At 39.6% G+C, this 72089-nt stretch overlaps 2 protein-coding genes across 2 annotated transcripts; both read right to left on the bottom strand.

Moving 5' to 3' along the window:
* Window positions 1-6748: 6748 nt before the first annotated feature.
* On the bottom strand, window positions 6749-9378 carry LOC149835227 (putative receptor-like protein kinase At1g80640). The gene is made up of 10 exons (XM_090009541.1): window positions 9357-9378; window positions 9162-9272; window positions 8752-9002; window positions 8531-8663; window positions 8355-8418; window positions 8171-8267; window positions 7963-8065; window positions 7508-7626; window positions 7323-7412; window positions 6749-7236 (listed from the first exon to the last, which is right to left on the bottom strand). Exons 1-10 carry the CDS (start codon window positions 9376-9378, stop codon window positions 7078-7080), a joined length of 1149 nt encoding a protein of 382 aa, XP_089865667.1. The 3' UTR covers window positions 6749-7077.
* A 32543-nt stretch (window positions 9379-41921) lies between these two features.
* LOC149835226 (sugar transport protein 7-like) lies at window positions 41922-66337 on the bottom strand. Its single transcript, XM_090011763.1, has 4 exons — window positions 66060-66337; window positions 65622-65944; window positions 42606-43232; window positions 41922-42448 (listed from the first exon to the last, which is right to left on the bottom strand). The coding sequence occupies exons 1-4, from the start codon at window positions 66202-66204 to the stop codon at window positions 41996-41998; spliced, it is 1548 nt and encodes a 515-aa protein (XP_089867889.1). The 5' UTR covers window positions 66205-66337; the 3' UTR covers window positions 41922-41995.
* Between the last annotated feature and the right edge of the window lie 5752 nt (window positions 66338-72089).

Raw genomic sequence — 72089 nt, 5'->3', positions numbered from 1 at the left:
GATACCTCATTTTTGTTTCTCTTTATCTTATTTTCAGAAATTCTGCACAAATCATCTCACTATCATGAGATTTGTTTTGACTTCATGGATTAACACCCTCCCTCAGCCACCATCGAAGGTAATGGTTAGACTAATTTTCATGTTCTTTAGCGTGCAAAGGTATGTAACATTTGTTGCTTCCACAATTATTTAGCGATTTTTCATTGTTTTAGCATTTTTCTTGTCAATTTTTATGGTCTTTTGAATTTTCTCATTTTGTGTGACTAATTTCCAGCATTGGGAATCATGCCTGGTTGTTGTCAACACTCTTGTTAGCCATGACATCATGGGTCTCTTTCATTTAGCCATATTTTTCTTTAAAATTTTCATTTCGAATCAAGTTTCCAAGTGGATTCAATATTTTCCTTGGAATCGGGTGCCTCGATCATTGTGCAAACATTATGGCTATGGTTTGGACAATGTGCAGACCTGTGGAGATGCCCTGCATAGTTTTCCAACCTTTTTTTGGACTTTTTAGTATATTGTTTTGTGATTTTTTGCCAATCAAGTTACCGATTTGTATTATACTTTTTATTGCTTATGTGCAAAAACATATTTTGATGAATTTATCGTTATGTATGCAGCACTGTAGCACTCTCCCACTATGAGAGGATGTCCAACTGACCCTATTCTTGTGGTTCACTTGGTGTTGTGTATCGCACACCAAATATTCAGTGTTTTGCCTTCATGGCAAACCTGTTGCAGTTTGCGCCGGATCTCCTGGTTTTCAAGTTTTGCTACTTTTTTTCATCATATTGCAAAAAATAGGATTCCTAAACTAAATTTGTAGAATATAAATTATTGTTGTTTCATATCAATCTGGTGTGTTTTAGCATTATGTTTTGTAAAAACTATAGCGTAGTGCATATTTAGCAAATCAAGTTTAGAAATGCCTAATTCGATGGTTTTACATGAATTAAATTAGTATTTGCGTTGATTTTGTTATTAGCATGATTAGTGTAACGTATTGACACTATTAAGTATATTGTATAATTCTGAAATTTAAATGTCTTGAGAATTTCGTCGTATGCTAAGTGTTTGGTGAAATGGCTATGTGAGCCAGAATTCTAATTTTGAATGTAGTTTTCTAACAAGGTTTAAAAAATGTCTTCAAAAGTCGAATATGTATGTTTAAAACTTTGTTTCAAAGTGGGTTTTGTACACATTATAAATACGTTTTTTATTTCATAGTTTGCATCATAAACATGCACTTAACCATGTTAACACATATATCGCTAATGCGGTCTTCACACGTGCACGTGCATGGTTTGTGTTCGCAAATGGATTGTGCTTAGATATAATTATGAGTTTAGTTGTAATAGCATACATGATTATAGTTATATATATTGCACTGTGCTAATTGATTTGTAGGTACGAAAAAAATGATATTTATTGCTAAGTATCACTTGTGGCTAGAAAGGCCATGCACATTGAATACAATACATAAAAAAATGCAAATCGGGTAAATACCCTTGGTAAGTATGTGATGCAATTGCATCATACAATAAATTTATGTTATTGTATGCAACACTTTCATACTCACACACATCACTTAGTTTATGGATATCTAGGACTATTGTGACTGTAGTTCGGAGATCATGCTGAGCATGATTTAAATGTATGAGAATAAAAGTTCTTGTATACTACATCGTTATGTGCACACACACAAATTAGTTGTGAATATCTAAAACTATTGTAACTGTTGTTCATAGATCATGTTGAGCATGATTTTAATGTATGAGAATAAAAATAATGTTCTTATTATAGTTGAAGAGATTATGCTCGTTATGGTTTTAGATAGCAGAATATGGAGTGTGTTTGCTGCAGGTATATGTTTGAGCATACATTGTGTGAAATGAATGTTGCATGATTAATGCAATTGACATGACTATTATGAATGCTTATATAAAATAATAATTTTGTAAACCATGTTATGTATGTAAAGTATGTATCATGAGTATATGCTTTCAAATGAATGAATCATGTGTGTGAACATAAATACATTCTAACATGCATCATGTTTGTGTATGAATTATGATATGACATATATTATGCATGAGAAATTGAATATTCTATGACATGTTTCATGCATAAAAATAGATACAGTAGAATCATGTATAAGACATATTGTAATTGAATCATATATGAAAACATGTTATAAATAGATCATGCATGAGCGCATGTGTAGATGAATCATGACATGATATGATCATGTATGAAAGTAAATATAAGTATGTCATATAGTATGCATGATGACATAGTTACAAGTTGACATATAACTTGCATAATAGCGTGTAAGATTAAGTCATGCATATGACATACATTGTTTAGTTATGCGTGAGGGCATTAACTATTGATATCATGCATGAGAGAGTTATCTTGTGAGATAATGATACTTGACTGTGACCTATGACTTAATACTAAAGATAACCTTGGACCATGGGTATATTTGAGGTGTCGGTGAAGCCGGACTCTCTGAGATGGTTGAGTCTATTTGGATTTCATTGTCTTCCCGAAAGAGAAAAGAGCAGTACAAGCCTCATTTGACATTAAATTTTTGAGGGTTGAAGGCGCCTCTTGTCCTCGTCCAACAATGGTTAAGGAATAGGTTAACCAATGAGTCCTAGGTGGTAGTACCACAACTCATTAGAGTTAGGGATGCATGCCCCATTTTCGTCAATAATTTTTGTTTGGCGTAGGTCAAGATTTGAGACCATGAGTCTGTTCTTCCAACCATTGCATTGCAGGGTTGAATCACTCGAGAAATAACTAGTTAAGCCATAGAAGGGTAAATAAAATACATAGAATAATAAATACTCCTATGATTGTTTCTGAATGTCAATACCGTCTTTTGTACTAGATGAACCTGAATAAATAAGAAAAATAATGAATTAGATTTTTTAGAATCACTGCTATCATATGCATAAACATATAGATATGAACATGTAGAGGCTACTACGATTTATATGCCATTGTATATGAATTTCATATGTGAAGAAAAATGACATGTTTATGATTATGTGATTGACATGTTGATACAAGTCATGAACTTGTTTGTTGCATATGAGGTACTTGTGCATGTGAGACACAGGAAAGGTCCAAGTAAGGCATGCTCTTTATATATCTTAATGCAAGGGTGCGTTAATGTCCTGAGAATGGATATGAGAATTTGATAACTGAATGAATGCATATCATAGTCATGAGTTAGACATGAGTATGCTCTTTTGGAAAAAAATAATGTGAAAGTGTATATTTTCATAGACTATTATGTTTTATTGCACTTGAAAGCATGCACATATCAAGTACGCTGAGATGGTTGAATGGGATTTCAACCTATTAGTCATATGCATTCTTTTAGAAGCATGTGCTATATTTGTGAGGGACTCTAATGTCCTGAGTTATTTGCGAAGTATGTGTGTTTTTTTCATGCTAGACACAATCAAATGAGATTTGGTATATTATATTTATGCAAATCTATATGAATTGCATATTATCATTTATTTATGTGAATACTTATATGGATATAAATGAATGAACTGTTGAATGTCATGAATGTGATTTTGAAGGTTATTGATACAACTTACGTAATTATGAATGCTATGGAATAAATGATTATAAATGTAATTGAATGTTAAACAAATGTTTGAATGTGGATTCTTTGACCTTCATTTTTTTTTAAAATGATAGGAATTACACTTTAATTGTATAATTACAAACTTGATATGTATTCTTCAATATTAATTTTGGGTTTCCTACGGGCAAGTGGTTGATACCCTACAACACTACAGATAACCTTGCGGGGGATTGAAGTGAAGTGTGGGTTGTTGCGCGGCTGAAGGCTCCACTCTTATCTACTATGATCCCTGGAGGATCCAAACAATTTTGATGGTTATAAACATGTAACAATTTAACCTTATTATTTCTGGATCTTTATGTTTAAAGACTTGTAATATTTTGGAATGAGAATATTTATAAATCTTGTCTTTTTATATGCAATGGTTGTGCATATGATTTTCAAAGGTAAATATTTAAGTAACTCCTCAATTGTCTTAAACCTTAAATAAATTTTGTCTTTCATATTTTCTTACGTGTGAGAATCCTTATAGTAATAACCTCAATCGAGTTGTTTTTATGGATGATTTCATACTGAATCTGATACTGAGAGGCTAATATACACTCGCGCTTGCGCTCAGGTGGGCCGTCAAGTATTTGAAACAGTTAGAATATGACCATAAATGAACTCGGTGACATATTACTTTCAAAAATCATACAAAACTTTCTAACTAATAATAAGTTTTAAATTTTTCTCAAAATTTTGAGTTTGATAAAGTTTAAAAAGGTTGAATTTTTTAGTGACATTACCTCCATTGTTTGATTGGTCCCTGAATGCGAGGTGGCGGGCATCATCTGGGGTATGACGGCATTGGTGCCATGCTTGGCCCAGGTTTGCAACAGGACTCACCTCATCATCCAGCGATTCAGATGTCTGCATAGTCTTACTCCGCATCAAGAGAGTTCTAAGTGGCTTCCTTTGCCTCACGTTTGGCGATGTTGAGGCTGACCCCTTCCCGGTGAAAAGTGTATGGCCCCATAGGCCATCTCCTAGATCAAATCTCTTTGCGTGACTAGTAATCAATGATGGCATTTTGATCCACAAGAACCTAACATTGGAGAGGTTTCAGGCTACCTGTGTTTGCTGCCTATGTGGCGAGGAGGTAAAATCGACCCCACACTTGCTATGGTCCTGCAAGCATCCGCTTCACATTTTTGTACGCCGTGAATCTTTCGCTAGGGATCTAATTCTCAGCCAAAGTTTGCCGCCTATGGGGCAGCAGATGGTGTTTTGCTTGGAGATGTTGGTTGTTCACCTCTTGGTGGGTGGTTAGGCAGGAGCTTAATGCGAGGACCTTCAAGGGCAGATCTAGGCCTACCTCTTCATTGCTTGCTCATCATATTCTGTCTGATGTTTTTCACAGCCATCCATGGATTTGAGTTGGCTGCGACTCATTAAGCTTTCTACTTTTTCTTGTCTTAATAAAACCGAGCTTACTTCTTCCTCAAAAAAAAAAAAAACCATGACTAATAAGTGCCTCCAAGGGCTCGGGCTTCATGGATAGGGGCGGCCATGGTTTGTCACTTGACACGGGACAACCATGGCTCAAAAACCAGAAGGGACATCCCTTGCCGCAAGGTAAAAGCTGGGTGTACTCGCTAGGTGAACAGGAAGATGTCAAAAGTTTTACGAGCAAGAGGCATGCCAATATGCGGTCGGTGATGGGCTTTTTTCTGGGCCTAGTTAAAAAATGACTAACAAAATTTGTCACCCAAGGTAGATTACATTGTATGTAAATTCATTTTTTTTAATGAGATTGCCATGAAATTTCTAGTGGGCATTGGACTCTATGTACTGTTTCCTTGAATGCTTGTCTGTACAGTTTAATGATTGAGATGCTGCTAAGAAAAATATAGGTCTGTAAGGTAAACTTCAGGAGGATTTTACTTGTGATCTTTATGAATCGGGCGGTTGATTAGAACCTGACATTTCCTGTAAAAATGTAGAAACTTTTGATGCAACTTGTGTGAACGAGGTGCAATAACGTCTTTCTTGAACTCGGATTGCACTCCTTGGTGGTTGGCTTCTCCATCATGTCATAACGTATATCCTTGAAAAATAATTAAATATACAGAACATAGGCATGTGTGTGATTATGATTTTAGATATGGTCATATGGGCAATCATTCAGTTAATTAAGATACTTTGGTAACAATTAATGAGAAATGTATGAAGTAAAGACAAATAGAAAGATTGCATGTATCCTCTGGTAACAGTTCCATGATAGCACACCTTTTTATTGAATATCTTAGATGTTCTTGGGTGATTTAATGCTTGTTAACTATGTTAGAAGAAGCATAATGGCAAAACAAAAATTTAAAATTTATCGTGAGATGATTTTCCTTTGTCGATAAAATCCCGATTTGTGACCATGGTTAAAAGGCCAGATTTGTGAATATGGTTAAAAGGTCAAGCTTGGCAGTGACATCTATACTCTCACGCATGGAGCTTAAACAACCATTGTTCTCATGAAAAAATATATATTATTTTCTTCAAATAGTGCTAAACAATACAGCCCAGCCTCCTCTCCTTCCCAAGAAGGAAAATACCAACTTGGTCCCAGCCTCCCATCCAAAGAGGTTGATCAAAGTTGACAAATGACGACTGAACTGCAGTAAAAATACATGACTTGCTCTAGTACCTCTAAATCAGAGCAAAGTTTGTTAAACTTGGTTAAATTTAGACGGCATATGAAACATGACCAAGTCCATGAATTTAAATGTTTCTTCAGTTTACCATGCAAAATCTTGCTATTGGGTTGGAGCCGCATAATGAACAGCATTTCAACTTGTTACCATGAGTATTGTTTTCTGGACTTAATCATGCAGAAGTCCTGTCGCCCTAAATAGTTATAACAGGGTACAACCGGTTCAATGCCACTAGTTAAGGCAGCCAACAAGGAGCAGGCTTCAATTGGGGGCCTCCGAATAGTATGTATCGATGCTAAATGAGAGAGAGAGAGAGAGAGAGAGAGAGAGAGAGAGAGAGAGAGAGAGAGCACCATGCCATAAAAAGCGTGTTACTCTAGACATACAAATTAACCTTCTCTTGATAGTCTTCACTGATATAACTTGGTAGTTTGAAAAGTTGCATAAAAGGTAGTTGACAGAACCTTCTGATCCATTTCCCAACTGTAAGAAAAAGAAGAAGAAAAACAACTAATTTGCTTCAGTTTATAGCTGTGACACAAGCAGCAGCATTTCCAGTGAGTGGATCAGCCTCCATGTTAACCTTTTTTACTACCCCGTAAAATATGAAAATAAATGCATGGTCAAGACCAGTGGAGGAAGAAACTCATTGATAATGATGTGAAACTGCACACCACTTTCTTAGAATCACAGTGAGATGTAGCAGTAGGTTTGCAATGGGAAACACATAAGGGATTAAGAATCTCTATGCCTTGCATCTCCAAAGTTGGCACTCTCTCAATGCTTCACACCTGAATCGCAGACTGAGTGTTCAGAAACTTTGAGTGTTCCTCCAAGCTTGATCGGCACAAGAGGGATTAGGGAGTGTAAGACATCAGTTATCAGAGGCCGATAACTGGGCTCTGGTTGTACGCAGAGAACAGCAACAGCTGCAACCTACATTACCACATTGCGCTAGTTTTCTAAACAAGAACAGACATGCAGTTTTCTGAACTCAGAAGACATTTGTTGATCACACAAACCTGGTACAAGTGTTTCAGATCCATGGTGTTTCTAATGACAGGATCGATGATATTTGGAAGCTTCATTCTGTCAGTGAGCTGAGGCATCGCCTGCATTAAGATCACAGAACAGTTACAGTGATCCTCAACTTATACAGTAATTCAGCCTTCTCCAGAAACACACACCAAACAAACATAAAACCTACCCATGTGATAATGGATTGGCATGGAGGGGATGCCATCTTCTCGACCGGTTTCTTTCCCATGAGAAGCTCCAACAGAACAACTCCAAAAGCAAACACATCACTTTTCTCTGTCAATTTGCCTGGAGAAGGTAGATGAACACGTCATTTTCCTTACCACAATTACAGATTGAGGAGAATTACTGATACAAATCATGTTCTTATTCTTGAAATAAGTTTTGAAAGTCTATACTCTATAGTCGTTTAGTTGTTTACTTTGTTCCACGGAAATGCAAGAGGGGTATCAGTTTTGGAGAAGTAACCGTGACAGTGTTGCTTTCAACTTAAATTTTTGCTAAATAGTTTGAATTTTCAGTTCATTGAAGGAAAAAGATAGAGGGGCAAAACAAGGAAAACCTTGATCATTAGATCCTACATATTAAATGGCATAGTTGAATTTCAAGGAACTGAAGTCATACCATCCAAAACATACTCTGGTGCAAGGTAACCCAGTGTCCCTAGAATCTTAATGTTGGTTTGATTCTGGCTTCCAACAGTGACTGCAAGACCAAAGTCTGAGAGCTGCATACAGCCACAGATCCATAAGACATCAGGGAGTGGAGATGAAAGGAACACCTAAACTATCAGCAGAGAGATTTAATTACCAGAATAATAATGCAAACGAACCTTGGCATTGCAGTTGGAATCCAAAAGAATGTTAGAAGGCTTCAGGTCACGGTGGATCACAGGGGGGTTGCAGTGTTCATGCAGATACTCGAGGCCTCTGTTTCATCATCAAATGTTTATCAACACCATGAAGGTGATCATACAAAATGGAAAGTAAAGGATGAAAGAAGATGGAAACACTAACCTTGCTGTGTCGAGGGCGATCTTCATGCGAATGTGCCAAGTTAGTGAGGATCCATGTGATGGTCCTGAAAGAATAAATGAAGCAATTCAAGGGCTTGTCAATCCATCTTGCGCAATTCAAACACACCAGAAGAACATATTCTTCCAATTTCCATTACAAAGGAAGATAAGAAGCACCATGCAATAGCGATTCCAACGTCCCGTTTTGCATCAATTCATAGACAAGAAGTCTGGTTTCTCCATGAATGCAATAACCCAATAAAGAAACCACATTTGGATGCCTAATTATATTCATCAAATCAACCTCATTCTGCACAATCACATGATTATGAAATTCAGAGTTCTGGTCATTTGCAGCTGAAGAAGAAACAGGGTACTTATTGGAACTAACAAAATACCTCGAATTCTCGTTGACAATCTGGTCCGCCATTATCTAACTTCTTCACTGCAGCGAGGAAATTGTCATCCAATCGGGCTTTGTAGACGGACGCAAATCCTCCTTCACCCAGTATATTGCTGCTATTGAAACTGTTAGTTGCTGATTCAAGGACAGTATACTCCATCACAGGAACAGACCTCTTCTTGCTATTCATCCTCAAGGAGTTAAATTTGCTCAGAATAGGAACCAAACTAGTCCCTTTTGAGATATCTAGATAAACATAACAAAGGGTGAGAACAAAAGATCCTAAAAGCCTAAAACTCATGCCTTGGTAAGAATTGCTTCTGTTCGAAGTGGAATAACTACCAGAATTTTGTACACTTTTCAAACCCGATCTGCCGGCAGCACATCGACGGCAAATCCAAATACAGACTGATGAAGTTATGATCAGACCAAGAACAGAAGAAAAAACTATGATCACCAACATCAGTTCTTTCCCAAATGTGTGGTTCTCTTCATTCCCACCTTCAACGTGGAAGCCTGTTTCAGCATGAAAATCAACAAGCAGTTCAAATAACGATGACAGCCTTCAAAAGTAAAGAAGTTGGTCTTCTTTTGAGTTACCTGAAGGAGCACCAGCAGACATTGTTGAAGGGGATAGAGAAACGGGGTTTTCTGGTTGGGTAGGATCGTGAGGGGGGAGAGGGGGAGGGGAGATGGGTGATGAGAGAGGGGAGAGCCTAGCATGATTGAGTGACAAGGGGAGGGAGAGGAAGAGCAACCAGAAGGAAAAGGCAACCCTCATTTCTTTGGTAGGAGAGAACAACATTCACTTGGGTGAAAGCATGCACCAATGCCTGAACCAGTGAGAACAGATTCAGAGTGATTGAGGAAAAAGATGGTAATGATGGTTGTTTCAGACTCTCTGAGAGAAAGAATCCGGTGTTGTTAGTTCATGGTAACCGCTCTACAAAAATTTGACTAAAATGCCCAAAATACCTCATACTCTCCTTTTTTTTTATCGGAGAAACCGCTTTAAGATCATAGACTTAGGGGCGTCGGATACCTACAGTCACTGTCCTGCAGCTCAAACTCCAAGAGCTTACCCCTCACCCCCTAGTCGCCATGCTTCGTCTTGCACAAGGGTCATGCCCATGAGATTTGAACCTAAACCACACGCGCCCCCATCTCACTAGGCCAAACCCCTTGGGGCTTGCCCCCACACCCTCCTATAATTACTCTTTCATAGCATTTATTAATAAAGATTAAAATGTGCAATTTTTTTTTCTCAAAAAAAAAGAAAAAGATTAAAATGTGGGGCTGTATTGATTATGATCAACTATTTAGTTTAGTTTCAAAATCAACAGCTGATTCGAAGTCATCTACTCCGAACTTTTGCAGCTATGCAATTGACCAAAGATACCAACCATTTTCTTTTACTGCTATTGTTTCAAAGTTTAACAAGTGTGATTATATTGAACAGCATTTTGTAAATGGAATCCAAAGTCAGGTGCAGAGAGAGAGCATTTATGTTATTTTCTTCAATGTGTCGACTTGTAAGTGAATGTTTTCTGCTCACTAAAAAGAATTGGTGGGGAGCGGTTATAATGTTGGTCACGTGACTTAATTGGGGCTTTTGCTTTGTGAGCTTCATTTACTCAGCTGTAAAGAAGGAATATATATACCCCCAAGGGGTTTGGTGCAGTGGAAGGAGCCTCGTCTACCAGAAGAGTAGTTAGGATTCCATTCTCATGAGCATCAGCCCCTTGCATTAATGACGGCAAGGGATTAATAGTTCTTCTTCAGCCAAAGGGTTCAAGCTGTTGGGGGCAATGACTGTAAGTACGGCAGGCTTAGCCAGGGCAATTAGGTCTCTGATTGATAGGATAATTTTTCTTCTTTTATATATATATAAAAAGAAGGCATAACTGACTTCTAATTATCTCTAACAAATTCCTATACCCAAACTAAGCTTGTGTTTTGAGGACTTTGGATTTCAAAATTTGACTGCCTCTTGTTTTGGTACCAAAAAGTTATTTAAGACGTAAAAGAAAAGGTGAATTCATGTGTGTGGGGCCGAAGACCTACCACCAGCAAGGTGCACATGGGAATGGAGAGAAGGTGCAGGAACTAAATGAGGGAAGAATCTGTTTGTAAGAGAGAGAAAAGAGAGGGGGATGGTAGTGGTGGTAGTGGTGGGGCATAGCCTGCAATTGTTGATTCAAAATGGGAACCCCAAGTACACCAAACTTGTGTACACTGCTGACAATCTTGGAGCTCTTGATTTTTCTGATAATCTCCACTGCATAAATGTGTGACAACCCTTTTGGTTCCCACCATAGTTTTTCAAATTCTGAATTCATCTCTCTTTCATGTTCTTTTTTTTTTTCCTAAGCCAAAGAGAAGATTATATATTAAAGGTTAAGAGAAAAGGAATTAAACATGCAACTAAGCAATATTATAACTAAAGTAAACTTCCTTTGAATAATATGTACCTTTCTGAAATTTTTTAGTTGGTAAAATAATAATATATAGTTCTGCAAAAAAAGAAAAAAAAAGCGGAGAGGCTGTGCATCAGGTCAAGTTTTTTTTTTGAAGAATTGATGTGTACTTATGCTCATCAAAAGAGAGTTGAAGAGTGTATTAACAGATTAGATTTTGCATCATCAGATCATGACAAACTCTAGGGAAAAGGATGGATCAGTGTCATAACAAGTCTTCTCATGACCTTCAAAGAATCTCTCTCTCTCTCTCTCATATTGAAATGAATGATAACGTAAAGCTTGTACTCTGAAGAATGCAATATATGCATTTTATCTTTTACGGATAAAGGGGTAGATGGCACTAGCTTTTGAGCGCAATACAGAGATTAGCCACAAAGTAGAAAAATATGACAAAAATCTGAGCAATTGTTTTATTTTTTACGGGTTTTTTTTCTTTTGTTATCTGATAAATTGGGCACCTTGGTTAGAACCACTTTTCCAAGTTTGTTGCCTGAAAAAATGAGGTGGCCTGATAGAAAAAACCAGGCGCTAAAATTAGGGATGGCAGTGGAACGGGGGGGGGGTGAAACGGTACCCCGCCCTGCTTCGCTCCGTTTGGACTGGGGATGGAGGACATGAAATGAGGATGGAATTTGCCCCAGAAATTGTTTGTTTTTTTAAAAAAAAAGGGGTTCAATTGTGTTTTTTATGCCGCTACCTCTTATTCTTTCTGTTTTTGCAGAAAGAGGTTTGCATCAGAAATTTCTTGAATAATATGAAATTTATAGAGAAATTCCATTGAAGTACCTGTGAATTTCAGAATTTAGCAGAAAATGTTTCATTTTATCTTTTTAGTCGTGGACCATTCTTCCAAATTGAAGCTTATTAATAATTTTTTTTACTACTCTTCAAGAATTATTTTGCTTCATTAAGTATAAACCTTTTGGTTTCTTCAAGTAAAACTAATATAAATTTTTTTGTTCTGTTAAACTTGCTATAATAATAAAAAAATTTAATATTCAAAAAATGACAAGTAGGGTGTGTGCGTCAAAGCTTGCCAAGACCGATAAGCTAAATGGGACCAACTTTCCCATTTGAAAGCATAGGATTCCCTTGGCCTTGACTCTAGAAGGCCTGAAGTATGTTCTCCAAAAAACTTTGATTCAACCTAGAGAGACTGCCACTAAAGAGGAGAAAGACAAATATGACAAATTTAAAAAGGATGACCTTATGGCTAGGACCATCATGTTAACTTATATTGATGATGATTTGATTAGAGTCTTTGAGGATTACAAGACTGCAAAGGAAATGATGGATGTCATAGCTACAAAGTATGATACAACATCTGAATTCCATATCCAGTTGCTCCTTGAATAATACAACTCATATAGAATGAAGGAGTCCTATAATGTAGTTAATCATGTCAACCGGATGTTGGTAATTGCTAAAGACCTAGCCATAGCAGGTAATGTTATACCAGATATGATGCAAGTATCTACAATTTTGAATAGTTTGTCGGCTTCTTGAAAGATGATAACCACTGCTCTTAGGTTGAACTCCAAAAGCCTTAACCTGACTGAACTACCCCTTCAGTTGGCCATTGAACAATAACATATGGCTAAAGATAAAAAATCTGAGCTGATGGTAGCCCAGGACAAGCCCTCCAATAGCCGAGTACCCTTTAAAGCCAACCAGTTTAAAAGAAAGGATAATAAAAATAGCAAGTTCAACAGAGGCAAAAATGCAAGTTTTCGAAGGCCTCAAGGGAACAACGGGTCTCAAGTGAAGTGTTACAAATACAAAAAGTTGGAGCATATCCAGAAAAACTGCAAGACAAAGTTCTCCAACAATGGAAACTATGGGAACAATGAGAGAAACAACAACAACAACAATAACAACATGAGGAGAAATGACAACAAAAAAGTCATATGTGTAGTGTCTGAATGCTTATTTGCAAATGAAGAGCTGTCTAGATGGTGGGTAGATTCTGGAGCTACCCGACATATATCCATGACCACAGATGAGGCAGTGGATATGAAAGAGCTTGATCCTGGTGAACATAAAGTGTATATGGGAAATCATTCCTACTGTGATGTAATGGGTATCGCGTCTTATAGACTCAATGTGGGAGGCACTAGTGTTTTATTAAATAAGATTTTGTATGTACCCTTCATAAGGAGGAACCTAGTGTCTGTATCATCTTTGACTAGTAAAAGTTTTAAAGTCAAGTTTGTCCCTGACAAGGTCATAGTAGGAAAGCATGGTATGGTCTTTTTTGAAAGAAAATTTGTAAAAGAACATAGTATGTTCAAGTTATGTGACAATAAAGGATCTATTTTTGCTTATATTGACTGTGTATTTAATGTTGATATTAAGGTCAGGCATAAAAGGCTAGGACATATAAGTATAAAGAAAATGAAGAAATTAGCACAACAAGGAATAATACTTGCCTTTAATGAAATTCACTTTGAAATATGTGAGTCCTGTATTTATGGTAAGATGGCAAGAAAACTTTTTCCATCTAATGTGATACGTGCTGCTAATTTATTAGAAATTATCCATACAGATATTTGTGGACCATTCAGAGTCCAAACCCATAGTGGCATGTTATATTTTATAACGTTTATTGATGATTTTTCAAGATATGGATATTTGTATCTAATCAAACAAAAGTCTAAGGTTTTTGAGAAATTCAAGGAATATAAAAGTGAAGTAAAAAAACAACTCAGAAGATATATTAAATTAATATGGTTTGATAGAGGAGGTGAATACACCTTAAATAAATTTTGTGAATATTATAAGGATCTTGAGATAAATAGGCAAAAAACAATGCCTAGAACACCACAACAAAATGGTGTTGCTGAGAGGTGTAATCAAACCCTCTTAAATATGGTGAGATCCATGTTGGCAGGAGCACAATTACCCAAGGTATTTTGGGGTGAAGCTGTAAACACAACTATGTATACGTTGAATAGAGTGCCCTGCAAAGCAGTTCCAACTACCCCTTATAAAAGATGAACTGGTATGAAACCAGATTTGAGCCATCTCAGGAGATGAGGATCTGTGGCACATGTGAAGATCTTAGATCCAAAGATGGATAAATTGGATAATAGATCTGTAAGATGCATATTTATTGGATACCCAAAAGGATCCAATGGATACAGATTATACCATCAACATATGGAACTGATTGAGAGTAGAGATGCAGATTTCCTAGAAGAACTCAATAATAAATCCATTGATCTAGTGAAAGATCAATTTGATTTACTGGATTATCTTGATGATCTAAATGAACAGTTAGGCAATGAACCAACTGTGGAATAGTTAGACAATAAACCAACTTATTCAGGTGCCTCTACTTCTCAAAATCGGGGTGGTCATAAAAGGTCTAGAGCTCTCCCATCGTATTTGGATGATTACTATGTTTATCTAACTAAAGAGCTTTGTTATTCTGTAGACCTAGATGAAATGACTGATAATCTGGCATACAATGATGTCATAAATTCACATGAATCATTAAATTAGAAGGAAGCCATGGATAAAGAAATTGAATCCATTGAAAAGAATCAAGTTTGGGAATTAACAGACCTTCCTGAAGGAAGAAAACCAATTGGTTGTAAATGGGTTCTAAAGAAAGTATAAAGCTGATGAAACAATTGATAAATTCAAAGCAAGACTAGTAGAAAAGGTTTCTCACAGAAAGAAGTTATTGATTATACAGAAACCTATTCACCAGTAGTTAAGTTTGCCTCCATCGGGACAATTCTTTTCATAGCGACTTTCTATGATCTAGATGTATGGCAGATAGATGTAAAAATTGCCTTATCGAATTGTGACTTAAAAAAAATAATATATATGAAACAACCAAATGGATATATTATTGATAAAGATAAAGTGTACAAGTTGAAAAAATTCTTGTACGGGCTAAAATAATCACCAAGACAATGGTATTTGGTTTTTCACAAAGCTATCACAAAGATTGGATATGTAGCCAATCAATTACACTACTGTGTATATGTTTGGAAAAGTGGGAGTAATTTTTGCATTCTGTCTCTATATGTTGATGACATTATTGACAAGAAATGACAATGACATGATAACTAAGACTAAGCATTGGTTGAACACCAATTTTGAAATGAAAGATACGGGTGAAGCATCCTACATTTTAGGAATTAAAATCACCCGTGACAAAAAGTCTAAGATCCTTAGTCTTAGCAAAGAAAAATATATTGATTATATTTTGAAGAAATTTTGAATGCATGACTCCAAACCGATTGAAACTCCTGTAGCTAAAGGAGTTAATCTAAGTAAGAGTGATTGTCCAGGTGAGGGACAACAAAAGCTAAACATACCTTATGCTCAAGCTGTTGGCAGCTTGATATATGTGATGTTGTGTACAAGACTGTTATCATCACAAAATTTTTACTTTTTGCGAGTCAAACTGACATTTGAAAAAGATTTTGAAAATAACTCGCCTCCGTTTTAAAATGCGGGATAATTCCGAAGAATGAGACTCGCCTGTCGGTACGAGATTCAACCGTTCCTGGCGCCTTTACCAGGGGTAATTGAACCAAGGATCAATTGTGTGCTTAACTTTGCTCAACTTGTCTAAATCATATTCTATTTCCTAAATGCACAAAGAATCAGGCATGTGCTATGAATTTCTGAAAATGCATATTTGAAAACATGATGTTTGCTTCAAAGATTGGAAAATATTTGGAGATTCTTGGAAAAGATAACACTTTGAAAATCATGAGCTTAGTGAGACAATATTTATGAGGAAAAGTGAAAATCGATTTCTGAAGAAATCTTGAAGTTTTGTGAAAATCGATTCTGAGAAATGTGGAATAACTTTGGAAAACTTGATTTCTTTGAATTCAAACTTTGAAATTGAAAATATAACTTAGAAAATCAAACTTGGGACTTGGAAAATACTTGAAATATCATTGGCAAATCAATATTTCCAGAAAATCAATTTTTTTGAATAAGACTTAAAAAAATTTGAGAAAACTGATTTCTCTGAATTGAAATTGAAATTTGTAAATGCATGAATTGAATGAATATGGATTTGAAATACTTGGTTTTGAGGAATTGAGGAAATCCTTTTTGTATTTTTGAGAAATGCAGTGCATTTTGAAGTTAGCCTAAGAGTGTAGGCTGAATGTGGCTAATACGAAGATTACAAATCTGGGTCTCATTCGTATTCTGACTATGGCCATAAATACAAATTCCACCAAGTTTGTCAACTCCATAAGAGCTAGTGCACGTGCCATTCGTGTAGACCATAGTGAATTGGTAAAAATGTGCATGAATGACAAGCATAACAGTTATATATCAAAGTTCAAAACTATATGCAATGCATCCTATTCTATGCAGGAATTGAAATTCTTATTCCAAAATTAATTACAATTTACATCACTAATCAAATTTAAATACAAGAAATAAAGGAAAATAAAGTCTTCAATGTTTCTGCAAAACTAGAAAACTTGTTAGTGAAGATATGTTGGCTTTTCTAGATTTATCCAGCAATATCTGGAAATTGCTGGATTTTACTAGATATAAGCCTTTTTCCATGATTCTCTTAAATTAAAATGATGAAATATGAAATAAAATTGAATAAATAAGAAAGATAAGATATAAAATTTCGAAATTGGGGTTAAAATGACCAAAATACCCCTGATAGCAAGACTATGGCCTTGAAATCAGGGTTTTCAGAAAGATATTTTATAAAATGTAACTTTTGAAATGCAAATAATGACAAATTGAACTAAGTAAGATATGACATGATTAAAAATATGAAAATTAGGGTTTAGAATTTCGAAATTAAGATCAAATGACCAAATTGTCCCCGATAGCAAGACTATGGCCTTAAAATCAGGGTTTTCTGAAATAGATTTTGGTAAAAACTTGGGATTTATGATTGAAATAAACACAAAATCCAACATGAAACACCCTAACATGATTCTAAACATGAACAAACCCTAAAAACATGAAATTACACACGAAAATCAAGAAATATCCCAAATATCATGATTTTGGCAGTGTTTTTGAATATTTCAAGTACCCTGTTTTGCAATTTGATCTATTCAAACATCAAACGGATTCCAAAACTCATAAAATTGGTACCTGCACTTGTTATGTCCCTGAAATTAGACTGAAATCATAAAAATAATTTTTTGACATTATTTTAATCCAAAAATTGCATTAAAACCCTAAAATAAGTTATTTTTAACTTAGGTCACAAACAAGTTGCAGAGTTAGACCCAAATCAGGGGTCAATTCTCCATGAAAACTTCTGAATTTTACAAAAATAAACTAAGAAAACAGAGATTTCCCAATTTACAGATCGGAAAAAGCATCTCCGGTTAGGGAGAAACCCTTCCGGCAATCTGAACTAAAATCTAACAAATCTAACAGGGGTTAAAACATCTACTTCATATTGAAAATACAAAAATAAATAGCAAACTTAATAATTTTTTTTTAAAAATTTTACCAGTGAACATTAGACAGAAAAATAATAATACTCACTTTTTACAGATCATGAATCGGATCTGTGGTTTGGGATCTATGAATAACATAAGTCTGATTAGGGTTTTAGTAAACCCTAACGAGTTTTAAATTTAAAATCAGATTCTCTGACAAAGGAAAAATACTAAACAGAGATAAAAAATTCCCAAAATTTCACAGTAAATAGATCTCATCAATATGAATCTATGGCACTTTACATATCTTGAATCGAACATCGGATGAGAAAAATATCATAACAGCAAGTTACCCTTTTGATTTTAACAATGATTTTAAAGTTTTAGAAACCCGATTTGATGTCTGATTTTTCTGACAGAGTTTCCTAATCCCAAAACCTCTGATTTTTTTATAGTAGTTCAATTACACATGCATGTATTACATATAAAAAAAATCAAAATTAACAGTGAATATTTCAATCCGAAACAACATGCTCTTTTATGTTCTAAACTAAGAACACACAGAAATCTAATAAAATCTAATAAAACATGCATTAACTAATAAAAACAATAAAAAAATACTAAAATAGTAAAATAAAAATTATTTCTATCTTGGAAAACGTATAATAAACATGAACAAACACATAAATAAATAAAACTTAGGGAATCAATGGTTGGAATTTGATGTTACCTTTAAAAGCATGAATTTAACCCATTAAAAGGGTAAATCACATGTTTTATTGGTTAATAATGTAAAAAACAATACTAAAATTGATTCTAATGGATTAAAATCCCTGTAAACACCATAAAACAGAGTTAGATCACTTTCTTGAACCTCTCTTGAGGTTCTTGGGCTGAAATTCATTCTTTAATCCATGGAATAGATGGTATTAATGGCTAAAATTGACTTAAAACTATTAAAAACATTAAATAAAAGCTAAAAATTAAAGAAAATATTACCTTGAGGTTGCTGCAATGGAGGGAGGGCTGGAGAGGAAAAAGAAGCTCCAAGAATCAAAGGGGAGAGAGTTGGAAAAATCGACCCCCTAGGGGTCTCAATTTATAGATTTTTTTTAGGTTTTGAAAATTGGTAATTTTAAAAATTTTGGACTCTCTAAGGGGGGCGATTTTAGGGTGGAGTTACCTATCTACCCCTAGTCTAAATTATTCTAATTAATTCCTAATTAACCCCTATCCTATCCTAGAAAATCCTCAAATGTGATGCCACTTGGCATTTTCCACATTTGTGTTTTTAAAGTTCTTTAAAAACCTTTAAAAACACTAGTTTTAAAATCCAAACTTCAAAATGAGTTTTTAAAATAGCTTTTGACTCTTCTAAACCTCTAACACTAACCAAAACACTGACTAAACCTAGTCTAGCCCTGATTTACTCGAATATGGCGCCACCCCGAGTGGGCCCTACTTGAGTTTAAAAAAAAAAGATTTTAAAACTTGAAATTGAGAGAGTTTTCAAAAGATTTTTAAAAGTAAACTTTGAAATTAAATTTTTTGAAATGGCATAGGGTCCTAACTAGGTCAGAACTCCTCTGGATATGGTGCCAACTGAGTGGGCCCACATCGATTTTTGAAAACTTTGAAACAAACACTGAAAACAACTTTGAAAAGGGGTTAAAATCAATAATTGAATTTCAAGATTTTTAAAAATAGAGTCTCAAGCGAATTGGAACTCTGGGTTAGAGTCTTGAACTCTTAGGACTCTGAGATTTTGGATTTTAAAAGCCAAATAAAAGAGTTTTTGAAAGAATTTATCAGAAATTGGTAAAACAAGTCGAAAAATACAGTCAGGGTTAGACTCCTAACTCGACTGAAACTCTGAACTAGAGTCTTGAATTAACAGGACTCTGTAAAATGACCTAAATTTTGAAAACAAACGGAAGAGATTGAAAATGAAAGTAAAACAAAACTTCAAAAAAGACTCCCGACCCGATTAGGACTCTAGGACAGAGTCCTGATCGGACTGAAACTCTAGAATTTTAAGAAATTTGATAAATATAGGAATTCAGAAGCGACACCACTTAAATGGGTCTCATATGAGAATTGAAATCAATTGAAATTTGAATTTAAAATGAATCCAGATTGTTTTCTGAGAAAATATTTCGAAATATAAAGTCCTGGGGTTGGAAAATGACAGAATATTGAATAAAAACCCAGGTTTTTAAAAATTGATTCTGAAAGAAAAGCTTTAAAATAGAATCTGGATTAAATGTTTTAAAAACAAGAGTGCTGGATCTCGATAATGAGATGTGATGACATGCAATGGTATGCAATGCGATGAAATGATATGCCGAATGCATGCAATGATATGCAACAACACATGAAATGCATGAACACTGGACGAGGGTAAAAATTTGGGGTGTTTACAAAGACCCGATATAAGTTTTGCAATAGGTCTTGTCAGTCGATATCAAGGAAATCCTGAGTGGCCTCATTGGCAAGCTACTAAAAGAATATTCTGATATTCAAAAGGATCGAAATGACTATAATTGTGTTTCTAGACTAATGAACTGGAATTGATCGGGTATTCTGATGCTGACTTTGCTGGATGCAAAGATGATAGCAAGTCTACCTATGGCTATATCTTTTTGTTTGGAGGTGTTGTTGCTTGGTCATGCAAGAAACAAGGATTATTGCTCAGCACACTCAAGAGGCTGAGTACATCGCTTGTAATATAGCCACCACCTTTGCTGTCTGGATTAACAGGTTTCTAAAAGACCTAAAGTTGGAAATCGTGAAAGAACCTATTCATTTATATTGTGATAATCAGAAAGCAATCTCATTAATGAAAAGTGAAGTTGATAGCTCGAAAAGTAAACACATAATGGTGAAATATCATTATGTAGATGAAATGATTAAGAAAGGGGAGATACATGTTGACTATTTGCCAACATTAGATATGGTGACTAATGCTTTGACTAAAGGGATCTTAGAAAATCTGTTTATCAAGCATGTAGCCCATATGGGGCTAAGATATTTGTGAATAGATTATGATGAAAACCATGATATAAAAAATCCATAATCTTTGTTGGGAAGCCCATGAAAGTGAGAGCAAACCAGCACTCTCATGACCAAGTGGGAGATGTTGGTATATGGCCATGATCCATATCCTTCATGTATCTCATAATCGTGGGTGCGCCCGCTCACGGTTATGAGTTTTGCAGACCTTTTTAAAAAGATAATTCAAAATTAAACTTTTGTTTTATAAATTTGTTTTAAACAGAGATCACGTGCTGCATATCTCTCTGTGGCTTAACTGCCAAGTATGGGCAGTAGGGAATCCAAGAGTGTATAAATATATGCCCATCATGTATACATATATACAACATTAAAAATTTGCACTCTTGAAGCAAACCTACCTCAATCCCTTTCTCTTGCTCTCCGTCTTCTATCCTTGTATGTGCTGTCGTGAATCCCAATTGCTGTTTGTTTTCTGTTGCACCTTCAAATGTCAAAGATCACTTTATTTGCTATCAAGTTTGGGTTGGATTTGGGGTCGAAATCGAGAAGAATTTGAAGAAAGTTGGGATTTTAGGAGGGTGTACAGGGGTTTTCGGGTTGATCAGAAGGGATGGATTTTTTTTTATCTATGGCGATCTGGTTGATGGGGATTTTTGCTTTTCTGTTGGCACCTTTCTCTCGACGATGTACTCAGGTTCAAGTTCTTCCTTTATTTTTTCAAGAGGAAAGGCTCGCTGTGATATTCAAGGAGGGATACCCTAAGATAAACAAAGCTAGCGTTTGTATAATCATCAAAAGAGGAAAAAAAATCAGCATTTTATGCAGCTCTCTCTTCTTGAGATTTATTGGGGTTGTTTAAAACCCAAAAAAGTAATGACCTCTACTCAGATGATAAAGTTGGCCCTCAAGAAATCTTTAAAACTCAAAAAAGTAAAAAACAAGATTTTTTTTTAAGTACACTGAAGGTGTATCCGGTGATATACCATGTACTATCAAGTTTGTATAGTATAATACAAATATAATACACACTCATATCATAAAAAAATGATAATAATAACGATATGTACGTTACAACAGTAACCCCATACATTTCATATATCATGTTTTTTGGTAACCATCACTAACAAGTGCTTGTAGGAGGTGTAAGCATAGTGGCATCCATATGCGTGTATGGATCTCTAGTGCCTGTGATGGTAAGAGGATGAGATAAGCGGATTGTTTAAGTTCCTTTTTCTTTTCTCATGCATTTATGGATAGTTGTAGTCATAAAGATGGATTTACATTTTTAAACATGTTTTACTGTAGAAGTGCATCATTAAAACAAAGTGTATAGTTCATGTCGTGTTCTATCACTTTTTTCTTCATTGCTAGTGTATTGAGGGTGGCATACAACTTGTTCGGGAATACCAAGTTTTTTTGCAGTAGGATGTTTTTTTAACATCACTGTATCATCTTCTTTATGCTTAACCAACATTGTGTTTAATAGAGATTTCGGCAAGTTTTTCTTGGTAATTTTGTTTAGGTCACGTTTGGAAGTGGAAAATGTTAGTGAATCCTGTAAAACAAACACTGACAGGAAGCGTACTAGAATTCGCCATCAAGTGCGTGTAGGGAATTCAGCGTTCTCCTCAGTCGGTCGACGCCCACAATGAGCCCAGGCCTTAGGTCGATGGTGAGCAGGACCCTGTTCCACGATATCAGAATGTTGAACTGTTTTGGCAGGATAAATGCTATGAACGTCTCATCATCCTCATAGCCCCTAACCCCTTATATAATGGGAGATTAGGCAGTTACGTGAATGTGGTTTCTCCACATTCACGTAACTCCCACCCACTAACCCCATTACGTGGCCACTAACGTGACCCACTAATGGGTGTCAAACCGAGTCACACTGTGGGTTGGATCCATAACCCATAATGTCCAACATTCTCCCACTTGACCCATTGACACCAAAAGTGTACTAAATCGAGGTGTATACCGTTATCTCGATTTAATTCTTCATGTGGGTTTACATGCCACCCTTTATCACAAGGATAAATTGTATGAGCCATGGATATGAACACCCCTTTATGAAGTGTCATATTTCCATGTACTACGCTACAATTCACCTTCAACGCTTAGGCATGTAGAAAATTACCTTTATGAATAGGTTGGTCTCTCACCTATTCTATTGGTCCTTTAATATTGTTATTCTGCTATTTTCTCTAACCCATATGAGAGATTCTTTATGCAAAATTAACAATAACACAAAACCTTAGAGAATCAAAACATAAACACAAATGTGATCACATAATGTATTGTCATACATGAGAAGGAATAAAAAAGACCCATCCTCTTTACATGTTGGGAATACAATCCCGGTGCTAGCCCTTTAATAAGGGGATCCACAGTCATTTCCTTCGTCTGAATTGTATCAATACATACCAGATGATTCTCAGTCATTTCTTTAACGACAAAATATTTTAACTCCATGTGTCGACACGATGTTAAGCTCTTGTTGTTATTTGAAAAGGACACAGCTGCTTCATTATCACAAAAGATTTTTAATGGTCTCTCAATAGAGTCCACTATACTAAGACCCATAATGAAGCTTCTTATCCAAATGACCTGTGACGAAGTCTCGTATAGAGCAATAAATTCCGCCTCCATAGTATGAGCATCAGTGATTGATTGCTTTCCACTTCTCCATGAGACAACACCACCCGCTAGAAGGAAAATGTATCCAGTAGTGGATTTTCTACTGTCAATACACCCTCCTAAATCCGCATCAGAGTATCCAACGACCTCTAGGTGGTCAACTTTCTTGTAGGTCAACATATAGTCTTTCGTTCCTTGTAAATAGCGCATGACCTTCTTTGTTGCCTTTCAGTGCGCAATGCTTGGATTTGACTAATATCTACCAAGCATTCCCACAACAAATGCTATATCAGGTCGAGTGCAGGTCTGCGCGTACTGCAAACTCGCAACTGCTGAAGCATATGGGACAACATCCATCTGAGCCTTTGCAATATCATCCTGAGGATAGTCCTTTAAGCTCAATTTATCCCCTTTCACTATAGGTGTCAAACAAGGAGAACAATTCTCAATCCCATATCTTTTAAGAACCTTAAGGATATAAGATTTCTGAGAGAGGCCAAGGATACCCTTAGTTCTGTTACGACGGATCTCGATTCCAAGGACATAAGTGGGCTCACCCATGTCTTTCATATCGAAATGAGAGAAAAGAAAATCTTTTGTTTCATGTAATAGACTCAAATCATTAGTTGGAAGAAAAATATCAACATATAAAACCAAAATTATGAACTTACTCCCACTAGTCTTAATGTAAATACACTGATCAACAATGTTTTCAGTGAATCCAAAGTTCATTATTACCTGATTGAACTTCTTATACCACTGGCGAGAGGCCTATTTAAGTCCATAAATTGACTTATTCAATTTGCAAACTAAGTTATTCGAGTCATCTATACTGAAACTAGGAGGTTGTTGCATGTATACCTCCTCATCTAGATCCCCATTCAGGAAGGCAATTTTCATATCCATCTGATGCAGCTCTAAATCAAAATGAGCTACGAGGGCCATGATTATCCTCAATGATTCCTTAGTTGAGACAGGTGAAAAAATTTCATTATAATCAATGCCCTCTATCTGTGTGAAACCTTTTGCAACAAGCCTAGCCTTATACCTCTCCACATGACCTTTAGAGTCTGTTTTGGTTTTATAAACACATTTACAACCAACAGGTCTAACTCCATCAGGTCGAGGTACAAGATCCCACACTTGGTTCTTTGCCATAGAGTCAAGCTCTTCTTTCATGGCATTAATCCAATGTGTTGATCTTTCACTTTCAATAGCTTCTGCAAATGTGAATGGATCTTCATCAATGTCTATGAAATCATTTGACTCTTGTAAATACACCACATAGTCCGGATGGATAACAAATTTCTTAATTCTGGTGGACCTCCATACAGGTCATACAGGTGGTTCAAAATGAGCCTTTGTATCTTGTTGTTGTTGTATATCATCATCAACAACCGGATCTATTTGGGATTGATGTTCATTGACTGAACTTTCTCTTATATTACTCGAAGGAACAATGATAGAGAAAATCGGGTCTTTATTCTTAGCAGGTATGAAACATGAATCCTGCATTTCTTCAAAATCAATATTTTGAGACGCATCTATGCCAACAGAACCATTTTTAAGAAATCTTGCTTTATCTGTTTCCACTATCTGTGGTGTATGAGATGGACAATAAAACCTAAAGCCTTTCGATCTTTCTGGATAACCAATGAAGAAACCACTAGTTGTCCTAGGATCAAAAGCTTTTATATGTGGGTTATACAATTTAGCTTCTGCTGAACATCCCCATATGTGCATATATGATAAAGAAGGTTTTCTACATATCCATAACTCGTAAAGAGTCTTTTGAACAACCTTCGTAGGAACCTTATTCATAATATGCACTGTTGTCCTAAGAGCTTCACCCCACAAGGTCAAAGAGAGGTTTGAGTGATTTAACATCGCTCGAACCATTTCTTTAAGCGTACAGTTTCTCCTTTCAGCTATATCATTCTGGTAAGCACTACCAGGCATGGTATACTGAGGTACAATGCCTTCCACTTTTAGAAATCGCGCTAATGGACCTTCCTTTTGTCCCATCTTAGTGAAATGATCATAATATTCGCCACCTCTATCAGACCTGACAACCTTAATAACTTCACCAGTTTATTTTTCTACTTCTTTCTTGAAGTCCTTAAAAACCTGAAAGACCTCTTATTTTTCAGATAAGAAGTAGAGATACATATACCGTGAGTAATCGTCTATAAAGGTGACAAATTATTTTTCACCCGTATAACACGGTGAAAAAGGGCCACACACATCCGTATGCACTATTTCTAACTTTCTATTGCTGCGTTTGACATCTTTCTTATATGTGTTAGACTGCTTAGCCTTTATGCAGTCAACACATGACTCTATATTCGTAAAATCAAGGAATCTGAGGATTCCCTCTTTCACGAGTCTTTGGACTCTCTCTTTCGAGATATGTCCTAACCTCCGATGCCAAAGTAAATAGGATTGATCATTCTTTAGGTCACGTTTATTGTCAATCATTGTGTTTTCAATGGAGTGAGATTCCCGATTTTGGAATTTGGTTCTTAATCGATACAAATTATCACACATATATGCAGAACCTATATTCATTGAATTTTTCATAATAATAAGTTCAGATTTTTCAAAATTAAAAGCAAAACCAAACTTATCAAGTTTTGAAATTGAAATTAGGTTTCGACTATAAGATGAAACATAAAATGCACCGACCAAATCCAATATAAATCCTGACTCTAACACAATTTTGCAGGTCCCAACGCTCTTGACATGAGAACACATCTTATTTCCTAAGAAGATGCTTCTTTCATGCTCCGTTGGTTCCTTTTTGTTTAGAAATACCTGCAAAGAGTTGACAATGTGCACCATGGCACCAGAATCAATCCACCAACTATGCAATGAAACATGAATTAAATTGCACTCACGAGAAATGAATGACTTATTACCTTTATTTTGAGTCACTTCTTGTACTTCAAAAAAACCACCTTTTTATACCCTTTCTTTTTGTAGAAGAAACACTTTATAGAAGGGCCTCCTAACTATGATTTAGCTTTTGTCTGAGAGTTTGAACTCTCCCCAGTGGCTCTCTTCTGATTCTTCCTTTTGAATGAGCTTTTCTTTGACCTCGACCTCTGTTTATCCTTATGAGAGGCCATATGTGCACTTGGCACCCTCTCACCCTTCAATCTCTCATCTTCCTCAACACACTTGGTCAATAGGTCATTAAAAGACTACTCATCATTATGTGTGTTGTAAGAGATTTTAAAAGGTCCATACTTAGTAGGTAACGAGGTTAAGATCAGATGGACTAAGAAGAAGTCAGAGATGGTGAACTTCATGTTATTCAGTTGAGTCGCAATATTCCTCATTTCCAAAATGTGTTGTCGGATGTGACTGTCACCAACATATTTCATAGACACTAATTTGGACATGAGCGTACTGGCCCTTGCCTTATTAGAAGTGACGAACTGAGCCTCAATGGCTCCCAGAAATTCCTTCATTGTCTTAGAGCGAAGAATGACACCTCGAATATTCTTAACCACCCGAGATTGCAAAAGCAACAGGCTAAGTCTGTTCGAGCGCTCCCACTTCTCAGATGCAACCTTCTAATCGACTGTACTCTGCTTTTTAAGAGCGGGTGGTTCGTCAATTCTAAGGGCCAGATCTAAATCCATATAGCCTAAAGTGAATAATACAATTTATTTCCAATCAGAAAAATTTGATCCATCTAAAATGGAGATATTGCTAGAACCATCGCTAAGGAAGAAACCTGATAAAACAAGGAACGAAAACAGAAAAACATTACTATTATTGCTCAGACGAGACTCGTATTGAAAAGGTAAAAGTGAGACCCTTTATTTTTACTTTTTCTGAGACAAGCATAGTTGAGCCATTATCGTTCCACTTTAGTGAAAATGATAATACTCATAGTTGCTCCGTCTCTTCAATTCTCAAGGAATTGACTTTAGTTGGTGAAACTAGCAGATCATGTAACCAAAGACAATTCAACACTGTACATTTGGGTACGAACGTGCTTCATGGGCTGGAATACACATCTACTATCACACCCTGTGTAAATTTGGAACAGAACGACCTACCTTTGGGTAAAATCAATGTTTCATAAATTCACACACAATCATAATTACAAATCTTAATACGGTCCAAAGAATCCTTAATTAACACGACTCAGATCACTTTGGTGATTACAAGAATCGGTCAATCAAGATCTTTTACCGAAAATCGTATTCATATTATATAGCATACCCATGCACACATTTTAATGCATGTATATTCAGGACATAATATAAGTTCATGCTTCAACTAATGTACATAAACTAATTGTCATGAATTTAGTAACAATTCATGCTTAAAATCATGATTCACAACTTAACCAACGCAAAATACATGAATTAACATGCATAAGTCATGCATTTTTTAAAATAAATACTTTATAAGGCATGAAAAATAACAAAATCATGCTTATATGGGTAAAACCCAGGGTCCTCAAGTAGAAACCTATCTAAAAACACTTTGAATCAGCCTGAAATCTTCCCGAACCGGTCATTAAAGGGTCTGAACCGGTTCTAAACCTTATGAACCGATACTAAATACGAACAAAAGTTCATAAAACCTTATAACTGTATGCCAAAATCCCTGTATCTTCATAAATCCATGAGAACAAGGTCTTAGCATCTCAGAATCGGTGAAAAACTTGACGAAATCGGTCAAACACAGCTCTGAACCGGTCCTGAAAAGGGCCAGATCAGGTTCCTGATCCGGTTCAGTACAAATAGTATCCGGATCCTGCTCAACATGCATCCGACCCGGTTCAAATGGGATTTGGGTCTGACCCGACCCATGCTCGATATGGGTCAGACCCGGTCTGAACAGGACCCGGGTTAGACCCGGTCCAAAACGAACACGGGTCAGACCCGATCCAAAACGGACTCGGGTCGGACCCGGTCCAAAACAGACTCGGGTTAGACCCGATCCTAAACGGACCCGGGTTAGACCCGGTCTGAAACGATCCCAGATCGGACCCAATTCATAATGGATCCGGATCGGACCTGGTCCTAAATGGACCCGGGTCTAACCCGATCCGAGAAAGACCTGATTCTTTCCGGATCAGACCCAGACCCAGAACCATTATGGGTCCGGGTCAGATCCAAGAATAAACAACAGACCCGATCCACCCAAAATGAGTTTGGATCGGGTCTGTCATCGGGTCACCACGCCGGACCCGATCCGATCCCCTGTTAAAGTGAAATAGAAACCCGATTATGGGTTTCTGTTTGCATTTTTCAAGGAAACCGAAAGGGTTTCCGCCCTTTTCGGTTCCATGGTGACCAACGTCACCCCACTGACGACTGGCGTCGCCCCCACGACGATGATGCGATGGTATGCAGTTCAATGGCTGAAGGGGCAGAGGAAGAAAAAATGACACGACACCAGCAACAACATCGGCAAGGTCGCCAGTGACCGATGGTCGATCCAGGCGACACATCGCCCCACGGTGATCGTCCGAACCGACGACAACCCCGACATCGGCTGATCTTGATGGTGACAACAGAGGTTTCTAGATGCCTAAATGTCTTTCGGCGACCGACGTCGCCCTCCCATCGGCAACCGATGTCACCCCACAGCGGCGTGCGATTGCCGACACCGACTGGAATCGCCCGCAGAAGCCCTGGCGACGACGACTCCACTGGCAGCCCGATGGATGCCGGGTAGAGATAAAGGGGGTTTTCAAACCCCAGACACCGGCCATCTAGCGTTCTCAACACCTCCGGTGATCTCAGCATAGGTCGGCCACTCTGCAACCCGACAACACAGGGGATCTCAGGCGACGACTTCAGCGGCGATCCGGACGCTGGCAGAACCTCCCTGCAGCCTGACGGCCACAGGTATACAATGATCCTCCTGCCTATTTTTATTTTTTTAATGAGGGTCGCCTGAGCCGACCACTGCCAGAAAATTATTGTCGCCCCCATGGCAACAGTTGTCGATGAAGGTTGTCACCCCACGACGACAGTCTGCTGAAAACATGATTACCATCCTCTGTCGCAAACATCACTGTTTGCAACAGTCTGCCGGAATATCACCCACGGTGACATGCTGTCGCAGAAACCAAAATTCAGACAACACCGGGGTGAAACGCCGAAAGGGCCTACACGGACACACACAACGAAAATGTGTGGGCATTGACCCATAACCTAATGTTGGTGAATCCTGTAAAACAAACACTGGCAGGAAGCGTACCTAAATTCACCATCAAGTGCGTGTAGGGAATTCGACGTTCTCTTCAGCCCGTCGACGCCCACAATGAGCCCAGGCCTTAGGTCGACGGTGAGCAAGACACTATTCCACGATATCAGAATATGGAACTGTTTTGGCAGGATAAATGCTATGAATGTCTCATCATCCTCATAGCCCCTAACCCCTTATATAATGGGAAATTAGGCAGTTATGTGAATGTGGTTTCTCCACATTCACGTAACTCCCACCCACTAACCCCATTACGTGGCCACTAACGTGACCCACTAATGGGTGTCAAACCGGGTCACACTGTGGGTTGGATCCGTAACCCATAATGTCCAACAGAAAACTGATATGAAAAATAGCTTTGGAAAAGAAAAATGGCTATGGGAAAGAAAAATGTCAATTTTTTCCCATGGTTTCAAACGAGAGATAAATTATGAATTACTATAAGATTATAATCTAGTAGGGTTTTAATTGGTGCTTCGTTGGGTTCTTTTCGCAATGGTTTCTTGTCCTCAAGCCTTTGCTTTGGTTTCAGGAGTCCAATCACACGGAATTAATCTTGGTGTTAGTGTCTTCTTGGCAAGGAAGGAGGTTGAGATAAACTATTTTTTTGGAAAATCTTAGGAAAAATATTTGCATTATATATAATTTGAAAATAAGAAAATATATAGAAACATATAGAAGATATGGGCATGTAAAAAAAAAATAGGTAATTAACTGTAAGTTTGTTTTGGAAAGAGATAACCGTTAATTGCTACCATGATGTTTTAAAACATGTGATATTTTGAAAATTATATTAAAATCACAATAATTGCACATTATTGTCCATATTTCTCACACAACAGCCTTAGCTTAAAACATGATTTAGTTCACATTTTAAGAACATGAAATTTTGAGTTAATAGGTGCTAATTGTTAGAAAATCGTGTGGGCCTACATACGTTGAACCACACAATGTAAAATTGTCTTAGGTTCAGGCCCACTCTATGTGATCTAATCCAGTAGGGTCATGTGATATCTCATATGGTATGGTACACTACATAGAGAGACCTGCTTTGTCTACAATTCTATAATGATCTGAATTGAAGACAAACTCCTAAACACATTAGGTTATGGTCTCCAAACCTTATATAATGACCCTCTCTTTAGGCTCTTTATAAGCAGAAAGAGAATTCAATCCCTCTTTCATTAGGTTTAGATAAAGAAAAAGGGCCACGCATACAGGTTCTGAAAGATCATACCCATCAACAATCTATCGAAGCACTTATGGATTCAGGTACGCTTTCGCATTAAGTTTTGTTTATGTTTTTGTTTCAATGATTTAGCAAGAACATGTGTTACGGTCTTCTTTAGTCTTCGGTGAATTATTAAATTCAATAATTGGTATCAAAGCTGATGTTCTTGTTAAATCATTGAAATATATGATTTTATTGTATGTCTTGCATTTTTATGCTTACGGTGATGATCTATCAAGATCAACGTCGAGGCGTTGGCAGAGGAGGGCCGATCGACCCTTTTCGCGCCATTCAGTTTTGCCCGAACACAAGGAAGGCACTTTAGGGGTTTCCAGATGGGCAGGAGGGCTGATTCAGCCCTCCCTCTTTTGATCGCCAGATCACTATCGCGCGACAAATGGGTTTGCCCCTTATTTAGGTTGCCAGACAAGAAGGGTCGTCAGACCCTTCCCCTTTTTCTGCCAATCGAACGGAAGGGCCGTTCAGCCCTTCCTTGATTTTTTTTGCTGGCCGAACAGTGATAGGGATTATCACCCATTCTGATCGCCGGATGATGAGGGCCAATACTTATCGCCCATTATGATCACCAGACAACAAGGGTGAATATCCATTCAGACTCTCTGAACGGGCGCTTGCCTTCTCTAACTGTCGTACGACAGGCGAGCATGTCTTTTCTGATGGCCGAATGAAAGTGGGTTTCCCCTTCTTTTTGAATCGTCGGCCAAAGGGAGATGGGTCACCATTCAGATAGCTGACCGACGGAGTCTATCATATTCTGTTCGTCGAATGAACTGTGTCTTGGCCGACCAGTCAGTGATCAACGGTGACCTAGGGCATACGACTTGCCCCAAGCCATTGCCAGTGACCTTACAAGATTGACCGTGTTTGACAATGGTGCGAGATAGGGTTACGACTCACCCTTGTCACCGTCGTCGGAAGAACCCAGGTCAGCATCAAAAGGCCGCCTCTTTGTTTCAGGCTACCAACTACCAAGGACGGTTCGACATGCAGGCCAATCCGGTGACCCGGGTGGAGCTGTTTAGTTCGCTGCTGTCTTGTTTGGCCGTTTTGGCTATTAAAGATAAAGGTTAAAAGAGTGATAAAATCCTCTATGGTAATTCATTCTTGTTATTATCTTTGCAATTGGTTGAGGGATTCTCGATTACAACCGTGTAATCTTTTGGTTGAGAGAGTCTCGGTTTACCACCGTATAATCTGTTTGTGATCTTATCTTTTGTAAACCACATTTTGTATCAGTTTCAAATCAATCTATAAAGTAACACCACTCAAGTCATGGTGCAGTGCGACTATCAAGTGTTCTACAGAGTATTGCATACTCTTTTCATGGTATCAAAGCCATTCTTTAAGGAGATTATGTCAATGGCATCCTCGTCTCACACAACACAATAGAATGTTGTAGCAAGCCTTGTGTCTGTGAGGCTGAACCGTGACAACTACCTGTTATGGAGGAGTCAACTGGAGTTGGTTATGCTGTCTCAGGATCAGCTTGGCCATGTTGATGGGTCAACACAGGCCCCAACTCAGTTCATCACGGCAAAAGATGGAGAAAAGAAGGAACTCAACCCTGAGTTCTTGGCGTGAAGACGCGCAGACCAACTAGCACTTAGTTGGATCAAAGCAATGATATTCAACTCTATTTTTGGTCAGATCATGAGAGCTCAAACTGCTCGTGAAGCATGGTCTGACTTGGAGAAAGCTTATGGATCCCAGTCTCCTTTGTGGATCATGATGTTGAAGCGAGACTTGAACTTCATCAAAAAGGAAAGTTTGGATATGGTAAGTTACCTAGAGAAAATCAAGTTTCTTGCCCAATACTCTAGCTACAGTAGGTCATGTTGTAAACGATGATGACCTTGTTCTTATTATGCTTAATGGCTTACTAGTAGAATTTGAAAGCTTTGTAACATCCGTTACAACTGGTACAACTACATCGTATCTTACATTCGCAGATCTATATGATCTGCTTCTGAATTAGGAGCGCCGAGTGTTGATGTTACATCCAAAAACCTCGAATACGGGTGAATCTGAGTACAGTAAAGTTGCCTTTATTGCAAATCATGGAAGAGGTAGGGGGCGTGGATTCTATCGAGGTCAAGGAAGAGAAAGATTCAATTTCAACAATATAAACCACACAGGTGGAAGCTACAATCAAAATCAGCACACTAGTCAAAATTCCAAACAACCAATAATATGCGAATACTATGGTCGAAAAGGACACACAACAAAAACTTTCTATGATATTCTAAAAGCTTTTACATCAATGTCTTTGCAACAAGAAAAAGATGAATAGTGGTATCCAGACTCTGAAGCCTCGAATCACATCACAATATATGACTCATAAATGTCAAACAAGACCCCTTACCAAGGTAAAGACTCCTTCATGATAGAAAATGGTACTATTCTTCCAATATCTAATATTGGTGACTTGTCCTTACACACAAATCAATCAAAGTTTCATCTCAATCAAGCTATGCATGTTCCTAATATAGCTAGAAATTTGTTATCTATGGGTCAGTTTACTGAGGATAATAATTGCACTGTTGAATTTTCTCCTCGTGAATTTATTATTAAGGACTTTCAGACAAAGAAGATTTGACTTTGGGGACAGAAATCCAATGCGGGTCTCTATCCAATTAAGGCTCAAGCATGCGGTCTCCTTGCTGCAAAGGGGCAATTCAGCTGCTATGCCCAAGAATGGCATCAGAGGTTGGGACACGCTAACAAGAGAATAAATAATTTTCCGAATTCTAGAAAGTTTATTTCAATAAAGAAGTCGACGACAGACAAGGTGTGTGAACATTGTTTGTCAGAAAAGGCTCACAAGTTATCGTTCAATCCAGTTGTGACTCGTTCTTCTAACATTCTAGAGTTGATCGACACAGATGTTTGGGGTCCAACCCCAATCATCTCTCATGAAGATTTTAAATATTATTTGTTGTTAGTAGATGATATGTCTCAATTTTCATGGTTGTTTCCATTGAAGAATAAATCTGAAGTATTTGAATGCTTTGTGAAGTTCAAGTCGATAGTTGAAAAACAACTTGAGAAAAATATAAAGGTCTTCCGATATGATAATGGGGGAGAGTTCACTGGACGTCAATTCGAATCCTTCTTGGCATCACATGAAATATTACACCAGTTCTCATGTCCTCACACGCCTGAGCAAAATGGGTTGGTGGAGAGAAAACATAGGCATATTGTGGAGACAGATCTAAGCATGATTCATGATGCTAATCTTCACTACGCATTTTGGATTGATGCTTTTCGAACTGCCACTTACATTGTTAATCAGCTCCCTACCCTTGTACTCGGACGCCAAACACCTTATGAAATTCTCTTCAAGACTATTCCTGATTATCAACATCTAAGGGTGTTTGGGTCATCATGCTACCCACTATTGACTCCATAGAACTTTACAAAGTTTGACCCAAAAACTCATGCATGTATATGTTTAGGATATGGGACTCGACACAAGGGATACCTCTGTTTTGAACCAAGCTCCAAGCGGCTTTATGTCTCTCACCATGTAATTTTTAATGAAATTAAAAATTCCAGAGTTGGTGCTTCTACAGAGGATGGTCTAGCAGATCCAACAAAGTGGAACCTCAACCTGGCCTTACCTAACCCGAATACGTTACCGTTTGCTTCTGGTCCCTCCAATACGTTACCGTCTGCTTCTGGTCCCTCCAACCCTCAACCATAAAACCTGGATTCGAGTGAACTACCACAGTCTTCTATCAGTCATCTTTCACCAAGTGAGACCTCCAGCTCCCCTCCTTCTAGGTTGATGTCATCTCCTCAGCCTGAACCAGTTACCCCTGATCTATATCATATTAGTACTTCACCCTTGACAACTCAAACTGAAGCGCCCTCATCCTTTTCTCCTGATGTTATACCTGAACAACAAGCTGCTTTGATTTCCATAAATGGTCGAGTTTATTCCATGATAACTCGGTCTATGACCGGATCTCTCAAGCCCAAAGCCTTTAGCAGTATGCGTTATCCAATATCATGCCCATCGTCTGTCTTAACTCCAACCAAACCATTCACTTACAAACAAACTGTGGTCGATCCTCATTAGAGAACCGCTATTGATGCTGAGTACAATGCACTTCTACAAAATCAAACATGGAAGTTAGTCCCATCTTGACCTGAGTATAATGTTATTGGCTCAAAATGGATCTATAAAATCAAACGGAATGCGGATGGGTCGATCGCTCGGTACAAGGCCCGATTGGTAGCTCAAGGGTATCAACAAGAAACTGAAATCGATTATTCAGAGACATTCAGTCCTGTTATAAAACCCACTATAATCCGGGTTCTACTTACCTTAGCCGTTCAGTTTGGATGGCATCTTCATCAACTAGATTTCAATAATGTGTTTCTAAATGGCATCTTATCTGAAACAGTTTATCTGCATCAACCTCAAGGTTATACGAATCTTGCTCACCCCAAATATGTGTGCAAGCTTCAGAAAGCTCTCTATGGTCTTAAGCAAGCACCGCGGGCATGGTATCATAGACTGAGTTGTTATCTTCAAACCCGAGGATTTGAAGTCTCTCAATCAGATGCATCTCTGTTTATATATTGTCGAGGGCCTGTTCGATTGCTTATCCTTGTTTATGTTGATGACATTATTATCGCTAGCACTTCTTCTCGTGCCATTCATCAACTCATTCAAGCCTTGGGGACACCCTTCTCCATCAAGGATCTTGGACAACCACATTATTTCTTGGGCATCGAGGTGTTACCAAGCGAGAAAAGGCTCATCTTATTTCAACGTTCATATACCCTGTCTCTGCTAGAACATGTCTCCTTGACTGATGCCAAGCCTTATCCGACCCCGATGAGTTCTTCTTCCAAGCTATCACAACAAGGCTCCTCTCAGTTTGAGGACATTACCTTATATCGAAGTACTGTTGGGGCCCTCCAGTACCATACTCTCACTCGTCCGGACCTTAAGTATGCTGTAAATAAGGTATGCCAGTACATGCATCAGCCCACTGCCACACATTGGAGTACTGTCAAAAGGATCTTACGATATGTCAAAGGTACTTTATCTCTGGGGCTTTCCATTCAACCTTCCTCCTCATTTGGTCTCTATGCCTATGCCGATGCAGATTGGGCCGAATGTCTTGATGATCGCAAATCCACAAGTTCCTTTGTTACCTATCTTGGTTCATCTCTTATATCATGGTCTTCATGCAAACAACGGATGGTGGCAAGATCCAAAACAGAAGTTGAATGCAAAGCTCTAGCGGGTGCGACCTCTGAATTATTATGGCTAAAAATGTTGTTGAAAGAGCTTGGTTGTTCAATAAGTAGGTCCCCTATGCTCTGGTGTGACAATATTGAAGCCATTTATCTATCAACAAATTCTGCATTTCATGCTCACACAAAACATGTGGAAATTGATTTTCACTTTGTTCGAGATCATGTTCATAAAGGTGATATTCAGATTCAATTCATTAGCTCAGAGGATCAAGTTGTCGATGGTCTAACAAAAGCGTTATCAAGAGACAAGTTTCTCTCTTGTCGACACAAGCTCAACGTTAGGCAGACCACACTGAGCTTGTCGGAGGGTGTTAAAGATAAAGGTTAAAAAGGCGGTAAAATCCTCTATGGTAATTCATTCTTGTTATTATCTTTGCAATTGGTTGAGGGATTCTCAGTTACAACCGTGTAATCTGTTGGTTGAGAGAGTCTCAGTTTACCATCGTATAATCTGTTTGTGATCTTATCTTTTGTAAACAACATTTTGTATCAGTTTCAAATCAATCCATAAAGTAACACCACTCGACTCACGATGAAGTGCGACTATCGAGTGTTCTGCAAAGTATTGCATAATCTTTTCATTAGCAACCTGGGATGAGGTAGACGAGTCAGGCCAGACGAAATGACCTTCAGGCAAGTTAGGTGCCTGTTAGCCGACTCAGCTTGGCCAGGCGATTTGCTTGTCGGCTGAGCCAATTTGGCTTCTTTCCAACCGGCTCAGCCGGGCCAGGGCCGATTCGGTGCCCTCTTCAGCCAGCTCAGTCGGGCTAGCGGCGATTTAGCATCGGTTCACAAGACCAGTTCAATCCTGTATATTATTGAGTACATGCCCCTTCAGGTGACCAGAACCAAGTTCGGTTACTAGTTGGGCCGAACTAGTTCAAGTCCCATTCGGCTATGGGGCGGTTGACCGATTCAGTCCCCATTTGGTTTTAGGGCACTGAACTGGGTCAAGCTGCACCGTTATGCATGTCGGGTCTGGTTGGACTCGACCTGGTAGTGCAAGCCTGTATCCGGGTTTGTCCGAACCCATGTTTGTGCCTTATATAAAAAAAAATTTAAATTAAGGAGTTTATTGTAAGGCTATTTTGGAGCACATTATGGGTCACTTTGGTGGGCCTATTTTCGGTTACTTTTCGACTCATGCACAATATTGATTATGCTTTATTTATGTTTCATATGCATGTATTAACATATTTGAATGTTGGTATTATTTGAATTTTTTTGGGTCCAATATTCCAAACTCGACTGATTGAATCAATATGTTACCAAAGTAACCTTAGTTCTGTAGATTGGTTTGTTTTGGATTATTGTGATGGTTATATGTTTACGATTTATGTGAATAATGATCGGCCCAAAAGAAGATTACTATTCGACCAAAATCAAATATATACTTTCAGTAATAAATATGTGACAACTGTACGGTTTTTCATGTGAATTAGGAGTCGGTCCAAAGGAAGACTCGTTGTTTGACAAGACTAATTATCTATGTTTGATTACTATTTTGAGAGTACCACTTACAAGTTGACACTTCTTTCTAAAGACTAAGTGTCAATATTCTGCTGGGTATCTTGTGATGGAGTTCACCACTTTTTAAATATGTTACTTTGTGTTAATGCATATGAAAATGTATGTTAATTGTGAGCTTGTTTGTTCTTTATTCAGTTAATGTCTCTTCTTCTATGATATCTGTAAACATTAATTTTATTCTTATTTTGAGCAATTTCAATTTTAAGAACTATAAAAGAGAACATTGTAATTGTTTTTGGATACATGAATTTGGATATTGCACTATGAGAAGATCAACCCCCTGCTCTTATGGATAAGAGTTCCACTGAGGATAAAAAGAACTTTGAGCGGTGGGATTGATCTAATCACATGAGTCTTATGATCATGAAACGTGCAATTCCTAAATTCTTCAGGGGCACCATGTCTGAAGAGGTAAATGTCAAACGTTTTCTTAAAGAAATTGAAAAGCATTTTGCGAAAAACGAAAAGGCTAAAACAAATACTCTTCTTTTGAGTCTTGTCTCAATGAGGTATAAGGGCAAAGAAAATATTTGGGAGTACATCATAAAGATGCCCCATCTTGCTTCAAAACTCAAGGTACTAAAGTTAGAATTGTTTGAGGACTTATTCATCCACTTAGTTTTGATATCCCTTCCTATACAATATAGTTAGTTTAAGGTCAATTATAACTGCCAGAAGGAAAAATAAACTCTTAATGAGCTCATTTTACACTGCATGCAAGAACATGATAGGATGAAGCAAGAAAAGATAGAGAGTGCTCATATAGCAGTAACCTCTAAAGACAGGTTTAAGAAAAAAAAAGACTATGGAAGATGCAGTTGACCCTCAATCGCAGAAGAAACAAAAAAGACATTAGGACTCAAAGTCTAGTTGTTTCTTTTGCAAAGGGAAGGGTCACATGAAGAAGGACTGTACCAAATATCATGCCTGGTGTGAAAAAAAATGTATGCTCTTTACTTTGGTTTGTTTTGAAATTAATTTAACTTCTGTGCTCGAACACACTTGGTGGATGAATTCTATTGCTATCACTCACATAAGTGTGTCTATGCAGAGTTGCCGACCACCAATTGATGCGGAAAGATTCATTTATGTGAGCGATAAAAAAATAGTTGAAGTTGAAGCAATAGGGACATTTAGGTTGCTATTAAAGATTGAAAATTATTTAAAACATTTATTGTGCCTTCTTTTAGGTGAAATTTGCTTTCTATTTCTATTTTAGACAAATACAATTATTCTTATTTATTTGAAAATAATCAGTTTAAATTATTTTTTGACTCAAATCTTATTGGGACCGATTCTTTATCTACAGTTGATAACCTTTATTTATTTGATACTATTGCTTCATTTAATGAAACCTTGCATTTAAGTTTCGTGGTACAAAACAAAAATTAACAAATGATAATTCTGCTTTATTATAACAAAAGCGCTTAGGTCATATTTTTAAACAAAGAATTGAAATACTTGTGTCGAGTGAGATTCTTGGTTCTCTTGATTTTACTGACCTTCAGATTTGTGTTGAGTGTATAAAAGAAAAGCGAACAAATATAAGGAAATTAGGTGTAGAAAGGAGAACAAACATCTTTAAACTAATTCATATAAATATTTATGGGCCCTTCCTTACGGCTTCTTGGAATGATCAATAATATTTTATTATATTCATAGATGACTATTCTCGTTATTGATACCTATATTTAATTCATGAAAAGTCTTAATTTCTGGATGTGTTTAAATAATTTAAGGCCAAAGTTGAAAACTAACTTGGCAAAAGAATTAAGGTCGTCAGATCTGACCATGGTGGTGAGTACTATGGTATATAATGGATCAGGTGAACAACGTTCAGTGCCCTTTGCGAAATTTTTAGAGGAATATGTGATTGTCCCTCAGTATATCATATCAGACACTCTAACATGAATGATATTGCTGAGAGATGAAACATCACTCTTAAGGATATTGTAAGGAGTATGATTTCTCGTTCTAATTTACCTGAGTCCCTCTGGGGAGAATCATTAAAGATTATAGCCTATGTTTTAAATAGGGTACCCTCTACAACAATAACCAAGACCCCATATGAATTGTGGATAGGCCAAAAGCCTAGTACGAAACATTTTCATATTTGGGGATGTCCAGATGAGACTAGGCCCTACAGAACATATGAAAAGAAACTGAATTTTAGAATGGTTAGCCACTATTTTGTTAGGTATTCTGAAAGATATATGGGCTATAAGTTTTATGACTCTGTGAATAAGTCATTTTTTGAAACGAAAAACACTTGTTTCTTTGAGGGTACTGAGTTTGGGGGGGGGGTTGATAAAGTAAAAGACATTACTTTTAAAGAAGAGTCTTTTTCTCTTCTTATAGTTGTGGATGACAATAATCAGATTTTCATTCCTGATATTGTTCTCACAAATTTGGATCAAGTCAATGCTTTAGATCTCTCTATTCAAAATCAAGCTTTTACTTCTAGAGTTCAAACTCAACAACTTTAATAAACACCTCAAGAACCAATGCCATTAAGAAAATTCACTAGATAGATAAGAAGGACAATTTCAGATGATTATATTGTCTTTCTACAAGAACATAAGGGTGATACTGGCCTAAAAAAAGATGATCTAATAAACTTTCATTAAGCTACACAAAGTTCTAACTCTCAAAAGTGAATTGAAGCAATGCATGATAAGATTAAATTCAGCAGGGACATTGACGTGTGGAATCTTGTCCCATTGCTCGGATGTGTGAAACCCATTGGTTGCAAATGGATATTTAAAACCAAAAGGGATTCAAAAGGTAATGTAGAAAGATATAAGGCCGGTCTTGTTGCAAAATAATTTACTCAAAGGGAAGACATTGACTATAGAGAGATTTTCTCTCTGATTTTTACGAAATACTCTTTTAAGATTATGATGACACTTGAGGCTTATTATGATTTAGAGATGACTTAGATGGATGTTAAGACCCCATTCCTTAATGGGGACATCGACGAAATAATATATATGGTCAAACCAAAATATTTTGTCTCAGGCGATGCTAAGAAAATAGTTTGCAAACTAATGAAATCCATCTATGAACTTAAGCAAGCGTCTCGATAGTGGTATCATAAATTTTATCTATGACAACAAAATTCGTAGTTTGTTATGATGCATTCAACCTTGGGATATGGCTGCATAATTTTGTCACAGGGTTGCAAATTTTGGATAATATTGAAGGACCATTATAATTATTTTATGACAATGATTCAGAAGTGCTATATTCTAATGATAATAGGAGTTCCTCGAAGTCAAAGCATATCGATATTAAGTTCCTTGTTGTTAAAGAAATAGTGCAAAATGATCAGATATCGATAAAACATATTTGACACAAACTCTATGATTACAAATTTGCTCACTAAAGGTTTGCCACCCAAGGTCTTTCACGAGCATACTGCTCGCATGGGTGTTTTATCATTTTATGATATGCAGGTTTAGTGGGGGTTTGTATTTGAACGTTCTGTGATATAATAAAGTTTATTTTACCAATTTAGTATAAAGTTAAAGTTAAAGTTTCATTCTGTACTCATTATGTTGTGATCTCACTAAAGTTTTCAGGTAGGACCATTTGAAAATAGGCATGTTTGATCACATTGTATGTAATTTTTATGCTTTACATTCATACTTGATCTATGCCATTTGGTTATGTCGATATACGTAATCATTGATGAGTCTAATTATGTTATTTGTAATGAAAACCACTTTGGTTCTATGTTGACATGATCAATGGATTGGATTGGTAGAAATATCAATTAATAAGACAATATTTTTGAGCTCATAAGGTTATAATATGTGATTGTAAGGTTACGTATGTGGCTCATGTGAGAGATTGTTAGAAAATCATGCAGGCCTACATACGTTGAACCACACATTGTGAAACTCTCTTAGGTTCAGGCCCAATTTATGTGATCTAATCGGGTAGGACCATGTGATATTTCATATGGTATGGTACACTATATGGAGAGTCATGCTCTCTCTACAATTCTGTAATGGGTTGAATTGGAGAAAGACTCTTAAACATATTAGATTATGGTCCTCAAACCTTATATAATGACTCTCTCTTTAAGCCTCTATAACTAGAAAGAGAATTTGGTGCCTCCCTCATTAGGTTTAGAGAAAAGAAAATGACCACATATATAGGTTCTGAAAGATCATACCCATCAACGATCTACCGAAGCGCTATTGAATTCAGGTACACTTTCGCATTAAGTTTTGTTTCTATTTTTGTTTCAATGATTTAGCGAGAACATGTGTTATCATCTTCTTTAGTCTTCAGATCTTCTTTAGTCTTCATTGAATTATTAAATTCACACTAATTTGGATCCCATGAAAAGGAAGTTACAAAGATTAAGAAAACACAATCCCTCTACAAGTCTCTCTTTGTTAACATCTAGAGTTCTAGCTGCTTGGATGTGGAACTATCTTCCTCTGGGACAGGGGGCATTACCCTCTTCCAAAACCAGTGTTTCCTCCACAGGAGTATCATCTCCTCAATGGGGACACCCTTTGTCTCGGGCAAGAATATGCAGACAAAGAGGGTCATGATGGTGATCCATCCCGCGAAGAAGAGGAAGATGCCATATTTGAATGAGCAGAGGAGGGACAAGAAAGACTGAGCAATGACAAACGTGAAGAAGAGGTTGACTGCAACAGTTATGCTCTGGCCAGCAGAACGAGTCTCCAGTGGAAATATTTCACTCGGCACGGTCCACCCCAAAGGACCCCATGACCATCCGAAGGCAGCCACGAACAGACAGAAGACCACCACCACCAAGATTGAAAACCCTCTGGACAGCTCCTTGTCATTGCCAAATTTGAGGCCTAGAATGACTGCTACCACAGTCTGAAATACCAAGATACAACAACTTATTCAGTAAGCAGAAGCTGCTCCCATATTTGGGGTAAAAATAAGAGAGAGAGAGAGAGAGAGAGAGAGAGAGAGAGAGAGAGAGAGAGAGAGAGAGAGAGAGAGAGAGAGGTAAGTTTAAGTTCCCCCTCACTTGGCATACGATCATCTGAATCCCACCCCCGATGAGCAGAGCTCTCCTTCCCCACCTATCAACAGTGGCAATGGAAACCAGCGTGGACGACGCAAGAACCGCTCCTGTCATCACAGACGAGTAGAGGGAGGCATTACCTCCGAACCCCATGCTCTGGAACAGCACTGGCGCGTAGAACAGAATTGAGTTTATCCCAGTCAGTATCTGGAACGTAGGCATGAAGATGGCCATAACCAACTGGGGCCTGTTCCTCCTCTGGAGAATGTGCCTGAACGGGTGTTGTATAGCGTTTGCCAGATCGCTCGCATCGATCATGTCTTCAAACTCTGCACTCACATTGTGGGTACCCCTGATCTTCTCCAGAACGCGTCTGCTTTGGTCCTTGTGACCTCTCTCTATGAGGCTGTTGGGTGTCTCGGGGAGGAAGAGCCCTCCGATGGTCATAAGAAGGGCAGGAGCAGCTGCTAGGCCTAACGACAACCTCCATCCCCATGGCTTAAGCTTCTCAGTTCCGTAGTTGATCATGTTTGCCGTGAAGATTCCGAGTGTCGTTGCGAGCTGAAACATCATGTTCAGGGCGCCTCTCAGGTGGGCTGGTGCCATCTCTGATAAATAAAGGGGGACTGCCTGCACTTCACCAGGGGCGGTCTTCATGAGAACCATCAAGTAAAGGGGTTAAAATATCCTTTAAATATTTTCTTGATACCCGTGTCATCTGTCATTTGCTGCTTAAAAGCTACCCAATTAAGCTCGATTCGGTTCAGAATAATAATCCACCAATCGTTTTGAAAATTGATTCAGGGTTCGATACAATTTTTTGCAACATTGGCCATTAACATAACGACAGAAACTTAAAACGGCACAATAAGAGGTCAAATCATCATCGACCCCTTTTGGTTTGTAATACCATTGACGTCTCACCTGCCCACACCCTGCATTAACCTTGCGATAACAGATGTCACTCTTGGGTTTAGAACTTGTGATGTCCCGTGAACTTGATAATATTGTCAAGTCATCTTTACCAGATGAGTAGAACCCTTGTGAACAAGAGACCAGATCAGGTGATATTTCAAAAACACAAATTATTTTTTTTTTTTTTTTATTTTTGATGTTTGTAGCATGTCATCTTTGTATAATGATGACATTGAAATATAAAATATTAAACCCATACAAGAAAGGTTCAAGAGAGATAAGTACTAGAAAATATCATTATATTGAATAATACTCTTTACTTGTACTTAAAATACTTGGACCCCACTCGGGTCTAATTGGGTTCACTATAAAAAAATCATACCCAAACCCAATAAAAACTACATGAACCAGCCGGGAATCATACCCAGTAAAATAATTTTCTTTTTTATCATTTTTACATTGAAAATTTGTGGGTCTTAATCTGAACTTGGATCAGGCTCGAGTATGGCATAAAATTGAAAAAACAAAAAGACTCTTCTCCACTATCGCTTTCCGTAATGCATTGCACAAAAAATGAGTGCATTGCAGCCTCACCAGGCCACTCCTGTCCGAGAAGATCAGATGCGATGTGATTGCACAATCTCGAAAATAGCAGGAGTGCCATTCTTTTCCTGCCCGCTTTCTGTTACCACACCACCATGCTTCATTTCTGTTGTGGTCCATTGGGTTTTCTTTTTTCTTTTGCTGATGTGCGAGATTTTTCCTTCTTTCTTTGTTATTTTAGAAATGTCTATGAATGTCTTACTTGGATAAATCATTTTAATTAATCAAACCAATTAATGTATCACAGGCCTATTTCCTTCAATAGGCCAACGCAACGTGACTGTCCTTCCTCACCGCTGCAAGCCTACTTATCACTCGCTTGCCAGTCGTAGAAGCTTGTAATCAGAGTGCAAGAGAGCAAGAGAGAATAAAAGAAGAATAATTACAATCACAATGAGGGTGAACAAAAGAAAGCTCAACACATTTGATTCATTCACAATTTTAGCCCATAGGCCTCTTACAGTTCAAGTATACGGACTGCCCCTTCGAGGTATTAATTTACCTGAACCGGGCAACTTACATCAGACTCAACAAAAGCAAAACAGACTTTAGATGCAACTTTACAATGTAAGAAACAAGGGAACATGCTCCCCCCTTCAAATCATGTGTTGTCCTCGACGCCATCTGTTTCATGGTCAGCTCTGACTTCAGCCAGGTAACAATTGTTCATCTAGAAAGTTGTCTCCCACGTAGAATCTGTTGTTTCTTCCCTGCACTAGGTATTTCTTCGCTTCGCCCAAGTAGTTGACCTTATGGCGAAGGATCTGACTGAGGTTCTTCTCAGCCCGTTGTGTTGTCGAGGCCCTCTGTATGATGGGAGCACGTTGATGCACGCTACATTCTGAATCTCCATCATCTGTATGGAACTGTTTGAGGTTGCACACGCGAAACACCGAGTGCACCTTGAAATCTGAGGGCAACTTCAGCTTGTATGCCACTTTGCCCAACTTCTTTGTGATGGTGAATGATCCTTCATACTTTCTAATCAGTCCGCGATGCCGCCCGCAGAAGATGCTTGTGCGACAATGATAAAGTTTTACCAACACTTGGTCCCCAACTTGGAACCCAGCGGGCCGAGAATGCTTGTCCGCCCACTTCTTCATTCTCTTTGCCGCCTTGTGTAGAAATGCCTTCGCCAACTAATTCTGCTTGGGCTAGTCTCGAACAAACTGATAGGCGAAGGATGACCTTTCCTTTTATTGTGCAGCAAGAGTGTGCGGGGTCAGCGACTGCTGCTCCGTGGCAATTTCAAACGGGTTGTGGCCTGAAGACTCACTCTTCTGCAGATTATAACAAAATTGTGCCACGTCAAAGAGCTTTACTCATTTTTTTTTATTGACACTAACAAAGTGCTTAAAGTACTGCTCAAGTATCTCATTGATGCGCTCTGTTTGCCCATCGGTTTGCAGATGGAAGCTTGTTGAAAACAATAAATCAAAGCCAAGTAGCTGAAATACTTCACGCCAGAATTTGCCCATAAAGTGAGCATCGCGATCACTCATAATGTTCTTTGGTATGCCCTAGTGCTTCATCATATGCTTTACAAATAACTCTGCAATCTTCTCTACAGGGCACTCCTTAGAAGCTAGGATGAAGGTGGCATACTTTGAGAAACAATCAACCACCACTAAGATGGAGTTGGTGGCATCTACCTTCGGCAGACTAATAATGAAGTCCATGAAGATGCTTTTCAAAGGACGTTCTGAAATCAGTAGAGGATCAAGAAGACTGGTTGTCTTCTGGTTTATCCCCTTATCTTGCTGGAAGATGAGACACGTTCGCACATACCCCTCCACGTCGTCTCTCATATGCGGCCAATAGTAGTCGCACTCAAGAAGTGCTAAGGTCCGCTCCTGACCAGAATGATCGACCCATAATGTATCATGGTACTCCTTAAGCAATTCTCGATGGAGGCTTCCCCACCACGACATGAAGATGTGTCCCCCTTTTGTCACGAGGAGGCCGTCCTGTAGCAAAAAATCACTGAGTCTTCCCTGCCTGCGTCAGAGAAACAAGGTGTTGTACCATCGGATCCTGTTGCATACCTTTGCAGATGCAATTCAACAAAGCGCCCTCCAATTGCACTTCAAAAGGCTCTGCACACGCAACAACTAGTTCAGCTCTGCGGCTCAAGTCGTTCACAACTACATTGATCTTCCCAACCTTGTACTCTAAGGCAAAGTCAAACTCAGCCAAAAATATCTGCCACGAAGTTTGCTTCGGCATAAGCTTCTTCTATGACTGAAAATAGCTCATGGCAATATTGTATGTCTTGACGATGAACTGAGCACCCAAAAGGTAGTGTCGTCAGGTCCTGAGGCAATATACGATGTCTGTCATCTCACGTTCATGCACCATGTAACGCCTCTTTACATTTTTTAGCTTACGACTCTCATATGCGATCGGGTGGCCATCCTGCATAATAACTCGGCTAATGGCAAAGTTTGAGGTATCTTTGTGGACCTCGAAGGGTCTCGAGTGATCAGGCAGTCGCAACACTGGCTCCCTCACTAAGGCTTTCTTCAAGTCATCAAAAACATCTTGCCATGCTCCTATCCAGAGCCATACCTGATTCTTCTTTAACAAGTAAGTGAGAAGCATAACAATGAGTGAGTAATCTTCAATGAATCGCCGATAATAATTCGCCAAACCAAGGAATGATCGCAACTCTTACACTTTGCTTGGCGGAACCCATTCCTGGATGACTCTTATCTTTTTCCCATCCATGCGCAGCACGCCATGCCCCACAACATGGCCGAGGAAGCTGATCTCTTCCTGACCAAAGAGGCACTTCTCTCGTTTAACACAGAGGTCATTCACCTTTAGTACCTAAAACACTGTTCATAAGTGCCCGACATGTTCCTCCATGTTGCTGTTGTAGATCACGATGTCATCCAAGTGGACTACCACAAACTTGTCTAAGGGTAGAAAATCTGATTCATTAGGGTCGTGAACGTGGCTGGAGCATTCGTCAACACGAATGACATTACTAAGAATTCATAAGCACTATATCGGGTGACGCAAGTTGTTTTCGGCTCGTCAGCATATGCAATCCTCACCTGCCAGTAATAAAGAACAATTACTCGTTGCAATCCTCAGCATATGCTTTGAGAAGACTCGGGCACTGCCCAACTGATCGAACAAGTCCGCTATTAGTAGCAACGAGTAATTGTTCTTTATCGTGATCTTGTTTAGCGCACGATAGTTCATGCATAATCGCTTGGGGCTATCATGTTTCATCTGAAATAGGACTGATGTGCCAAATGGTGCTTTTGATGGACGAATAATGCATGCATTCAACATCTTGTCCATCTGCTTGCACAACTCTTTTAGCTTAGTTGGCACCATGCGATATGGAACCATTGTGGGAGGCTTCACTCCCAGGGTCAACTCAATCTTATGGTCAACCTCACATCTAGGTGGTAGACGCTTTGGCAATTCTGGAGGCATCATCCCTCAAAACTTTGCCAACAATGGGGCTAGGGTCGGCGACACTGCTGCTTGCACCTTCTCTTCTTCTGTGCGCACGACAACTAAGAATGTTTGCTCTCCATGCTTGACACCCTTCTTCAACTGCATTGTTGATAATACTGAATTTTGACTTTTTGAGTAAGGCATTGAATAGTGCATGACATGTTTGCCCCTATAATCGTCAACGAGTTAAACTTTGACAACATCATAACATTTTGGATGCGCAGAAACTCCATAACCAAAATCATCTTAAAATCATTCAGGGGCACCACAGAGAAGTTGGCCTTGTCGGCCCAACTCCCAATTTGGATAACCACATCTTTTGCTTCACTAAGGATGAGCTTGGCCTTAGAGTTCACCATTTTAATGGTCCTCTGCTTTGGCTCAGGTTTCAAGCCCAACCGCTCTACCTCTTCCCGCGAGACAAAGTTGTGCGTGGCTCCAGAGTCTACCATTGCTAAAGTAGAGTTTCCATTCGTAATGATTTCCAGGTACATAAGTTTCTTACTGACCTGCATATTTTTAGTTGCGCAACTTCTAGCTGCGTTAATCGATCGCATGACCTTCATCCTTGGTTGCATGGTCTCAGTATCACTGCATTCTTTATGCACCGCATTGGCTTTTCCATCATCCTTTACAAGTCGATTCGAACACTGCCTGACGATATGCCTATCGCCACCGAACCAGCAAGTAACAACTGCTCCCTTATTGTTGTTGTTATACTTCTTGAAGTTTTGTTTCTTATCAAATTAATGGGATGTCAATGCCTCACCTTTGTTGTCGCATCACTCATCCTTCTTGCCTTCATGGTCAGACTTCTTCTCGACCTTGGTTGATGGGGTGAAGGGCTTGCGCTGATGTCAGCTAAGTGCTCGACCGTCACAAATGCATTTTCTAAAGTACTAGGGTTGCTCCTTTCTACTTCAGATTGTGCCCATGCCCGAAGTCCCACAATGAACCAGTTAAGCTTGTCCTTATCTGGCATGTTAGGCACCTCACGCATAAGCTTCTAAAACGTTCTGACATAGTCTTGTAATGAACCAATATGTTTAAGATCTGACACCATTCTATAAGCGTGTCTATGTCCATTCCTCGACATGAAGTAGTTGTGCAACTCCATTTTGAAATCATCAAAGGTGTTTATCATGCATTGATCCCTCTCCATGTCATTGTGTTTTGCCTCCACCAAGCGATAGCATCTCCATCGAGTAGAATTGTTATAGCCTTAATTCTGAGATCCTCAACCATCATATTCTAAATATCCAAGTAGTCTTCTACTTGAAACAAGAAGTTCTCAATAGCCTTGCTGTCGCGAGAACCATTGAACTTTGCTGGTCTTAGCACATCAATCCTTGATAGCCTCTCATCATTTCTCTCATTTAGGGTCACTATTCGTTGTAATGTGTGATTCTTTAACTAAAGTTTTACTACTTCAGTCTGCAAGTCAGTCACTGTTGTCATCAACGAAGTGACCTGGTTCATCAGCAAGATCACCCGCTCTTCCAAGCTCACCACTGCATCATTCAGTCCACCAAATGATTCAACTGTGCGTGAAATCGCTTTTTCATGAGAAGTCACATCTTTCACCAGCTTGTTGACAATTACAGCCATATGCACTTTGCCCTGAGGTGAAACCATCTCTTCAGTTCCGGCAACTGTCTTACCTTTGGTGTTATACAAGTTTTAATAGGGTGCCACGATGTCTTGCTCACAAATCGTAGCTTATTGGCGCGTTAGTTGGCCCTGACTCTAGAGTCCTTTCTCCAGTACGAGAACGAACTCTAGTACTACTTGTCACGAGCCTATTTTCTTTAATAGGCTAGCGTAACACAACAGTCTTTCTTCACCGCTGCAAGCCTACTTATCGCTCGCTTGCCAGTCGCGAAAGCCTGTAATTAGAGTGCAAGAGAGCAAAAGAGAATAGTGAGAGAATGTAAGATCCGCAAATATTTTTGAGGAGTTTACTGCTTACTTAGCATTGATATGTATGCTTACGCATAATTACGAGGTTATATCGCATAATTAAGTGTATTTTGGATATGTTTTGTGTTTTGGCTTTGTACGCGCGACTCGAAAATCGCGTAAAAATACTGTGTAAGTAAGAAGTGCTTAATTCTGGACGAATTAATCTTTGAAATTTTAAGGGTTAATTTATAATATGTTTTTATAGTTTGTCCCCGAATTTGGGACTTATACGATGTAAAAACTTTGTCAGTGCATGTGAATTACGAGTTTTGGACCCGAAATCATAATACGCTTAATCCTAACGAACGAAAGGCAATTTTATTGAAAGGCCTTCAAGCGCCCTTTGGCCTCCAGTCACTCAGAGTTAGGGAGGTCGAGGTTACCTTTTTAGGACCTCACTACTGCAGTAGTATGGATTGAAATCCTTGCCTATGCGAGTATTTTCTCCTAGCCGTGTGCTGTTCGCATGAGGTTGAACTCGGTCTGTAGCTTCCCCGGTTACCACACTAGAACGTGAATAACAGACGTTGGGTGCATGTCTCATAGAATGCGAGGTTCCTTCGCGTACCCGAAGGAGTAATCAGAAGAACATAAAGACTAACCAATCAACTGACTTACTGTAGTTGCTACTTTACTTAGTATGTGCTTCAGTTGCCTTTCTTGCTCAATTGTTACCTTGGTTACCTTGTTGTTCAGTACTTGGTATAGTTTGTTACTGTCGTGAGTGCCTGTTTTACAGTTATTTCAGTTGTTACTATAATTGCTTGTTGCTTAATACTCGTTACCGTTCAGATTGGATGTTTTAGTTACTTGTTGTACGGCTACTCTAATTGCCTGTTCGTTTCCAACACTTGTTACGATTACTATAGCTTGTTACCTTTCAGTTGGCTTGTACTTGTCCTTCTCGCACTTACCTGACACCGTTCATAGCACATTTGGTTATTTATGTTCCTTGATGCATACTTTACTAGTTAGTCTAGAATGTGGAATGAATTAGCGTAGTTATTACTCTATGAGTAGTTCTGTACTCTTGCTCATGCTGTAACCGCTTAATTATTGTAATGTGTATGCTATGTATTGTCATGTATAGCTCTGCTTCATTTTTCACACTTTGGTTTTTTGAGTTTGGTTTGTCTCACCAGCTCGAAAGAGTACTAACCCTGTGTTATGGGGATACAGGTTGCTTATGCGTGTGATGGAGCTTGATGTGCTGCAGTGGACTCTGAACCCACACTTCTGATACTTGCTAGATCTTAGCAGTTTGGTTTTGTATAAGGGAAAATGATTTGTACAATTTGTAAATGTATTTAATAAAAGTTGTTTCCTTACTGTTGTTCCTCTCCTGTGGTGGCCGCCCAGACCCACGGCTTTGTTGTTTCACTTACACGGTGTTTTCCGCTGTTCTTTGGTTAAACCTTTAAAAAAAAAATTCACAGAAAATCCTAAGTTTTTCCAAAGTCGGGATTTGGGGCGCCACAGAGAAGAGTTGCAATTACAATGAGGATGAGCAAAAGAAAGCTCAACGCATTTGATTCATTCACAATTTTAACTCATGGGCCTCTTATAGGCTACCCTTTTGGGGTACTGATTCACCTGAACCGGACAACTTACATTTGACTCAATAAAAACAAAACAGACTCTAGATGCAACTTTATAATGAAAGTCACAAGAGAACATAATTATTCTTGATTAAAAAACAATTAATGAACTTTTAGAAGGAGGACATTTATGATTTTCTCATAAGTGCCCCTAAGCTAATTGGTTTGTTTGTTAGTCATGATATGCTATGTGTTCAACTCTTGATATTATAAACAATTAATTTTTTCTTAATTAGAGAAGTCATATCACTTATTGCATCATCAACATCTATGAACCTTCTGCACTAGATCTGAACCATCTTCAAAATTTCTAACTGGAACGCAATCTTCATGTGTTCCTCGTGAGAGAAGAATACCAAAAAAAGACCGTCCATCTCTAATGGACCAAAAAACCAGCCCTGGCAATGGAGGACAGAGGGCTTGCAACGATCTAAACATAAAATCGTATTGCATTTGTTTTTCAGCAATACCAGTTGGAAAACCAGCGAACAGAGTCCACTGCATAAGGCTCCATCAATGCTTCATACCTTCGTGCACGAATTATCACTCTTGGCCGATTGAGGTTCTTCTCCACACTGATGGGCTGAGATAGGTTGGTTGCTCGATTTTTCTTTTTCCCTACGATCTTTGCCCGCGAGACATGTCCGTTCTCTGGATCAGATGCAGGGTGTGTGTGTTGGATCGATTTTCAGATCACACAGTTTCACAATCATAATCATGATATAAAACATGATATAAATCATAATATGCAGCAAAATACAAATCATGATTTTCAGTAGATCGAAACATAAACAGGGAGCAAACATGTCAGGTTCCACCATATACCAAAATCCAGACATACGCAAATGAATAAACATATGCATAGAACATAGTATAAACAACATAAGTATGTTAATACAGTATAAATGGCTAAGGCATACTAAAGCACTCCCCTTAGAGAAGATTCACCCCCACATACAGTGCAAACAGGGTCCGACGTCCTTCCCCCAGGATACAATAGCCTCGGCGATCTGGATCGGTGCACGCCGATGATAGATCACCCTTCGAAAACAACCTCAGGAACTACAACTACAGACCTCACAGTTTTAGCAAAGCAAGAGAGAGAGAGAGAGAGATGATAGAGTGTACATCCATCCCCTTGGAACCTCTCTAACCACATTTATATAGACGTGAAAGAGATCTGTTTGAAAGGACATGACTCTTGAAGAGTTTCCCATTTTGAATAGACATGACCCTTGCAAAGAGTTACCAGTTTTGAACAAGTGTGACTCTTCCAAGGGTCACCAGTTCTGAACGGGTGTGACTCTTCCAAGGGTCACCAATACCAAAAGGCATGACTCTTTTCCTTTATATAATCCAAAGAAAAACAGAAAATTGGGGTAAAAAGATACATTGGTCTTGATTGGATATGGCCCTAAAGCGCCAATTACCCGAACCCAAACCCGAACTCGGCCCGGCTTGGCATGACATGACACGACATGGCACGACACGGTGGGCGGGCGTGCGCGTGTGTGTGTGTGGTAGTCATCCCACCCTCTTGTTCTCAGGAACAAGTGTAAGAGTTTACATGTGGATTATAAATCCCACAACAAACTCAAACATGATCAATGTGGGACTATTCCACGTCATCAAACCCACTTTTTCCAAAAAGGAAAAACACCCCACGTTTCTTCTTGGAATTTCCTCTCCCCTCCCTTCTTGCACCTAACATTCCCCCACAAATTCAAAGAATGAAACAGGAGGAAACCAAGATGCAAGATGAGATAATCTATAGCAGGACATATCATGCTTTTAGTAATGTTACCTTCCAGTTTGAACCACTACCTTAGTTGACTAACTTTACCCCCATTGAAACGAAGTGAACTAAAGTCTTGAACTTGAACCTTTGGTGTAGGAGTGTCCATTAGCAACAACATGATAAAGGTTATGGTTGTAATCTTTAGGGGCGGCGCGTTAAGGCCATGCGCCTGAATCCTGTTTCATGAGTGACTTTAGGAATAACCCAATTCCTTAAACTGCGGCCACACAGTCACACTCACATAGGTGGGCTTCTCCACAGATGCACTGCTAACATCTTGCCTAGAAGGCTTTGAACCCATTCAGAGTTTTAACTCTTCCTTAACTAGCAGCTACATCACCTTTCCAGAGTAATCAAGGGAACAAACACAGATACATAGTATCTCATAAATAAGGTGCTATCCAGTTCACCCTACAGCTTGTTATTACCACATTGAACTTACTTTGTGGGATCTCCACTCAGATAGGTTGGGTTGCTACTGCAGATGAACTACTGATGGGTTTCAGTCTCATCCCCTCTCTTGATTTTAAGACTAATGACTTATCTAGTCCTTTCGTTAATGGATCAACTGTGTTCTCTTTGGATCCAACATAGTCCACAACAACCACTAACTGAGACACCAGTTCCCTTACAGACTTTATTCTGACTTGGATGTGTCTCCTCTGCTTTTGATTATATTTTGTGCTTTTAATCTTTGCAATAGTGGTCATATTGTCACAATGCACAGATATTGCAGGAATTGATTTGCTCATTAAAGAAAGTTCCTCAAGAAGTCCCTTTAACCATTCAGCTTCCAATCCTGTGACATATAAAGCACATAGTTCAGCCTCAAAAGTAGACCGAGACAAGATGGTCTGCTTTACTGATCTCCAGGCGACTGCGCCGCCATCCAAGGTAAATACATACCCTGTCACGCCATAACTACCAGAGTTCATGGCTATCCAACTTGCATCACTATATCCCTCAAGAACTGCAGAGAATCTCTTGTAATGCAAACTCAAGGAAATGGTTCCTTTCAGGTATCTAAGTACTTTGTCCAATGCCTTCCAATGAGTGTGATTTGGACAACTTGTGTATCTACTTAATTTTGTCACAAAGAACGAAATATTCGGTCTCATGCAATTTGCAAGATACATCAAACTTCCAATAATATGGGAATACCTTAATTGAGACACAAGAACACCAGTCATATTCTTATGAAGAGGGATAAAAGGGTCATATGAAGTTGCTATAGATCTCTCTTGGTTATAGCCAAATTTCTCAAGAACTTTCTCAACAAAGTGAGATTGAAAAATGGCTATCCCCTCAGCCGAACGAGTCAACTTTAAGCCTAAGATCACATTTGCAACACCCATATCCTTCATATCAAACTTACTACTAAGAAACGACTTTGTCTCATTCACAATTCCCATATTGGAACCAAACAATAGAATATCATCTACATATAGGCATAAAATAATACAACCATCACTTTTAACTTTGCAATAGACACACTTATCAGATTCATTGACAACAAAGTCAAATGATAAAATAATATTATCAAACTTCCCATGCCATTGTTTAGGGGCTTGTTTTAGTCCATATAATGACTTAACAAGTCTACAAACTTTGTTTTCATTACCAGGAGCCACATAACCCTCAGGTTGATTCATATAGATCTCTTCTTCAAGATCGCCATGCAAAAAGATAGTCTTCACATCCATTTGATATACTGAGAGATCATAAATGGAAGCCAGTGCAATAAGCACTCTAATAGTGGTCATCCCGGTAACCGGAAAATAGGTATCAAAATAATCTATTCCCTTCTTTTGTTTGAACCCCTTGACAACCAGTCTCGCCTTGTACTTGTCAATGGATCCATCTGATTTCAACTTTTTCTTAAAGATCCATTTGCACCCAATTGTGGAACTACCATGAGGGAGGTCAACCAGTTCCCAAGTGCCATTAGAGACAATGGAGTTCATTTCACTCTTGATGGCGTCTTTCCAATGCCTTGCTTCAGGTGAAGCCATTGCATCTCGGAAAGTGGGAGGATCATCCTCGATAAGGTAAGTGATAAAATCACTTCTCAAATCTTTGGTAATCTATGGTCTCTTGCTTCTTCTAGGTTCAGCCACTTCCTCAGACTCAATGGGTTTAGGATGGAAACAAGATGGTTCTACCCCCACATCTGTCATCCTTTCCACATGTTCGGGAATGAAACCAGAAGTTGAAGGTATATCTAAAGAAAAAAGATTTTGAGGTACACCAACTTTCATGGGAAATACATTCTCAAAGAATGTAGCTTCTTGAAGCTCAACAATAGAGTTTACATCTATGCCAGATATCTCAGACTTAATTACTAAGAACTTGTAGGCATAATTGTTCTTTACATAACCCAAAAAGACAACATCTACTGTTTTAGGACCCAGCTTCTTCCTATTGTGCTCTGGGACAAGTACCTTTGTAAGGCACCCCCACACTTTAAGGTATTTCAAGCTAGATTTCTTATTTCTACAGAGTTCAAAAGGACTACTATCCTTATGCTTCTGAGGAACTCTATTCAGAATATGGAAAGTTGTATTCAGAGCATCCCCCCACATATAAGTAGGTAATCCAGAATTCCCAAGTAGAGCATTGATCATGTCAGTTAGGGTTATATTCTTTCTTTCTACAATCTCATTAGATTGTGGAGAATATGGAGCAGTAAACTCATAAACTATGCCAACAGATTTGCATTATTCATCGAGTTTATTAGAGGTATATTCTCCCCCTCTATCATACCTCAATCTTTTCAGTTTTCTACCAGATTGTATTTCTGCTTCATTCTTAAAAATAAAAAACTTATCAAAAGCTTCATCTTTTGATTTTAGCAGATACACATAACAATATTTAGTGCCATCATCTATAAAAGTGATAAAATACTTTTTATGATTTCTGGTTAACACTCCATTAAACTCACAGATATCAGAATCTCTAACAATCGTATGGAATGATTTCCTACATTGTTTTCCTTGCACACAAATTTCACATTTCTTAGTTTTATCAATGGAATGCTCATGAATCATTTTCAAGTTCATCATGCGTTTCACATAATTGAAATTTACATGACCTAATCTATTATGCCACAAATCAGATGATTCTATGTTATATGCAACATTAGACAATGAATCAAAAGAAACATCATTTTCTAATTTATCACTGAAACATGTTCAACACGAAGTTTAAACAAACCATCATCTAAATACCCCTTGCCAATAAAGGTTTCAGAATGTAAAATAACAACTTTATTATATTTAAAATTAAATTCATAACCCTCTCTAACAAGACATAAACCACTTAGAATGTTCCTTCTAACTACAGGCACATGGTGCACTCTGTGTAAAGATAGAACTCGTCCTGAAGGAAACTTCAGATCCACGTGTCGAATCCCTAACACCTTTGCAGCCGTTGAATTGCCTATAGTCACGGATCTGCCTGCAGCAGCCTGGTATGAGACAAAGACAGACTTATCAGCACAAACGTGCACATTAGCCCCATTGTCAACCAGCCACTCTGTTGGCTCATAAACGTGATAGATTTGTGGGTCAACAGAAACATACTCAGTACTGGTCCCAACAACCTCAGTCACCATGTTGACTTGAGGCGTTCCATTTGTGGTCCCATGAGCTTTGGCCTTCTTGGAAGGACATTCCTTAGCCCAGTGCCCAACCTGCCCACAGTTCCAGCACAATTTGTTCTTTGCCTTTTTTTGGATTTTGGCCTTAGGTTTAAATGGATTTTTCATTGCAGATTTCTATTTTTGTCCCTTGCCCTTAAAAGATTTGGTCATCATGTTCACTTTAGGTTGTTCAATTGACATCACGATATGTTTCTGGCTTCTATGCCCTTCTTCAATTGCAATAGCTGCCATAAGATCATCCAGAGAAATCTTCCCTCTACGGTGCTTGAGAGACATACCAAAGTCTACCCAAGACTTAGGAAATTTCTCCACGATGGTCATAACTTAAAACTTCTCAGGAAGTTTTATCTCAGCCTCAGCTAAACTATGAAGCAATAACAAAAACTCGTGTGCCTGCTCAGTGACCGACTTGCCTTCTACCATCTGATATTTCAGAAACTTGGCAACAGAGTACTTTTCAAGATCTTGGTCTTCGGTATTGTACTTCTTGTCAAGTTGATCCCATATGCCCTTAGCAGTGGTAGACGGGAAACATTACACATTGAACAACGTGTTGGACAGAGCCAATAGTATGCAACCACAACATATACTATCCTTTTCTTTCCACTCTACAGCCGCAGAGACCGCAGCAGGGTCAGGGTCAGTATCAGAAACCGAAGGGCAGTTGAGTTCCAGAACCGACAGTAACCCTATCGTAGTGAACCAGATTTTCATGCATTACTGCCAACGCTTGAAATTCTGACCGGCAAACTTTTCCGGCATCCCGGACATGTCCACTTTTGGTACAAAAGCGGAAGAGGTCGACATGCTTAGAATCTTCTCTAAGACTGTTGGATCGAATTTCGGATCACACAATTTCACAATCATAATCACGATATAAAACATGATATAAATCATAATATGCAGCAGAATACAAATCATGATTTTCAGTAGATTGAAACATAAACAAGGAGCAAACATGTCGGGTTCCACCATATACCAAAATTCAGACATATGCAAATGAACAAACATATGCATAAAACATAGTATAAACAACATAAGCATTTTAATACAATATAAATGGCTAAGGCATACTAAAGCACTCCCCTTAGAGAAAATTCACCCCCACATACAGTGCAAACAGGGTCCGGCGTCCTTCTCCCAGGATACAATAGCCTCGACGATCTGGATCGGTGCATGCCCATGGTAGATCACCTTTCGAAAACAACCTCAGGAACTACAACTGCAGACCTCACAGTTTTAGCAAAGCAAGAGAGAGAGATGATAGAGTGTACATCCGTCCCCTTGGAACCTCTTTAACCACGTTTATATAGACGTGGAAGAGATCTGTTTGAAAGGACATGACTCTTGAAGAGTTGCCCATATGAAAACATTTTGATGACGTGGAATAATCCCACATTTTGAATAGAGTTGCCCATTTTTCCTTTATATAATCCAAGGAAAAACAGAAAATCGGGGCAAAAAGATACATTGGTCTTGATTGGATATGGCCTTAAAGGGCCAATTACCCAAACCCGAATCGGCCCGGCGGGCGGGCGCACGCGTGTGTGTGGTAGTCATCCCACCCTCTTGTTCTCAGGAACAAGTGTAAGAGTTTACATTGGGATTATAAATCCCACAACAAACTCAAACACGATCAATGTGGGACTATTCCACGTCATCAAAACCACTTTTTCCAAAAAGAAAAAACACCCCACGTTTCTTCTTGGAATTTCCTCTCCCCTCCCTTCTTGCACCTAACAGTGTGTCCCCCTGAACTATGAGTAGCGTCATGCCACACACATCCACTAGCTGGAGGCCAGGCAGACACAATTTCTGCTTCTCCCTTCTGCAACTCTGACTCTGCTTCCATTGAGATTAGGTGCAATGTGATTGCACACTTCACACCTACCATGTCCTGTTGAGACCCACAGCTGACCGGTTGTATCCTAAAGATGGTGGGTAAATAAGTGCAACATCACAGTAAGAGTATGCAATCACATTGCACCTATCCTCCTTCCTTTCCCATGAAAGGAGCAACAAAGCCCCACAGTAAACCGATTGTTAGAATCATCATCACTGTTCCCTTGCGACTTACAGTGTACAATTGCGCTTAGAGTCTGTTTTGCTTTTGTTGAGTCTGATGTAAGCTGCCCAGTTCAGGTGAATCAATACCCCGAAGAAGCAGCCCGTATACTTGAACTGTAATAGCCTGCGGGCAAAATTGTGAATGAAGTAAATGCGTTGAGCTTTCTTTTGTTCACCCTCGTTGTGATTGCTTCTTGTGATTGCAATTTCTTTCCCTCTATTCTCTCTTGCTCTCTTGCACTCTAATTACACGCTTCCCCGATCGACAAGCGAGCTGACAAGTAGGCTTGCGGCGGTGGGAAGGACCGTCGCGCCGCGCTGGCCCATTGAAGGAAATAGGCCCGTGACAAGTGGTACCAGAGCCCGTTCTCGTGCTGAGGAAGGGACTCTGGAGTCGGTGTCGTCAGACACGCCGACAAGCTGCGATTTGTGAGCAAGACATCGTGGTGCCTTATCAAAACTTGCGCAACACCAAAGACAAGGCAGTTGCTGAAGCTAAGGAGATGGGTTCACCTCGGGGCCAAGAAGAGTTGCCTGCAATTGTTAACAAGCTGGTAGAAGAGGTGACTTCGCATGAGGAAGCGATTTCACGTGCATCTGAATCATTCAATGAAATGAATGATGTGGTGGCGAGCCTGCAAGAGCAGGTTACCTTATTAATGGGGTAGGTCACTTCGTTGAAGACTACAGTGGCCGACTTGCAGACTGAAGTAGGAGAGCTTCAGTTGAAGAACCGTACGTTGCAGCGGACGGTGACCCTAAATGACAGAAATGGTGAGAGGCCATCAAGGATTGATGTGCCAAGACCCGCAAAATTCAATGGTTCTCGTGACAGTAAGGCCATTGAGAACTTCTTGTTCCAAGTAGAAGACTACTTGGATATCCAGAATGTGACCCTTGAAGATCTAAGGATTAGGGCTGCAACGACCTTACTTGATGGTGATGCTATCACTTGGTGGAGGCGGAAGCGCAATGACATGGGGAGGGGTCAATGTGTGATAGACACCTTTGATGACTTCAAAATAGAGTTGCACAACTACTTCATGCCAAGAAATACGCAGAGACAGGCTTACCGGATGGTTCGTGAGCTCAAACACACTGGTTCGTTGCAAGACTATGTCAGAACGTTCCAGAAGCTTATGTTGAAGATACCTAACATGCCAGAAGACGACATGCTCAACTGGTTCATTGTGAGACTTCAACCATGGGCACAGTCTGAAGTGGAAAGGAGCAACCCCCGTATTTTGGAAGATGCATATGTGGCGGCAGAGCGCTTAGTTGACACTCAACGCAAGCCTTTCACCCCATCAACCAAAGTTGGGAAGAAGCCTGACCACGGAGGCAAGAAGGATGAGCAGCGCAATGATAAAGGTGAGGCATCGACACACCATCAATCTGAAAAGAAACAGAACTTCACAAAGCATAACAACAACAACAAGGGTGCGGTTGTGACATGTTGGTTCTGCGGTGATAGACATATCGCCAGGCAGTGCCCAAAGCGCCTTGTAAAGGACGACGGGCAAGCCAATGCTGCACAGGAAGAATGCAGCGATATTGAATGCAGTGATACTGAGACCATGCAACCAAGGATGGGGGTCATGCGATCGATTAACGCAGCTAGAAGTTGCGCAGCTAAGAACATGCAGGTCAGTAAGGAACTTATCTACGTAGAAGTCATTATGAATGGAAAGTCTACTTCAGCAATGGTAGACTCGGGGGCCACACACAACTTTGTCTTGCGGAAAGAGGCAGAGCGGTTGGGCTTGAAAACTGGGCCAAAGCAGAGGACTATCAAAACAGTAAACTCTGAGGCCAAGTCCATCCTTGGTGAAGCAAGAGATGTGGCTACTCAAGTGAGGAGTTGAGTCGGCAAAGCCAACTTCTTTGTGGTGCCCCTGGACGATTTCAAGGTGATTCTGGGTATGAAGTTTCTGCGAAGCCAGAATGTTATGATGATGCCAAAGTTTAACACGTTGACGATCATGGGGTCATACCTGTCACACACAGTGCAGTGCCTTACGCAGAAAGGCAAGTCTTCCGTGTTATCGGCAATACAACTGAAGAAGGGTGTCAAGCATGGGGAGCAGACATTCTTAGTTGCAGTGCGTGCAGATGAAGGGAAGGTAGAAGCAGCAGTGCCGCCGACCCTAGCCCCACTATTGGAGGAGTTTCGGGGGGTGATGCCCCCGGAATTTCCAAAGCGTCTTCCGCCAAGACGTGAGGTCGACCACAAGATTGAGTTGACCCCGGGAGCGAAGCCTCCTGCAATGGTTCCATACCGTATGGGGCCAACTGAGCTGAAGGAGCTGCGCAGGCAGCTAGACGAGATGTTGGACGGAGGCATTGTTCGTCCATCAAAAGCCCCATTTGGTGCCCCGATCCTTTTTCAGATAAAACATGATGGCTCTAAACGGTTGTGTGGATTACCGTGCTTTGAACAAGGTCACGGTGAAGAACAAGTACCCATTGCCATTGATAGCGGACTTGTTCGATTAGCTAGGCAGTGCCTGTATCTTTTCCAAGCTAGATCTACGATCGGGTTACTGGCAGGTGAGGATTGCCGAAGGTGATGAGCCAAAAACAACTTGCGTCACCCGCTATGGTGCTTACGAATTTCTAGTAATGCCATTCAGGTTGACAAATGCTCCAGCCACGTTCATGACTTTAATGAACCAGATCTTCTACCCTTACTTAGGCAAGTTTGTGGTAGTCTACCTGGATGATATCGTGATCTACAGCAGCAACATGGAGGAACATGTCGGGCACTTGCGAACAGTGTTTCAGGTGCTGAAGGAGAATGACCTCTGTGTCAAACGAGAGAAGTGTCTCTTCGGGCAAGAGGAGATCAGCTTCCTTGGCCACGTTGTGGGGCGTGGTGTGCTGCGTATGGATGGGCAGAAGATAAGGGCCATCCAGGAATGGGTTCCGCCAAGCAAAGTGCCAGAATTACGGTCATTCCTCATTTTGGCAAACTATTATCGGCGTTTCATCGAAGGTTATTCCCTCATTGTTGCGCCCCTCATAGATTTGTTAAAGAAGAATCGGGTATGGCTCTGGATAGGAGCGTGCCAAGATGCCTTCGATGGCTTGAAGAAAGCCTTAGTGAGGGAGCCAGTGCTGCGATTGCCTGATCATTCGAGACCCTTTGAAGTCCACACTGATACCTCAGACTTTGCCATTGGCAGAGTTATTATGCAAGATGGTCATCCGATCGCATATGAGAGTCGCAAGCTAAAGGATGTAGAGAGGCGTTACACAGTGCATAAACGTGAGATGACCGCCATTGTGTATTGCCTCAGGACCTGGCGACACTACCTTTTGAGTACCGAGTTCGTCGTCAAGACGGACAATGTGGCCACGAGCTATTTTCAGACACAGATGAAGTTGACGCCTAAACAAGCTCGATGGCAGATGTTTTTGGTTGAGTTCGACTTTGCCTTGGAGTACAAGGTTGGAAAGACCAATGTTGTGGCGAATGCCTTGAGCCGTAGGGCTGAACTGGCAGCTGCGCGCGCGGAGTCTTTCGAAGTACATTTGAAGGGTGCATTGCTGAGCCGCATCCGAGAGGGTACGCAGCAGGATCCGACCGCACAACACCTTGTTTCTCTAGCGCAGACAGGGAAGACTCGGCGATTTTGGCTACAGAATGGCCTCCTCGTAACAAAAGGGGGACGCATCTTTGTACCACGGTGGGGAAGCCTTCGTCGAGAGCTACTCAAGGAGTGCCATGATACACTATGGGCCGACCATCCTGGTCAAGAGCGGACCTTAGCACTCCTTGAGCGCGGCTACTATTGGCCGCTGATGAGAGACGATGTTGAGGGGTATGTACGGACATGCCTCATCTGCCAACAATATAAGGGGACAAACCAGAAAGCTGTCGGTCTCCTTGAGCCTCTACCAATTCCAGAACGTCCTTGGGATAGCATCTCCATGGACTTTATTGTTAGTCTGCCGAGGGTAGAGGGCCTCAGTTCTATTTTGGTTGTGGTGGATCGTTTCTCAAAGTATGCCACCTTCATCCCAGCTTCCAAGGAGTGCCCTGCAGAAAAGACTGCAGAGTTGTTTGTAAAGCATGTGGTGAAGCACTGGGGCATACCAAAGAGCATTGTGAGTGATCGCGATGCTCGCTTCACGGGCAAATTCTGGCGTGAAGTATTTCGATTACTTGGCTCTGAGTTGCTGTTTTCAACAAGCTTTCATATGCAGACAGATGGGCAGACAGAGCGTATCAATGGGATACTGGAGCAGTACCTTAAGCACTTTGTTAGTGCCAATCAGAAAAATTGGGTGAAGCTCCTTGATGTGACACAGTTTTGTTATAATCTGCAGAAGAGCGAGTCTTCAGGCCATAGTCTGTTTGAGATAGCCACAGGACAACAACCACTGACCCCGCACACTCTTGCAACACAAGAAAAGGGAAGGCCATCATTCGCCTATCAGTTTGTTCGTGACTGGCACAAGCAAAATGAGTTGGCAAAGGCATTCTTACACAAAGCGACAAAGAGAATGAAGAAGTGGGCAGACAAACACCGTCGGCCTGCAGGGTTCCAAGTTGGGGACCAAGTGTTGGTGAAGTTATATCCTGGTCGCACAGACATCTTTCGCAGGCGGCACCGCAGACTATTCAGAAAGTATGAGGGACCCTTCACCATCACAAAGAAGGTGGGCAAGCTGACATACAAGCTGAAGTTGCCCCCAGACTTCAAGGTGCACCCGGTGTTCCACGTGTGCAACCTCAAGCAGTTTCATCCAGATGATGGAGACCCGGAACGCAGTGTGCCACAACGCGCTCCCATCATGCAGAGGGCCTCGACAACACAACGAGCCGAGAATCACCTTAGTCAGATCCTTCGCCACAAGGTCAACTACTTGGGACAAACGAAGAAATACTTGGTGCAGTGGGAAGAAACAACAGAACCAACGTGGGAGCCTGCATTTCGAATGAACAACCGCTACCCGGCTGAAGTCAGGGCTTACCACGAAACATATGGCGCCGAGGACGGCGCATGATTTGAAGGGGGGAGCATGTTCCCTTGAGACTTACAGTGTACAATTGCGCTTAGAGTCTGTTTTGCTTTTGTTGAGTCTGATGTAAGCCGCCCGGTTCAGGTGAATCAATACCCCGAAGGGGCAGCCCGTATACTTGAACTGTAATAGCCTGCAGGCAAAATTGTGAATGAAGTAAATGCGTTGAGCTTTCTTTTGTTCACCCTCGTTGTGATTGCTTCTTGTGATTGCAATTTCTCTCTCTCTATTCTCTTTTGCTCTCTTGCATTCTGATTACACGCTTCCGCGACCGGCAAGCGAGCTGACAAGTAGGCTTGCGGCGGTGGGAAGGACCATCGCGCCGCACTGGCCCATTGAAGGAAATAGGCCCGTGACAGTCACTGTCATAAGCAATATTGCAACCACCAGTGACATGCCATAACACTTAATGTATTCCCCACTCAAAGCAGTGGCATACAATTGGTGGGAGGAGATTGCTTATGAGATTGCAAAGGTTTGGATCCCCTTCTCAAGAAACTACCGGCTAACCTAAACCACTTGGAACTATTCCGTGTTTTGGACCGTTGGGATTCCCCCTAAGCAACGGTTCAGATCATCACCAACAGGGTCGGATTCCAAAATATTCAATATGTACATGGATGTGTGATGTGCATGTGAAGAACTATAATAAACAATTAATTTTGTCAATGGAACAGTCAATCCACAAATTACTGAATAAGAATCGTTAGCTAGCAACTTGCAAGGTCTTTAATCTTGAATTATTAAACAAACTCGTGTAGTGCTGTTGTTGAGGAGGTCAGATCTGGTGATATTGAAGTCACCACCGTCCATGGCCTTCATCACTGCCATTCATTGTGCAAACAGTGAAGCCCACGAAAAGTGCTGATTTCATGCTTACACAAAGATCAAGACTATGAACGGTGGCGATTTCAAAACACAAAAATTTTGTGTTTTGACATATCACCTGATCTGACCTCCTTGTTGAGATCCAAATTAGGATAATTTTTTAGGGAGTCCAAATTTGGAAATTGGCAGCGATTTGTATCATGATCCGAATTTTAAGCAGAAAAAGGGGCGACAAAAATGTCATGATTCCATTCCATATGGTGGTCACACCCAAAGCACATAACCACCATCATCTATTCCTCTAACATCCATGGATAATGAAGTTTAAATCTCATTACCCTAGGCCACAATAACCCCTACATCCCCTTAATAATAATACATGATAGCAATACATTCTTTTCTCACACAAGGCTAACCAATTCTTGGACAATTTTCACAGAAAAGCTCACAGGGTGGTCTGTCATATTGTACCTCATCAAGCCAGGCAGTACCACTTTCTCAGTTTTAGCAAACAAGCTCCATCACCCATCGGCCTTGGCTGCTAGACCGGCAGTCAAGGTTCGATTCTCATGGGCATCGCTTTTTCTGCGCAAGCCAATGCATAGCACAGGCCCTGGCAGAGGGGTCCTAGTCTCGGAGTTTTATGCTGCCGGTACAATGACCTAGGTATGGCAGGCTGAGCCAGCGCCACAAGGTCTTCATGCCGGTGCTGTTTCTTTCTGGTTATAAATCAAAAATAGATCCATCACCCATCTCCACTCCCTTCTCCGCACTCAATACCATTCTCATCTCCCAAAACAGGGTTTTCCCTGCACTTGTCCGGGTAGGTGGTATTAATTAAACCCTAATTAAATACCATCTCTCCTCCCATCTCCAGCTCCCAAACAGAGACTTAGTGACATTCACAAGTTGGGCCCTGCCTGTTCAGGCAGAGCCCTTGAGGGCATTTTGGTTTCATGATTGATTTTAAACATCCTAACACTGTTCTAGACATCCAAGGCCTACCTCCCAACATTCAGTATCAAAAGAGGAAGCAAAAAAAAAAAAAAAGAAGCATGATTCTGCAATGAAAAAAAAATGGCTACCTGGTTTCCAAATCCAATTCCCACACCAAGCATGATCCTTCCAAAGAGCAACATTTCAAGGTTCATGGCAGCTGCATTCAGGGTTGCCCCACATAGGAAGCTGATCCCACCGCAAACTATGCTCCTTCGACGGCCATACTTGCGTGTTACAGGTGAAGCAGCTAGAGAAGCAACCAGGCCAGCGAGGTAGAGTGAAGAAGTGAAGGCTGCAAGGCCTTGATTGTTGTACTTGCAGTAGTTGTTGTCCTTGGACTGGTAGTTCTTCTTCCTGTAAACCACAGGGAAGAACTTCTCAAGGAAAGGATCCATAGATGTCACCCCTCCTGCAATTCCCCAAAACCATTACAATTCTGAATGATTTTCTCAAATGGGTTCCCAGAAAAAACATAAAAAATAACAGTAGGGCTTGAGAATCAAGGATTGAGGTCAGTTTTGTACCTGATATGCCTATATCATATCCAAAAATGGAGCCCCCAACTGCAGCAACCGTACAGGCCATGACCACAAACAAAGTGACCCTCCCTTCATATTGCTGTGCTCTTTCTTTGGCCACACCAATCGGTGTCAAAGAACCTCCAGCCATTTCCAAAGCAGAAGGACCCAAATGATACAGAAGCACATACTTGTAGAGCGGAGGAACTCTTTAAGAAGGAACTCAGATCTTGAAAAAGTCCACCAATATTTTTTCCACATACCAATATTTTTTTTATTGCTCGTTGAATCAAGTAGGCTGATTCCATTCAAATACATAAGATAGCCGCATAGAGACAACTTATGTAGTGAAATGTTTATTGGAATGGTCCCTATTTTCCCTGTCTCAAAATTTTTGTAGAGTATTTATGTGTTGCACTTTTGAATCTCATTACATCTCTTTTTTGGGCCTTGAGCACTTTTGGTATGGTGGCGTCCATGGGATTTGAGCCTAGGCTGCCGGTCAAACGGCCTAGGCCCCATCCCACTACGCCAAACCCCTTGGGTCTAAATACTAACCTCTTTATGTACCCAACCTATCTACCGGTTATGAAAATTAACCCTTCACAAATTACGTATTTGAAAGTAATTAAACATTTAAGTGTCATTACTTTTTATATGCAAAGGCAGATATCAAATCCCCAAAAGTCACAGACAAGGGCTCCACAGCTTGTGAACATCATCAAATTGATGGAACGTCATGAGTTCAAAATTCAAGAGGCCTATTCAATGGAAAGCCTGCCAACATAGGGCGGATGACACACGGGTGGTGGTGGTTTTCCTCTATACAAAAATTATGACAAACGTGGCCAATTTTACTTTGTTTTGTATAGTTTGGAACTTTGTGATGGCACCAGTCTTTTTCAATCACAACTTACATGACGCCTAATTCTTTTCAGGCGACGACTTAAAAAAATAATTTTTCAGACAAAAAGCAAAACTGTCAAGAAAAAAATCAATTGGTCTAATTTGTAATATTTTTTTAATTTAAAGGTCAATCTCAACATTCTGCCCAAAAGCTAGTGCCATCACTGTCTTAGCTGCATGAACAAGTCTGAGAGATAAGAAGCAAAAACTATTTTCAGGAAAAAAATTCACTTAAAGGCCCATCTTTTTGCCTGATATTTCAAAAAAAGTAATTATTTTGTTCTGAAAAGACATTACAAAGCCCCTACTTTTCATACAGTTAGGTAACAGCCCTCTGAAGTTTTTTTTTTTTTTTGAAAGAATATGGTAAGAATCTGAAGTTAATTTCATGGTCAAGATCCAACTAAAATATCATTTTTAACATTTGGTTTAAAATGCATGCTTTACCCATTTCATTATGCAATAAGAGCACTTTAGTAATTTATCATGCATACCTTATGGTTGAAGTGAGTTACCCTCGTGAGGCTAGGGGTGGGCATAGGGCCGGCCTGGGCACGTTTAGAGCTCGGCCTGCCCGGCTTTAAGTGCAGCCCGGACCGTTTATTAATGGGTCGGGTTTTGGCCCGATTCTTAATGGGTTTGGGTTCGAAGAGCAGCCTATGGCCCTGCGCAACGGGTCAATGTGAACCGATCCGGGTCCAGTCTGGCCTGCCCAAAAACCATTTGTAAATAGTAATAACTAATAAGTCCCAACTTTTCATGCACCCAATTAATTATCTTTGTAGTTTTTTTAAAATTAATATAATTAATTAGATAAATAGTAATGGTTACCAAGTTCCTATGCAATAGTTATTATTTTATTTTAAAAAATTAATAAATAATTCAGGCTCATCGGGCCGGCCCAATAACCTGCGACCCACATATACAACGGGCAAGGTTTCGGCTTGGGCCTAAAACCTTAACCCAAACCCGGCCCATGACAAGACAGGTCAGCTTGGCCCATCGACCTGCCCGGGCTCATTGCCCACCCCTACATGAGGCCACTATTTGATAGTTTAGTGTGCCGCTTCCCCTGATCCATCTTCTGTTGGGCTGCACAACTGAGAGGCTGTGTATCCCATAGATGGAGGGCAGTCAGGTACAGTTGCACACTCAAAGTGTAAAATATGATTACACCTGATCTGCCTTCTCCCAGACTTAGAATCGTCCATTCCCCAGCAGAGTACCCACCCTTACCCAATTAAAACTACTCCCCTTCTCTGATTTTGCCTTGCTGTGAAATGCACACTCGGATATCGAACTCGCAATGTCCTTCAACTTGGAATACTTTAAACTGACCCACCTAGTTAGGTGTTCAAAACTCCCATGGGCAAGGGCGTAGCTAGGGGGGGGGCAGGACTGGGCTGTAGCCCAGTCCTGCCTCCCCAAACAGTTAAATTTTTTTTTTTTTTTTTAAAAGCCCAGTCTTAGCCCTGCCCTGATTCCATATGAAATAGATTTTTATCCATTTTTTAGCCCAGCCCAGTCCTAGCCCAGCCCTTACTGCAGCAAATAGTTTGATTTGTCCATATGAAATAGATTTTTATTAATAATTGTAGCCATTTTTTATTTTATCTCAAAAAAAAAATTTTCGGGGGCGCTGCCCCCGACTATCACACAAATAAAATTTTTTTTCTACGCCCCTGTTTGCCCCCCCCCCCCCCCCTCACATGAATCCTAGCTACGCCCCTGCCCATGGGTAGGGTTAGCAAACCTTCCAGATAAATCAAAGAAGGTGAAATAACGTGGTTTTCAAGATATTAAAATATCTTAATTTGAAAACAAAATTTATACACAATTGAGGCACAAATTTTCTTTTGTTTGACAAATACCCCTGCTTCGTGAAATGAAAACCTACTCACTAGTAAACCTACCAAACCTACCCACTAAGAAATATTTTATCCAATTTTCATTTTTTTTTTAAATTCTGACCTTACAGATGTGTTCAAAATGATTTATTTACTATGAATGGAAACTCCAATCATGCATTTTAGATGTAAAAAATGGTATTTGAAATCTCAAAAATTTATGAAAATTGTAAGCAGTTGATTTTTGAAACCTTATAAAAACCTATCCATGCATAAGAACTGATTCCCATAAAAACAAGCACATAGATCACATATGTAAAGTCATGATTTAAAAAAAACACCAAAAATTTAAACCATACCTAGACTTGACCCGAGTTCCGATTAAGACCTGCAATTTTTCAATGTAAAAATGATAAAAATTATAGTTTTATTGGGTATGGTCCAAGTTTGGTTTGTGTAGTTTTTATCGGTTCTGGGTATGGTTTATATTATAGTGAACCTGATTAAACCCAAGTTCGAACCTGATATCATACCCGAAATTCTGATTCACTTGGGTCCGAATCAAACCCTACCCGTTGACATCCCTAGCTACGGCCATTCCTTCTGCTTCACTTTTTTGTACCAAAATAACAAGATAAAAAAAATGAAGAGCTTCGTTCTTTTTGAGGTAGTTACCATGGCCTACCACCCGTCCAGGACTCCAGGGGTGTCAAGGGGTAGGACCTTCAGCGGACTCGGTTAAGTCCAGACCAAGATCCAACTCTGAGGTGATGGCACTGGCTCCGAATCCAGATCCTACCAGACCAACCACATGATCCAGGTCTTATAAGGATAACATAAACCAGACCTGGTCCATATGCCATACCCGGCTTCATATACTATTTGGATCCTATGAGTCCGACCCAGATTGTAATCGGTATTCATGTTTTATTTGCAAACCTGGATTGTACCGGATCCCGTATCGTTTGGAGTAGGGTCATACCTGACCCACTGACACCTCGCAATGGGTCAGACCTAGGAAGGTCTGACTCTGTGCTGGTACGTACGGGGTCCAGGTCTGGATCCAACCAGACCTATCATAGCCATAACAATAATTGGGTTCTATAAGGACAATGTAAACCAGACCCAAACTAGCCCGGGTAAAATATTTTTTTCTGTGATTTTTACATTAAGACATTGTGGATCCAAATAATAACTTGGGCTGGACCCGGGTACGGTACTATAATTTCATCAATCATACTCAGCCCTGTATGCTAGTTAGACCCTATAGGTCTGCACCAAATAGTTCACTGGACCACTTTCTTGTTACTAATCTCAGATGCTATCCGATCCAGTAAGGATTGGGATCGGGACCGGGACATAACCGACGCATTGACACCCTCAACTTTATTGCTGTCTACGGGCAGATAAAACAAGAAGCAATTGGATATGGACCTGTATAGGTTGGTGAAGCTAACCGGTCCGGCTCTGCAGGTTCCAATTATTATGGACCCAGAACTATTTCGTTGTTGTATAAACCAAGTCCTAATCCAATTCTTTTCCTGATGAAGATCCGTTACTATTGTGTGCAGTTTTCTGGCAGGGGGAGTTTTATCCTGTTAGTCTTACTCCTCGACACAGAACCTGTCCTGTCTAAACCAGGTCCGTGCGGACCTGGACCAGTGTGGGAGGTTCAAAGCCAGATATGGGACAGGAAGTGATTGGATCAGAATCAAAGACTGGTCACCTGACAACTGTAGTTAGTAGCACTAAGACTAGGGTTGGACATTGGGCTGGGTCGCACCCATTAGGACCCAACAGGTCTGGATGAAGACCTGACCTGCCGACAGCCTGACCAGACTCTTACCTGTCTTGGGTAGGATCCATGTCTTAATGGGTTCGGGCCTTGGTGCTGGGCCCATATATATTCGGATAACTGGATCAAGATTGGATTGAGCTAGGCCGCGATGAGAAATTATACTTGAACCTAGGTCAAAAATGGTTTTCTATGTGGGCCGGGTTGGACCTGGGATCTTACCAAGTTTCAGTCCAGCATGCTGCGCAAACCAAGGTCCATTCTTGGCTGGTCCATGGTTGCCCATTGGGTGCCTCACCCGATCTCACCGCTAAGCATAGTGACAAATATCGCGAGATTTATGAAAATCTCGCGATAATATAGTGAGAAATTGCCTGAAAGTTTTAAAGTGCAATTTCTCACGAGTTTTTTAAAATATCGCGAGATTTATGAAAAAAACATAAATACAGCGATTTAAACGTGATATTTACGTTTTAAACGGCTATTTATCATGAAAAAATGAATTTTTAATTTTAAATAATTTTTATTAATATTTTCTTTAAAAAATAAATTTGATATTTTTTAATTTATTTTTTTAATGCCGAGATTTTGCCCCAAAAATGCGAGATTTATGAAATTTTTTCAATTTCTCGCGAGTTTTTGAAAAACGAGAAATTGCCGATAAAAACGTGTCACTATGCCTCTAAGTAGCTAGTATCGTAGGTACATTGATTCCTGGAACAACCCTAGTAGGTGAAATCAGTTTAACGGGTCAAGTTTGAAACTTATATTCGAGCCGGGTATTTATGAAACAGATCTATATAGTAGGTTGGACCTACATTCAACCACTGTAAGTGCAAATTTCAGGAAAATGAGAAGGCTAACCCTGATAAGATTTAACATAAGAAATCAGATGGACCCCAAGTTCCATACTATGCTGATCCATGTAAGTGTCTAGGATCCGCTACTGCTCAAAAGATTGGACCGAAGAATGGATCGGATCTGTATCGCCAGGGACAAACGGCCTATTAAAACTGGATCCATGGGAACTTGAAGACGGGTTTAGGCCACAGTAAACTTGGAACTGGACCGAGTTCACCGAGCAGAATAGCAAGCATATGCATAGGCACATGAATGGACCTGGATCGTAAGAGTCTCACCCCAGGAAGGTATGCCGATCCAAGCAAAAAGGTGCATTTAGATCCAGTCTTTAATTTCATGCCACAGTGCTCTTATAATTGGACCCCGTAACGAGACCCGACTGGAACGGGTCTAGGTAGAGATCTCGATACGAGTGGAAACAACAGGTGGTGGAATGCAGACATTACTTCTAAACTAAGATTTTTTTTTTGCAGAAGACAAGTGGTAACTGAACTGGAATTATATGAGACAAAAATAAACAAAAGAAAGGTGAAAAAGAGGACCCAAACACACTAAGCAAAACCCTAGTTCTAGAACACTAATAACCAACAAACCAACGGGTCCTGTCTAGGTCCTGTTTGCCAAATC

This window comes from Nuphar pumila, chromosome 6 (assembly GCF_984573655.1).
Source record: "Nuphar pumila chromosome 6, dmNupPumi1.hap1.1, whole genome shotgun sequence".
In the NCBI taxonomy this organism is placed as follows: domain Eukaryota; kingdom Viridiplantae; phylum Streptophyta; class Magnoliopsida; order Nymphaeales; family Nymphaeaceae; genus Nuphar; species Nuphar pumila.
Note: the sequence above shows the minus strand (reverse complement) of the source record. Positions and strands in the feature narration are given on the sequence as shown.

Bases quoted from the DNA above. Each gene is read 5' to 3' on its own strand.
- LOC149835227 (XM_090009541.1), bottom strand. From the start codon at position 9,378: ATGTCTGCTGGTGCTCCTTCAG. The intron at 9,003-9,161 runs GTATTTGGATTT...ATGTTTATCTAG, and splicing joins GATCATAACTTCATCAGTCT to ATATCTCAAAAGGGACTAGT. The intron at 8,664-8,751 runs GTATTTTGTTAG...GTGATTGTGCAG, and splicing joins ATTGTCAACGAGAATTCGAG to AATGAGGTTGATTTGATGAA.
- LOC149835226 (XM_090011763.1), bottom strand. From the start codon at position 66,204: ATGGCTGGAGGTTCTTTGACACCGATTGGTGTGGCCAAAGAAAGAGCA. The intron at 65,945-66,059 runs GTACAAAACTGA...GGGGAATTGCAG, and splicing joins ATATGATATAGGCATATCAG to GAGGGGTGACATCTATGGAT. The intron at 42,449-42,605 runs GTGAGGGGGAAC...TTGGTATTTCAG, and splicing joins TTCAGATGATCGTATGCCAA to ACTGTGGTAGCAGTCATTCT.